This window comes from Amborella trichopoda, chromosome 3, assembly GCF_054954075.1.
Source record: "Amborella trichopoda isolate Santa Cruz 75 chromosome 3, AtrichopodaSantaCruz75HAP2 v2.0, whole genome shotgun sequence".
In the NCBI taxonomy this organism is placed as follows: Eukaryota; Viridiplantae; Streptophyta; class Magnoliopsida; order Amborellales; family Amborellaceae; genus Amborella; species Amborella trichopoda.
In genome coordinates, this window is record NC_142338.1 from 48,393,340 (window position 1) to 48,455,450 (window position 62,111).

Below are 62,111 nucleotides of genomic sequence, written 5' to 3' on the forward strand. Positions count from 1 at the left end.
ATTGCACTGCATGAGTTTTGAGTTAACAATAAAAGAAGAGGTGATTTTTCTGACCCTTAGGAACTAGTGAAAAAATAAAATAAAAATGTCCGAACAGACTTAATATGCTTGTGTTCTCCCCTGAAGAATTTGAATGGGAGAAATGCTTTTGACTCTAATATTCCCCTACAACCTGTAGTTGACTGAACTGTTGCGAACAGTACCAGGCCCTTAGATGCAGTGTGAATAAGATTTTCTAATAATCTCTGAACAACAAGGATTTCTAATATTTTTTTTTAATGTCAATTGTCAAACGGCCCTAATTGACCTCCATCACTCTTTAGTGAAGAATATTTTTAGTATTGTTTGCGATCTCTAACTTGTTCTTTTCGAAAACATTTTCCTAATTGTGATTTGTGAACTTATGAGGAATACAAATGGTCCTTACTAATGAGTAATGGAGATAAATTAGGGCCATTTGACAATTGACATTAAATTCAACATAAGTGACACCAAGGTGAATAGAATAAATGAGAGATTGTATGCAGTATGAATGATCAAAATATCCTTATACTAGAATAATTTACGGCAAATATGTGATAGTGGAGATGACTAGTGTATTTTCAGAGGAATGCCCTTTCTCGATTGCATTGTTTTGTATTCTGTCATTTTACTTGTTACTTTCCCACAGATTCCATAACTTTATATACCTAACAATGCATTTCCACATCTATAATTCTGTTGATGTGATTATAAGTCTTGTCCAAGGAATTAAACTTTTGGACCCAGTCCATCTGTCCTTGTGATATAACTACAAAGAGGGATATGATCTACCAAAGACATAATTTATTTGCCTTGGGGTTTTGATTTGTCCATTCATATATTTGTAGGTACTGTCAAGCGGATGACCGGATGTCAGAAGCTGTTAAATTTTTGGATCTTGGTGGTGGTGCTGGTTGGGAATTACTACAGGTGGTTATCAGAACCTTAAACCATCTATATTTAGAACTGGACTGTATGCTTTGCATGCTTAACTGTTTTGCTTTTCTTCCATGAATGTCTATAAATGTAGGTGTTGTAAATTATGTATTAAGTTGGTACCTTAGAGTATGAGATTTGCGCATGTTTTTTGTAGGCTATGCTGAATCCTGATTATCGCCTCCGACCGATGGCAAAATCGGTTCTGCAGCATAGATTTATGACTGGCACCCTTCTCTGAAGCATCTTTTGGTGGGTCTCAGAGGGCTAGTTTGCAGAAGCGATTCAAGTTCTTCAAATAGAGCAACGGAGAAATGGCAAGGCAGCTCTGTTCCCATTTGAGTATTGCACTTTATTTGTTCACACTGTAATCAAATCAGTAAATAGCAATGTACAGCGATTGATCAAGTCCACTCGGACTTGGCCAAGTTACTCGGCCTCATCCTCTGCGTACACCCATTATCTGAGTTATATATAATATGTCCATTTAATTAAGGAAAAACCAAATGGCCATCAGGTTAGCATGCCCATCAAATCAGTAAATAGCAATGTACAGCGATTGATCAAGTCCACTCGGACTTGGCCTAGTTAGTCGGCCTCATCCTCTGCGTACACCCATTATCTGAGTTATATATAATATGTCCATTTAATTAAGAAAAAACCAAATGGCCATCAGGTTAGCATGCCCGACTCTTTAACCTTGTGAGGGTTCCAGCCCTGTCACGTGCACAGGGATCGAACCTAAGACACAATGCAAGGTGGCATCCTATGAGTGGCAGGCCAAACCAATATGCCTTTTGTTGTTTGATGTAAGAAAAATGCGAGGTTCTATATATAAAATATTGTTTGTATTTGTTATTGTTATTATTATTTTTATTATTAAATATAGGCTGGACTTGAGAGAGTTACTTTAACTCACCCAAATAACTCGCCTTGGCCAATTTTCGAGTACCAAGTCAATTTTCAGTACATTGGTAAATAGTGATTCACACAAGAAACGGAATTATCATCTACCCTTTCTCTGTACTGAGTAGGGATTCACACAAGAAAGGGAATCAACAGTCTACCCTTTCTCTCATTCCCTTTTCCTGTTATAACTGATCCTTCCTTTGCCTACATTTTTTAGTCGTTTTGATTTTCCTCCATTGGCAGCTGAGGGAGCATTATTATTCTCTTATTTTGATATGTGGTTGCATGTAGTTGATAGATTTCTTTTTTTCTCCAAGTTGTTCAGATGCTTGGTGCGACAAACTCGAAACAGAGAAGAATCGGTTTACCCTTTTGGAGAGTGGTGAATCTGAGATGAACATTTAGTGCTCCCTATGTGATTTTAGTCTGCAAAATCAGAAAGGTGGGCTATATTATAGGCCTCAAAATCCACTTATTCTAACAATAAAAAATACCGATCGTATGCTTTCGGTTGCATCTAATATGCTAATCAATAATAATCCTGCACTGTCAACACAAACACCACCTAAAAGTTTTGACATTCGCTCATCTCAGATGGATCTGCTTGTTCCCTTACTATATGATTAGGGGAGAGAAATTACCATATGGTTAGGGGTGGGGGGAGAGAGAGATGCTTAGAGGAAACCTTTCCAAAGGGCATTTAACTCGTCAAAAGGGCCAGGTCCCTATTGAAAAAGTGCCCCAAGGGCTTCATACTTCATGAATGAGTAGGGTAGTGGAATGCTGAACAAGGTTTAGGACGCCGGAGACTTAGATGCCCTTAAGTTACATAAAACTTTGATGGAGAACATGAATGCTTCTTGATTGGTTGATGATGACGATGATACAAATTATAGAAAACCTTTAATTATTTCCATCCGTAATTATAAAATGTAAAGTTCCAAAAATGGTTCAAGCATACTTGCAAGCACTTGAGTTTTTCATAATGGATAGTTCAAATAATGTTTACAAGATGCTACGTTTTTAGAATTTGGAATCTTTTTTTCATAAAACTTTGATCTATAAGTTTATTTCTACCCTTAATTATAAAATTTAAAGTTCCAAAAATGGTTCAAGCATATTGATAAGCACTTGAAAATTTTCAAAATGGATGGTCCTAATAATGGTAGTACAACATACATTATTTTTAAAACTTGGAATCTGTTTTTTTTCATATCCATCCATCTCGATTCGAGATGATCTATTAGAGTGTTTTCCAGCATTAGAGCAATCTTTTTTTATTAACTTTTTGAGGTGCATCTTATTTTCTGAATAAGAAAGTTGACACCTTATAAAAACTTTTGCGAATGCAAAAGGTTTAAGTAAATCTAGCCACATATAGGATTGATGATCAAATGATAGTTTTTGGGCATCGGTCTGTGGCTTATTGGGACATAAATGCACTTGTACCATTGCTCTTATGTGTACCATAGCAGGTTGCGATACACAAACAATGGGTTCATAGGCTTGGAGCATAGTAACATTTTCCACTATTTTCTATATACTTAACCTGCCAATGAGCATAAAGCATGTAAACATTTTCCATTAGTGCATTAAGGGAGTATAATGTCCCTTTCCTTTTTCAGGTAAAAAGAATACCTTTTGGGCCCAAAATTAGAGGATGTAACCTCTTGGACCTGGAAACTAAACCAAGAAAATAAAGAAAAAGTATGGTTTCAAGATTGAACATGGATCATCCAAATTTTGGAGGGTGAGATAATGCTGTGGAGAACTCAAAATTCAATTTATTTTTGTAAAGCGCTTTTTTTTATTTGGTGTGGTTTGTATAAGGCTGAGGCTCTAAACAATCAAAGTAAGGCGCATCTTTAAATGGTATCAAAAGAGTGTTTAAAAATTGAAAATATTGGTTATGGCCTGAAAATTTATTTTCATGTATAACTATCCTTCAAAAATAGTGTAAATCGAGCAGTACTATGAACACTTAAAAATCTTGAAAACTGATTGTTTAGAAAATGCATTGCAAGATGCACTATTTTCAAGACTTGAAATCCATTATTTCTTATATCCATACATATTAAGTTGATGATTTTTTGGCATCAAAACGACCTAGTGAATTTTTGAGGTGTCCTTTAATTTGATTGTTTAAGGCACCCAGATTAAATTTTTCCTTTTTTTTTTAGTGGGGGCAAGTATACAACTTGTTTGTAGGCGTAATATAGACGGTGTAGATTTGATACGTATTTTATGATAGTGTCAATACATTATATATATTTTAAGATAATGTTCAAATGTACACCGTTCAAATAAAATATATAAAATAGATTACTACAACCTTATTGCTACAAATAAAACTATAACTTTATATAAACTTTTTTCGATTTTAAAATACCTATCAAAAGACACATTATCATGAGTTGAACATTTACAAGTAAAATACCTATCATCTCTCATGAGCCTTTTTGATCAATTTTCTTTTTCAAAATAATAATAATTGTGACATTCAAAAAGTAATATATAAACGTAAAATCCTCTACTATAAAAGTCAAACTTCGTAAATGTTCTCAAGATATTTATTGCTGGAAAGGACAGGAACCCTAGGGAATAAAAGCACTGCTCACGGGTAAAGAGTAAAAATAAAAAATAAAATAGAGTGTGGTTTCCATAAAGCCGCGGCTCTTTTTAACATTAAATTTTTTAGTGATAGTCTTAAAATATATTTTTATTTTTAATTAAAAAATTTAAAACATAAAAAATAACATAAATTGAGTAGATCTATAAAAACTTGAAAATCTTGAAAATTGGTGGTCTAAAAATACAGTACAAGATGCACTATTTTCCAAACAACATCCTCTAGTGAAAATTTTGAGGTGGGCTCTAATTTCATTTGTTTAAATCCTCGGTTTTATATAAACTTTTTCTTTTAAGCATAAATAGATTTATAAATATGTAAAAATCTTGAAAATAGATGGTCTAGATAATGTGTTTCAGAATGCATTATTTTTTTGACTCAAAATCTTTTTTTTTTTCTTCTTTTCCTATACATGCATCTTGTTGTGAGATGATCACTAAGAAAGTTTTCCAAACATAAAAAACAACTCTTTTTTGATAAATTTTTGAGGTGCACCTTAATTTAAAGGGTGTGGTTTCTATAAGGTTGCAATATTAAACAATCTAATTAAGGGGCACTTCCAAATTTTTTCATAACATGCAATTTTGGTGTAACAAATTTTTAGGATTATCTGAAAATGAATTTTTATATCTAATTATAAAATTTGAACTCCCAAAATGGGTAAAATCAAGTAGATATATAAATATATGAAAATATTGAAAATAGACAGATAATATGTTGCAAGATGCATTATTTCTAGGATTCAAAAACTTTTTTTTTCTTGTCATATTCGTATATCTCGATGTCGAGATGAGTTTCAACATTAAAACGACATTTTTTGATAATTTTTTTAGGTGCACATGTAATTCTACATTTTGAGGTTGCAACCTTATATAAACGTTTTTCTAATTTGAATGTTTTCCTTTTTTTTTTTGTCTATATAAACTTTTTTCCTTCTTCCAATTTTTTTTTAAAAATTGGTGGATATAAAACGAGAAAACAAGTGAGCCTCCTTTTATTTTTATTTTTATTTTTTATTTTTTGTACGGATGAGTAACTAATGGCCAAAATTACAAAAAAACCCCAAAAAAACATTATTATGCAACTTACTCCAATCTAACATTTACCCTTTTCTATACTTTCTATCCAGATACCCTCAACTAAAAGAAATAAAAAAGATAGGTAAACTATCCTCTTTTATTTTTACCTCATCCACATCTCTCTCCTCTATCCCATCAAAATAGAGACTCCAGCGCTTACTTTTACTTTAAACACATTTCTCTTCTCTATCCTATCAAAATAGAGACTCCAATACTCTGCAAGTGCATTACTCTCCTCTATCCCATAAAACTAGAGACTCCAGCGTTAAGTAAATGTAGTATGGCAGTTGGGATCCAACCGTGCCCTACGGTAGTAGGGTCGTGAATTGTGGTCGAACATGGTCCAACTGTTGCAAAGGCGGCCTGGAGTACATGTCATTGGAGTACATATTACTCGATTCCAAGACTCTAGCACTATGTAAAGAGTGGTGCGGTAATACTTTTAGGACACTGGCACTAAAGGTTGGTTTGGTAATACAGTCCTGCAGTTGTTTTAAGGCGGTTCAACATTAGTGCCCTCCGGTAATATGTTGCTAAGTCTAAAAGTCAACGTGAAATCTGGTCAAAATGATTTTTGTGTAGAAAAAAATATTTATGTCTAAATAAAAAAATTATTTTAAAAATAAAATAAAAGAGAAAAATAATTAGGTCGGGGTAAGTTGCAAGTAGGGTTTTTTTTTTTCCTATTTTTTTTTGTTTTTTTGTTTTTTGTTTTTTGTAATTTTCCTATCTTATCGGGCAGTGATGGGGTAGATTTTGAGAAGAGAGAGATAAAAAACGTAAGAGAACAGAGGCAGCGGGAGGAAAAGCAGAAAGACTGAAGAAAGTAAACGCAATTTAGGAGAAAGTGGGGTAGATATATAACCAGGTAATTTTCAGGTTTCGTTTTACCTCTTTATTCTTATTTATTTTTATATTTCTTTACCCGGCGATAGACGGACGATACTAAAGTAATGCATTTTTGTTGAATGGATCTCTCTCTCTAACAAAAATAGTTGTGAATTTGGAGTTTTGGACTTCCCATTTCTGCGGTGAGGGTTTTGCAATTTCTTCAAGGCCTTGGTTTCTTTGTGGTGGGGTTTTCCCCTGGAACCTGCCTATAATGGTTTAACAGCGAATACCTTCTCTGTGTCTCTATCTTTCTCTGGCACAAGACCTAGGTTTTGTTCACCAGGTAGGTTGTTGGTTCGTTTTCCTCAGATGTGGTTTTTTATTTCTTCTTTGCTTCGATCTTCCCGGATTTCGTTTTTGAAGATTTGGGGTTTTCTCTATCTGTAGTTTCGTTGTAGCTGGTATATCGTCCACAGTAGAGAGAGAGATTTCTCTTCTCGGATTTCGTTTTGGAAGATTTGGGGTTTTCTCTCTCTGTAGTTTTGTTGCAGCTGAAAAAGGTTTTTTTTGGAGGAATCATAATGGAAAACTTGCTTTGTTATGCACGCACATGCTTGAGGTCTTTGTTTTCGTTGTAATTTGATATTTTTCTTACTGTTTGTTGTGGGGTTTCTGCACATTTCTCTTAATAGCTAATATTACTTGTCTTCTTTGATGCTGTATAGTTTTCTGGCCCTCAGAACACAACCCAATGTTGGCAAAGGGAAGAAAACTTGGGGGTCGGAGAGAAGAGATTGGCGCTCACTATGCGATTGGCCCCCTGGAAGATGACATTGTGATAAAACACAGGCTGCTCACACGCATCACCACCACAAGAGGTGAACCCCCACTGAAAAAACTTCACAAAAAATTCGTCGCTTTTGCGCAAGAAATCGATAAGGATGCTGATAACTATGGGGATTGTGAGAGACTATACAAAACATTTTTGCAAGAGGTCACTAGCTTCGAGCTGCCCCTTCTCAAAAGCAAAGCTGTTATTGATGCTAATCGTAGAGAGAAGGAGTACTTCAATGAGCTTCAAGGAGAGCTACATAGAGATATATCTCAGGGTCGAGCTGAGATCGAGGAGCTTAAGAAACAATTGGAGGAGAGTAAGGTAGAGAGGCAACACAAGGAGGAGTGTGAAACAATTAGGAAGCTTGTTGCTATGCAGCCACCAAGGGTGGAGACTCAAAAAGCTATATCGGACCTAGAAAGAGAAATCATGGTTTTGGAGGCTGAGAATGCTGCTGGTTCGAGGACATTGGAGCTTCGAAAGAAGCAATTTTCTCTGCTCTTGCATGTGGTGAGTTTGCTTTGCTGATATTAATGCTTTGTCATGTTAGCAAAGAAATGAAGAAAAAAAAGAAAAAAAAGAAAAAAAAGGAAAAAAGCTTTAAAATAAACCTTGCTTTGTTGATTTTGAGAAATTTTTGTTACTTACTGGAAGAGGGGAAGGAATGATACCATTGCTTAGTTTTTTAGAAGGTACATGTTACACTGGATCAATGCCATTGATATGGGTTTGTGCCATGAGCCGTAGGGTCATGGGAAACCCTACGTTTTAATGGTTAATTCTGATCAATGACACAATTCAATTCTAGCATAATGTCTTTATTCCTAGACATAGAATACATGAATCTATTTGATGGATTATGTTCACACACAAAGTTGTTTTCTTTGACTATTGCGGCCTCAACATAAGTAAATTTTGATCTTTATATACATGACACAATGGATGACACAATGGATGGAGGGAAGTATTTTACATTTTAATATTTGCACAGCTTGATCTTCACGCACATAGTACATTTTGATCTTTACATGTTTCGGCTTTTATTTTGACGGATTTGGTTTACAACAATCTATGAAATACCTTTATTCTTACATATTGATACCATAATGATAGTATGTTTTTCCATTCTTTCTCTTTCTTCTATTCTGAAAACATTCCATTTCCAGAGTTGCTGTAATTCTTCAAGTTGCTTGTGTCAGTTTTGGAGAACTTGGGTATTTGTGGGATTTACAGTGGGACTCCGTATCCTATTGCACCTTCCTGTTTGTGATAGGATGCCAACATTTTGACGGATTTTGAGTAGAGAAATGACACTTCTCAACCGTCTGTTGTTGATATCAGGCAGTCTGAGGGGCTTTTAGTATTCTTTTTCTATATGAAAATGTACTATAGAATGCTTTGCGTCAAAGTAAATAAGCTGATATTCCTTTGGAATTGCAATTCTACCTTCTCTTCCCTGACACACCGCCCTGTTTTCAGCTCCTTAATTGACAACATGGAGTGTCCATTTAAAACTTAAAGTAGGGATGCTTAGATGTTCATGGTCCTTATGTCTGTTTGGTTCAAACTTCCTCTATTTGGACTGATTAAAATCCTTTGTTAATAATAATTGAGCTAAATAGGAAAAAGACCCAACCTTAGCATTGCCAGGCAATTTTGGGATTTAGATTACTTTTTCCTACCAAAAGTAAAATCCAAATTTATCTAATGTTATAATTCAGGGTCCATTAGTGATCAGTCTGATTTCCAGTTCTATTAGTTTGGTTTTCTTTATCCACTTTGCTTCTTTTGCCCCATTTTTTTTGCAGGTTGATGAGTTGCAGAATACGATTGATGAAGAGCAAAGGAATTTGGCCGAAGAGCTGAGAAATGCCATGGAAGAAGAGCACAAGAGTAGTGTGGAGGATGCTAGTGGAAGTTCAGAGCCCATGCTTCTTGATTAATCTCTCTCTGAGCCCATGCTTTTGGGTTAATCACTTTATTCTCTCTCTGGATGAAGGGCTCGAGAGCTTTTGGGTTAATCACTTTATACTTTTGTGAAGAGCTTCTATTGTTTTTGTGGCCAAATAAGCAGTTTTATAGAATTATTCACGTTTGGTTTACGTGAAAATGTTTTCTAAAAAAATATTTTCACATGAAAAAATTCTCTTATGTGGTTAGGAATATTTTTGCATTAGTTAGTTGTCAATGGTTGTGAAAAGATCTACAATGACCAATTGGTATGAAAATATTCCCACGTAATATTTAATGTGAAAATGTTTTTTAGAAAATATTTTTATGTGGACCAAATGTTTATTTTTTTTGGGTAAGTGGTTTCATCTGACTTCATCGAAGGAGCCTAGTAAACCCTTTGGTTCCTTTATATAATGTGATAGCGTTTTAAAATTCGCCTGGTTGAAGGGAAGGGGTTCGACTTCTTCGACCTGAATCATTGGGGGCACCAGGCGGATTCCTCTATGGGAATCGTCAAATGAGAATCGCCTGGTTAACTGATGAGATCCGGGAGATGCCTGCATAATATAGAGACCTATTTCTCTTGAATATTAGTCTATTGGTCGTTGAGCCTTCTGTGAAATCTGGTATATTATTTTTCAAATTGAAACGCCTTTTGATTAAAAATGAATGCTCAAATGGAACTCAAATCTGTCAGAATTGGCCTCGGATTTGAGTTCTCATCTGTGAATTGGTTGGGAATTTCTCTTCGGTTGTTAACAATGATATGTAGTAATTCTTTCATCATTTTACATAAATTTCGTATGGGTTTTGGAATTTTATGCAATTTCAGATTCTAGTACATGATGAATTTCGGCCTCAAATTTAAAATAGATTTCAAAATTCTGCAATCAATTTTGATTGTTAAAAGAATTTTGAATGGAAAAGATTTTGAATAAGAAATGACAATATTTCTTTTGAAAGAAATCATCCTCATTTTTTTACCAACAATTTGGGTTGGCTACACAAATTTTGATCCGCCATTTTGTTTTATGAAATTTTGGTGAAGTTTTACATTGACTGTCTGCTTAACATAACTTACTTCTTTTACTTGGGTTTAATATGAGTTAAGGGCTTAAACTATTATTTGAAAGAAAATGATTGATTAAATTGACTTGCCATTTTTTGATGTTTATTAAAAGAGAGAGTATAAAAAAAGGCCATTTACTTTTGACACAAGGAGGTCACATATGTTCCTAATCATCAAATGTGAAAATGGCTTAGAGTGTGCCGTTGATTATGTACAATGATAAAGTTTGTCTTGAACTTTTGTGTATTGTTATTAAGTATTTAAATTTCAAATTTAATAGTTAGAGATGATCGTGACCTTCACGTACCACAAATAAATGGTATCAATGTATACATTCCTTTATATGCACAAGTTCAAATATGATTTGATTCATCAAACTAGTGTTGCAAAACTTGAATTTTTAGGGTGGATAATTTGCTCCATTCATATGTAGTGGATCATTGGATCGGCAATCTGGATTGATTTGAATCGGTCCGAATCAATTATACAAAAAATATTTAAAAGTAAATAAAATAAAATAAAACAAAACTAGGGGTCATGACAGGCGCCAAAAAAAAAAAAAAAACAAAGTTGTTTCATTTCCAGGGTAATGCTAGGGTTTCCCGATCACATTAAAGGCCATGCCCCACACCAGTGAAGGAAGCAGTAATGTCAGTGACAAAGGTGTATGAAGGGGTGGATCACAAAGTTATATCCATGGGAACAAAAGCCACAAAAGGTTGGAAAGAGATGCTTAGCAAGGCCTTGCCTTTATGTGCTCTTTTGGCCCACCTCCGAAGAACGAACGCTACCCACTTGTAGGAATGATGTGAGAGAATGTGGGGTTGCGCCCTTATTTGCAGGTTTATGCCTAACCAAAGGCTCCTCATCCTCTTTGATGATGTGGAGGACGCTAAAAGAAGTTCCAAGCAAAGATTCTCGAGGGTAATGGCAGTTTGATGACTCTAGAAAAGGTACGACCCAGGGTTAGAAGAACCGGGCGATCTAACCGGTAATCGCCCGGTTAGATCGGAACCAGCTATTCGTCGGTTCTGGTTTTGATGACCCGGCTGGTATTTTAAGAATAATTCAATAAAAAATATATATATATAATCCCAAAAATAATGATTTTTATTTATAATATATATATATATTTTACTATTTTTTTTTTATTATGGCAAATATTAGAAACTGTTTTGGTCATTAATATTTATTTTTACATTTTTTTTCATCTTTTTAAAAATTTAAAAATACCCTTAGGTATAAATCGATTTTTTAAAATCCATTTTTTCCATTAATTTTCAGTTTCATTTGGATTAGTTTTATATAATCATTCTTTAAATATATTTTTCATATTTTTGTTTTTATTTTTTTCAATACTTTTTTGATCGCTAAGGACTTGTCTAGTTAGAATGGTTGAAATGGCCAGTTTACCGGTTGGGCCGATTGAACCGCTTTCAAGGCCATGCCTGGTTCATTGTTCGTAAAATCGCCTGATCTAATTTCTAACCGCCCGATTAGATCGGAACAGCCCTGTTAGAAATATAAAATGGGTTAAAATCCAATTTTTTCATTAATTTTTAACTTCATTTGAATGTGTTTTATTTTAATCATTCTTTATATGCTTTTCAGATTTTTTTTTTGTATTCTTTTTTTTTTTTCAACACTTTTTTGACGGCTTCAGACTTGTTTGGTTAGAGTGTTTGAATCGGCTGGTTTAATGGTTAGGCCGGTTAAACCACTTCTATGCCCATATCTAGTTAATTGTTCCAGTTCGATTTTGCGAATACTGGCTTGGTTAACCTTTCCGGTTTGATTTTACGAACTCTGCATGAACCAAGAAATTGTGGCTTAGAGTGAAGGTATCCCAATACACACCTGCACTAAGGAGGTCTTTCAAATTCTAGTAGAGGAGTGTAGGAGACTATTAGAGGGGGATTGGAACTTCTCAACGAGTGCTTTCAAGGTGCGCTTCGCATAACGGTTGAGAAGATCCTTGGGAAAGGTTAAGGTGTTATCATGATTTTTCCTATAATTGTGGGCGCCTATAATTGTGAGAGGAATCTTATGTTTATTGAGGAATCTTATGTTTATCGCATTCAACGTTCACATGAACCAATGTCAATGTTAATGAATATCCTTAATATCCGATAATAGCCTTTCTCAAAGACCAGTTTTAAAGATAACCCTTGAGCCATTTTTTTCTCATTATAAAATGGGAAGTCAAATAGGCTGAAAGTAGTAAGAGACCCATTTTAAGGATAACCCTTAAACCATTTTTTTCTCTATAAAATGGGAAGTCAGAGAGGTTGAAAGCAGCAAAAAGATAACCCTTAAGCCATTTTTTTCTCTCTATAAAATCGGAAGTCCGAGAGGATGAAAGTAGCAAAAAGATAACCCTTAAGCCATTTTTTTCTCTCTATAAAATCGGAAGACCGAGAGGCTGAAAGTAGCAAGAAGAAAGAAACACAATGTAAACTTGTAACTCATCTTCTCTCTCAAAAGGGCAATAAAAATTCTGAAAAAGGTAAAATAAATCTAGACTCTGTGGTCACAAGCCTCACGACATTTCTACTATGATCTTGGGTTGTCTCGTGCTCATCAATTTTTCACTAACAATGGTATCAGAGCCTCCAGGTTCCATCTTCCCTAGTTCTTTTACTTTGAATTTTTTTTAATGATAGAGCTTAAGTGATTTGTTTGTTACCATCTGTGCCCAATTTATTTTTTGTGTATAAATCGTGCTTCAAATATTACATGTTGCTATTTTATCTTGGTTCATAGTGAGACCTTGGGCTCTCTTCAATAATAATAATAAAAAAAAAGACACCGAAGACAAAGGAAGCTCTGCCGCCTACTAGTTGTTGATTTTGTTATCTCCTACTTCTAAGCATTGATTTTGGTACGGATCCATTATTTTATATTGTCTTTATCCGGCGGTCCCTAATAGATAACAAATGACCTAAAGAATGTGATTTTCCTAATTTCTTTTGTATTGTTGATATTCCTATTATATTAAAAAAAAAAAGAGAAAGAAGAAGAGGGCTGAATACATATTTTGGTATTTTATTGCCTTATATCTTGGTGATATTAAGATGGAAAATGTCTAATAACGCACGAGCGTACTTGACCTAAAGAGGTCACATGCCCTGATTTTGCCATGTATATTAAATGGATCTTTTGCATTGATTTGGCATGAATGGTTTCAAGGAACTTGAGCTCTGTGCTGAGCGAGAGAATGTATTTCACATATTATTCATAGAGTGAGGAATGAGTTCTCATTATTACCTGGAGATTTGGTGGCCTGCCATAAGGATCATATCTTGATATGCTTTTAAGGATAATGTTAATGATGAACCAGATGATATGGGTTTCCCAGTTGAAACATAATTCCTCGTTTTAAATCTTTATTTTATCTAATTGCGCTGCTATTGATGTGAATCTCGAATAGCACGAGATTTCCACCAGCCTGGCTAATTTACATCGATATCTGACAGTAGTTCTTATCTTTATCTTTATCTTCATGCTCTCTTTCTTTACAATGCCTGATGTATCCAACTACACAATTTTGTTCATATGAACTGATCGGAAACTGCCATAAGGTTCTAGTACTGTTGCATCAGTTCAGTTCAGTTCATGCATATTGTTATGGCGTTGCGGCTTCATTCCTCGAATTATTCTTACATGAACCTCCCAAGAATGCTGCAATCCTTAAAATAGCATTGGGAATACCCACATGCTGTAATTTTTTGTTTTTTTTAAGGCTTTTTGCATTGTAATTGTTCTCAGATTGACCAACCCACAATGATCCCACTGCACAAAATGTATCACAACACATTATGTTCATGGTAAAATTTGGGCAATGCTTTTAACATAATGTAGGTGACAGTCTTTGCATGTGTAAGGATTATTTAGGAATTTCCTATAGTAGATTCTGATATGGGATAGTGATTCTTGTTTAATGGTTGTTTCTTACTGGGAGTTTGGTAACATATTTTCTTTCTTAGTGCTCTGATGGTTAGTAACTTCTGTTGAGTTCTGACTTCAAAGATGTTGACTCTCATTTGTTATCAGTCACCTGTGAGAAAGCTCATATGGCCATTTAGGATATTTTTCTTGGACAAGCATATGACGCATTGGAAATATCACCTCTTCTCTTGCAAACTATTGTAGTTTATTGGGGTCTTGATATTGCCCTGTCTCTAAGGGGTGGTTACGAAAGTGCCTCAGTGATGTGATATGGGATGCCAATATATATATATATATATATATATATATATATATGTTAACAGAGCCCGATTAATGTGGTTAAGGTTTTTCCATGTGATATGAATGGGGATGTCCCAAGTTGTGTAATACTGAGTCCTTATTGCGGTGACGGTTTTCATGCGGCATCATGGAAGCATGAAGTTGGAATTGTGTAAGTTTTCAGTTTATGACTTCATAAAATCCAGATTGATTTTTTGGTGGAGGTGGTAACAATGCCCCACTGCCAAATTGAAAATTTCTGGCTAGCAGATTAAGGTGGAACATGCTGATTGAACTGAAAAAGATACCAGTTCAAACTCCTTCTAGCTGTAAACGAGGAATTGATATTTCTGGGGATAAAAAGAAATTTATCTCTAGTTTGAAGAAGATTTTTTTTCTTACGATGCAAGGGGTTGGTTGGATTCAATTGGAATGACTTTCGTGGATTTTCTGTAGAAGTATCTTTCGTGTAAATAGTCAGTGAACTGCATCCAGAACGTGAGCGAAGTGTATGAGCCATTTGTTTACCTAGAATGAGATCTATGTGATTTGCCATCAGATATGAAACATATAGGTTCTAAATGGGTACTTAAAATGAAGTTAAAATCTGTTGGATCACTTGATAAATTTAAAACAAGGTTAATAGCAAAAGGTTTTACCCAAAGAAAGGGAGTCGATTATGTCGATATGAATGGGGATGTCCTCAGTCGATTCCCCAGTTGTAACGTTTATATCCATTAAAATAATTTTGAAATTCGTTGCATATTGTGACCTAGAATCTTACCAAATGAATATAAATACTGCATTCCTAAATGGTGAACTAAATAAAATCATCTACATTAAGCAACCTGAGGGCTTCATAGTTAAAAAAAAATAAAGTATACAAATTAAATAAGTCTTTATATGGTTTAAACCATTGTGTGTATGTCTTAAAAGTGGGAGTAAATCACAATAGTCTCATTATATGTAGATGATATCCTAATAGCTGGAAATGACTTAGAAATGATTGACAAGACTAAGTCATGGCTTTTTTCTCGGCTTGAGATGAAGGATATGGGAGAAGCATCTTATGTCCTAGGCATAAAAATAATTAGAGATAGAAAATAAAAAATGTTGTACTTGAGCCAAGAGAGACATCTTGACTTTGTTCTCAAACAATTTCAAATGAAAAATTGTATGGCATTGTCTACTCTTGTTGAAAAGGGAGTAAAGTTGCTTAGGTAAGATTGTCCAGTAGAAGGAAGAAAAGCCTAACTTTTCCTATGCACAAGCTATTGGTAGCTTGGTATATACAATAATATGTACAAGACCAGATTTGAGTTATGTCGAAGGACTTGTTGGTACATATTAAAGTGATCCAGGCATAGCTCATTGGAAAGCAGTAAAAATAATTATGGAACATTAAGGGAACAAAGCATCTAAAATTGTTTTTTCGTGCAGATAAGCTTGAAGTTATAGGATATTTAGACGCAGATTTTGCTGGGGATAATGACGATAGTAAGTCCACCTTAGGACATATTTTTCTCTTTGGAGGGGCAGTTGTTTCTTGGTCTAGCAAAAAACAAGGTGTGTAGCAAAGTACACACATGAATCATAATACATTGTATGTAGCACTGCTTGTACTTTCGTCTTCTGGATAAAATGCTTCATAGATAACTTGAAGCTCCAAATAATCGACGGACCAATCTAAATATTTTGTGATAATCAAGCTGCAATTAAATTAATTCCAAGTGAAGAAAATAGCTCCAAAGGAAGAAATATAGATGTCCAATATCACTACATTCATAATGTAATTGAGAAAGGTAAAGTAACTGTTAGTTACTTGCCATCATCAGAGATGATCGCTGATCCATTAACAAATGGTATAAGTACAGCATAAACACACTAGCTTAATGTGACTTAAAAATGTCTAAGTCAGTCAGTTTTCATGCTTGACAAATCCATATTAGTGTGAAAATCCTCATGATGGACATTTGTTATAAGAGGTAGATCCGTGAAAGCTTGAGAAAAACCTCATGACAATAAATTTTCTTAAAAGTCATACTCAAAAGTGGGAGTATGCATGTAACTTATTATTACGCTCGTCCGTCATGGCTAAGTAGGAGATGTCAACATGTATGGCCATAACGCATGGCATGACTTTGCTTACAATTGTAGGCTAGGAGGCTAGGATGCCTACAATTGAGGGAGGAATCCTATGCTTATCACATCTAATGTTCACATGAATCAACGTCCATATAAACGTTGGATGAATATCCCTAAGATCAAGGAAGACCTTTTCTAAGAAACCTGTTGGAAAGATAACCGTTAAACCCTTTTCTTCTCCCTATAAAATGAGAAGCTAAAGAGAGGATGAAAGTAGCAAGAAGAAAGAAACACAGAGCTTCATCTGTAAACACACAACTCCTCTTCTCTACCAAAAAGGCAAGAAAAATCCGGGCTCTACGATCATCAGCCTCACGGCAGTTCTTCTATGATCTTGGGTTGGTCTTGCGCTCCATCAATTTTTCGCTAACAGGAAACCCATTCGTCAATATCTCATTCTTTAGGCTTATGGAGATTAATGGTCGGGGCTTCTAAGGATCTGCCTGGAGTTACATCTTGGATGTAGCCTCCTTTGTATCTGCTTTTCGCAGTAGAGAGTCTTCCTCATCTCAATTTTTTTTATATTTTTTTGGTAATTCATTGGGGAAGACAGACCCTACCCGTTTTTTCAAGTAGATTAAGAGTTAGCTTTTCGAAGGTATTAGTGTGGTATGCTACTACCACAACCCAGCCCCTTTCCCTGTTAGCAAAAATAATTAATGGTGTGCGTATGATTTCAACCCGAGGTCAGAGAAAAGTGTCGTGAAGCTGGTGATCGCAGAGCTCGAATTTTTCTTGCCCTTTTGAGAGAAAGAAAAGGAGTTGTATATTTACATATGAAGCTCTGTATTTCTTTTTTTTTGCTGAATTCTTCCTCTCTTCGGCTTCCCATTTCATAGGGAGAAGAAAATGACTTAACAATTATCTTTCCAACGGGTCTCTGAAAAAGGGTCTTTTATGATCTTAGGGATATTTATCCAACGTTCATATGGATGTTGGTTCATATGAACGTTAGATGTGATAAGCATATAATTCCTCCTACAATTGTAGGCCTCCCAGCCCACAATTGTAGGCAAAGTCACATTAGGCCTTATGACTGTATGTGTTAACATTTCTCACTTGACCATGACGGCCGAGCGTAATAATAAGTCATATATATACTCCCACTTTTGAATATGATCTTTAAGAAAATTTATTGTCATGAGGTTTTTCTCACACTTTCGCGGATATGCCTCTTATAACAAATGCCCATCATGGGGATTTTTATGCTAATGCAGATTTATTACTCTTGAAAACTGACTGACTTAGACTCTTTAAAGTCTCAATAAACTAGTGTGCCTAAAAATAGCTCAACACTTAGACCCTTTGTTAATGGATCAGTGATCATACATGATGAGGCCAAGTAACTAACAGTTACTTTACATTTCTCAACTACATCCTGAATGTAGTGATATTGAACATCTATATGTCTTCATTTATAGCTATTAGCTCCACTTTAAATTAATTTAATTGTAGTTTGATTATCACAAAATATTTGGATCAATCTGTCGATTATTTGCAGCTTCAAGTTATCTATAAAGCGCTTTATTCAAAGGGCGAAAGTACAAGCAGTGCTACATGCAATGTATTCTGCTTCCTGTGTGTGCATAGCTACACACCCTCGTTTCTTGCTAGACCAAGAAACGACAGCCCCTCCAAAGAGGAAAATATGTATTGAGGTGAACTTACTATCATGCTTATCCCTAGCAAAATTTGCATCTGAATATCCTACAACTTCAAATTTATTTGCTTGAAATAACTAAAGAAAGAAAATCAAATATGTTGTGCTTGAGCCAAGACGGATATCTTGACTCTGTTCTTAAAATATTTCAAATGAAAAATTGTAAATCATTGTCTACTCTTATTGAAAAGGGAATAAAGTTGTCTGGGAATGATTGTCCAATAGAATGACAAGAAAAACCTAATGTTCCTTATGCACAAGCTATTGGTAGCTTGGTATATGCAGTAAGATGTAGAAGACCAGATTTGAGTTATGCGTAGAACTTGTTATGCATGGATTATTTTGATATCTACTAACAAGTTCTACGCATAACTCAAATCTGGTCTTCTACATCTTACTGCATATACCAAGCTACCAATAGCTTGTGCATAAGGAACATTAGGTTTTTCTTGTCATTCTATTGGACAATCATTCCCAGACAACTTTATTCCCTTTTCAACAAGAGTAGACAATGATTTACAATTTTTCATTTGAAATATTTTAAGAACAGAGTCAAGATATCCGTCTTGGCTCAAGCACAACATATTTGATTTTCTTTCTTTAGTTATTTTTATGCCTAGGACATAAGATGCTTCTCCCATATCTTTCATCTCAAACCGAAAAGAAAGCTATGACTTAGTTTTATCAATCATTTCTCTAAGTCATTTCTAGCTATCAAGATATCACTTACATGTAATGAGAGTATTGTGAATTTACTCCAACTCTTCAAGACATACACACAATGGTCCAGTCTATTTACTTCATATCCCATTTATAGGATGACATCATGAAATGTTAAGTACCATTATCTTGAAGATTGTTTTAAACCATAGAAAGATTTATTTAATTTGTATACTTTATTTTCTTGACCTTTAATTATGAAGCCCTCATGTTATTTCATGTAGTTGGTTTCCTTTAATTCATCATTCAAGAATGTAATCTTTACATCCATTTGGTAAAGGTTTAGGTCATAGTATGTAACGATTGCCAAATTATTCTGATGAATATAAACATTACAACTAGGGAATAAGTGTCTGCATAGTCGATTCTCTTTATTTGGGTAAAGCCCTTTGCTACTAACCTAGCTTTAAATTTATCAATTGATCCATCGGATTTTAATTTATTTTTAAATACCCATTTAGAACCTATATGTTTCCTATCTGATGGTAAATCACATAAATCTCAAACTTTATTTTTCTCAATAGAATCTAATTCCTCCCTCATGGCACTAAGCCATTCTTGAGATTCTTGTGACTTCATAGCATCATTGAAGTTAGGGTCATCGATTTCTTCTAGGTCAATAAGATTGTGTGTCTCATCACTTATATAGATATAAAAGTCATCAAGGTAAGATGGAGGAGTTCTAGACCTCTTTTGACTACTTAACATTAGGTGTGTGGGTATTTCAACTTCATCATGTTGACAAAGGTTATCCATATCCATTGTAGGTAGTGGTTCTAAATTATTTATAATATTAAGTGGATTATCATTATCCACTACAAGTATATTTTTTTCAATAAAATCTTCTAGAAACTCAGCATCTCTGCTTTTAGAGTCTCATATATTTATGATAAAATTGATATCCCTTTGATCCTTCGGGGTATCCTATAGAACTGCAAACTAGAGTTTTGTTTTCTAACTTATTTTTATGCTGATATGGAATTAGGACATGCGCAGTCGACCCCCACTTCTTTACCTTGGATAGATCATATTTTCTACCTGTCCACATTTCATAAGGGGAAGAATCTATTGCCTTAATTGGAACTTTATTAAAAATATACATGGATGTGCGTATTGCTTCTCCCTAAAAAGTCTTGGGTAAATTAGTATAAGCCATCGTGGATCTATTCATTTGTAATAAGGTTTTATTACGCGTATCAGCTAATCCATTTTGCTGTGGCGTATAAGGCATAATAGTATATATTTTAATACCATATTTTTAAAAATAAGCATTGAAAGCTTCAGATGTGTATTCACCTCCCCTATTAGTTCTACAAACTTTGATGTTCCTACCCAATTGATTTTCTACTTCACTTTTATATATTTTAAATTTTTTAAAGCTTCTGATTTATGATGAATTAGATAAATGTAACCAAATCTAAAAAAAACATCAATAAAAGTGATGATGTATGACATCCCTTTATGAGTTTTAACATTGACAAATATCTGAGTGGATCACATTCAATAACTCATTACCTCTCTCCCCTTTATTGGATGATTTTTTAGTCATTTTTCCTGACAGGCAGTGCTGACAGGTTGGAAATTCCTCATTATTTAGATTTGGAATAAGACATTTCTTTATTGACCTATTCATTTTATCTTTTCCTATGTAGCCAAGCTTAAGATGCCAAGTATATGCATCAACAACAATTACACAATCAATATAACTAGAATAAGATGCAATTTTATCATCGGCTTTCTCATTTACAAGACGTAGGAACATGTTGTGGTTATCAACTAAGTATCCCCAAGCATAAATTTGTCAACGCTTTCCGATTGATATTTTTAATGATTGGAAATGGACTTCAAAGCCTTTTCTAATAAGCAAGGAGACAGATACAATATTTTGTATTATACAAGGGACAAAATAGATATCAGTTAATGTAAGATCGGTTGTCTCTACATACAACCTACAAGTTCCTACACATAATACATCAAAATAGGTGTTGTTCCCCATGTAGATGCGTTTCTCCCTGGCTTTTATTTATTTAAAGTCCTCGAAGAGGTCTTTTGAGCTTGCGATGTGCTCATTGGCGCTAGAGTCCACCCACCATCCTTTGATGTCGTGGCGTGTCAACAGGTACTCAGAGACCACACAAACAACTTAACGCCTCTTGCTTTCATTCTCGCTATTATTAGAATTTTGCGGGTTTCTATTATGTAGGCAGCGGTTCTTAAGTGACCTGACTGATCACATAAGAAGCATTTTAGTGGTCCATATTCAATTTATTGGTTATAGGGCTTAGTTCATTTGTTTTTGAACCTATTATTCGTCTTGTTAAACTTCCCTTGAAATTTTTGGTTATCGAGTTTGTGTTGGCTAAATTTGGGAGGTCCTTGAACAAATATGAGTTCACTCTTTTTATCTTTGTCCATATGCTCTTGCTCTAAGGCTAGTTGGCTAGTTGTATAGGTAGGTCCCATAATGTAAGATATTTTGTATTTAACTTAAGTGCAATTGTTACCATCCTCCATGAAGGTAGAAGACTATTTAAAATAGTGGAAACTTGCATGCGCTTGGGAACTTTATTCCTAGCAATGGCTAAGTCCTTAGCCATAATGAGTATCTTGATAATATGTTCATCTACATTATTATCCTCCTTCATCTGAAATGAATTATATTGTTCTAATAGCAATTGGAGGTGTATTTCAGAGGTTGAGTCATATTTAGTTTTTATTGCCTCTAGCATTTTCTTAGATGTTTCATGATGCTCGAAAACCTTAATAAGGTCATATTGCATAAAAGTTAACATATATGTTTTTGCTATGAGGTCATCTTCTAAAAATTTTCTGACCTTTTTCTTTCTTCTTCAGTTGGCTTATTACCAACTTCTGGTGGATCTTCTCTTAGTACATATATTATTCTATTTTGGACGAGAAGATATTCCATCTTCCTCTTCCACATCCCAAAATTATTTCCATTCAATTTTTCAACTTTAGAAAGTCCAGGCATTACAATTCTCTAACTATTTGCTAAATTTTGTGTGAGTAAACTAATTCTTTCTAAGTTCTAAAGAAGCTAAACGAGGCACCAAAAAATTAATATGTGGTCAATACTTATACAGAGAGAGCTGCAATTATGTAACAAATAATGTCAGTTATTAATTGATGCCTTAAAATTTTTTTATGAAATAGGCAATCTCCAAAACTATAATCAAGCACTACAATTATTAACGATAAAATTCCCCTTTATATTATTTATTTGGGGTGCAAAAGCAAAATCAAGTATGTGTATGCAATATGGCTAGTATAAACGAGCAATTTCAGCGAGAGTCTTACCAAGTAGTATAAGCAAATATTTATACCAATGTGAAAATATTAATGCAACTAAAATTGGGCTTTGACCGTCGATAATAAATAGTATTGATGGTTCATCAAACAATATACCAAGAACAATAGCAAAAGCAAGTAAAGGGAACCCTTCTTGGATCAACAATTCAAAACAAACCCAAGTGGCAAATAAATGAAACATAAATGACCAAATGATTCCAATTAAAAGATATGCCAAAATAATGTGCCTTTATAGATAAATCCCAATACAAGAATCACAAAATAACAGTCACAAAACGGAAAATTGCCCAATAACATATAAACAATCAAGAGAGTCTAAATTAATCAAGAATATTGAACTAAGAACAATTCCTATATATAATTTCCAATTCAATAGCAGAAATGAACAGAACATATCAAACCGTCAAAAAAAAAGAAGATAAAGTTAAAAAAATATATTTGCGCACAGAGGAAGAGAAGGTCTCAATTCTTGAAATCAGTATTGAGAGCTTCCAGTGAATTATATCGGGATCATTGGCCTTGATTCTTTGAATTTTCTTTCTAATAGATGATTGTGATTTGTGAACAGTCTGATTTCAAGAGAGAGAGAGAGAGAGAGAGAGAGAGAGAGAGAGATGTCGACTGGGGTTTAGAGAGAGTAACCCAACACGTGAGTTACTTATTTTCACGAGCTATGGAAATAACACATCCAAAATAGGAATCACTTATTTCCAAAAGATAAATAAAGACTAAGGATAAATAAGAGAATGGAATAAAAGTTATCTTTTGTAAGTTAATGATAAACATGATACTGCATTCATAGAGAAAACCATGGCGATGATAGCTTCAAAGTTGAATTGGCCTATATATATATATATATATGTAAAGTAGTAGTGTATGATACTTATCATTTAATCAACAATGTGAACCAAGATAAGATAGTGGCGGGTGATATACAGGAGCACGGTTTATACACAAAAAATTGGGCATAGATCGTAGCAAACAAATTACACAAGCTCTATCTTTAAAAAAATTCAGAGTAAAATTAGGGAAGATGGAACTTGGTATCTTTGATACCAATGTTAGCACAAAAATAATAGTGGCGTGCGTATGATATCAACCCAAGATCAAAGAAAAGTGCTGTGAGGTTAGTGATCACAGAGCCCTGATTTTTCTTGTTCTTTTGAGAGAGAGAAGAGGAGTTGTATGTTTACAGATTACAGATGAAACTTTGTGTTTCTTTTAACTTGTTGCGTTCTTCCTCTTTTTGGCTTCGCATTTTGTACCTCTCTTTGGCTTCGCATTTTGTAGAGAGAAGAAAATGGTTTAACAGTTATCTTTCCAACGGGTCTCTGAAAAAGGGTGTTTTCCCTGATCTTAGGGATATTCATCCAACGTTCATATGGATGTTAGTTCATGTGAACGCTGGATGTGATAAGCATATGCTTCCTCCCACAATTGTAGGCCTCCCAACTTACAATTGTAGGCAAAGTCACGCTAAGCCTTATGGCCATACATCTTAACATTCCCAAGAGCGGTACGTCTAGTGGGGATTTTGGCCCCTATCATTGGTGCGAATGGAGTTTGAAACCTCCCCATAGGGCTCGACAATACTACCGCCAAGGTCTCAGGCCATTCTCAAGAAAATGGCACGTCAGTGGGGATTTGGGCCTACTTTTTTGTGAGAATGGAGTCAGAGACCTCCCCATAAACCTCGGCAATACTACCGCAGCCACCATGGGTGGAAGAAAATTTTAAAAAAAAAGAAGAAGAAAAAATTATAAAAAACCCCCCAAAATACACCATCTATGCAACTTACCCCTATCCAAACCTTTTGTCTCAATTTTTTCCCAAAAGTATACTTTCAATGCAAATACCCCCCAAACCAAAAAAAATCATTTTTTTGACAGAAATGCCCTTCCTTGTACAAAATGCCATTTTTTTTTGACGAAACTGTACTCCGGCAGTCTCAAAGGGCACTTTGGCAATACATGCCTGGAGCCATAGTGCTCTGGCAGTTGCATAGAGCGCTCCAGCACTAAAGACAGCGCTCCGGTAGTACACGTTCTGGAGACAATACGCTCTGGCAGTCTCAAAGGGCGCTCTGACAATACATGTTTTGAAGCCACAATGCTCCGACAGTTGCATAGGGCGCTCCGACACTCGAGAGACATGCGCTCCAACAGTGCATGTTCTGGAGACGACAACACTCCGGCATTTGCAAAACGCGCTCCGACAGTGCTTGTTTTGGAGATAAGGCGCTCTGACAGTTGAATAGGGCGCTCCGGCGGTACTTGTCCTGGAGTCACAACGTTGTGGCAGTATATGTTCTAGATAGTGCGCTCCAGCAATTGCATACTGCGCTCCAACAATGTGCTACTTGGGTCCGATAGTCAGCACCAATTGATTATTTTGTACGGGAATGACATTTCCGTAAAAAAAAAAAAGGAACTTTTTTGGTTGGGAGGTATTTGCATAGAAAATATACTTTTGGGAAAAAAGTGAGAGAAAAGGTTTGGATGGAGGTAAGTTGCATAAATAGTGTATTTTAAAGAAATTTTTGTAATTTTTCCAAACAAAAAGATGGTTCTTTATAGATGAAATCCAGGCCCACCAATGCCATCTAGCTCTAAGTCAAATTCAACCGTCGAAATCTAGGCCCACGAATGCCATCTAGCCCAATTCAAATTCAAATTCAAATTCAAGTTGTAGAACTCAGTAAGCTGGTGGTTTAAGAGGAGCCACTAACGACTTTCTATGTCCGTCATCTCAAAGATCCCCTTTCATTAATGCGGCAGTCCTAGATGGTTGTTAGCAGTGACACTCCTCCAATATGGTGCGGAAAGAGAAGATGGTAATGTTGATTGGTGGAATGTGTGAGAAGGTGCGTGGTGCATGATGCATGATGCTGATCTACGTTTTTTAAGGCCTTCTCATCTGATGCTAAATCTTATGCTGCGTATGGGTATTTGGATGGCCATGATTTATCAGTAATAAAACTTTGCAAGTTTCAGACTCTGCCAACCTTCAGTTTCTTGAAGGTGTTATCCAAAAAGGAAAAGGGCGGGTCGGGTCGGGCTATCTAGATATCAAGTTGCTGGAAATGGTTGCTTAATCCCACCATCGTGCAAATGCTTTTATTTGTTGTTTCATCACCTTTCCTCTTAGTCTGAGTTCTTCCTATCTCCTAGGTCAAAAAATTGGTGCAAAAGTAAGTAAGTTCGTTTACGGAGCGAAGATGCGAGCCTTAGGAGATGATAATGGCCATGAAGGTTGGGTTCGAGGGCTCCATTGAGGTGGTCGATGAAGCACTGCAACAAGAGGAGATGGCCGTGCCGGTTACCGTTAGGCGACGGAGACGTCATCCTTTCTTTATCCGTGAAAGGGAGATGCTGATGGAAGGACTCTCATTTGACCTGACCCCTTTGAAGTTGGCCCCTAAGGAGTCACCAGAAAGGGTCCTCTCAGGTTTGCGGGGAGTGCATAGGCGAAGAGCACTTAGACGTCTGGTTTTATCCTTCAAGAAACAAAGTTGATGTTTTTCTGCTAAAGTATTTTGGGGGTTCAAGACCCCTAGATATTGTCTTCGCCGATGCTAGTGGTAGGGCAGGGGGTTTGTTGGTGATTTGGGATCTCAGTTTCATCAGGGGATCTGTTTTGAATTGGTCTGATAGATGTTTGTCTCGTCTTTCAAGGCCCTGTGCCATCTTTTCAATGTATTTTCTATGGGCTCAATGCTGGTAATGAAAAGGATGCCTTTCTTTATGCTTTATCGAATGTTATTTAACAGTGTAATATGCCTTGGTGTGGCATGGAGAACTGTAATCAGGTTAGATTGGCCGGTTGAAACTAATTATTCTTCTCACATCAATACTACAATCTCGAAATTGGAAATATTTATCGAGGATAATGAACCTTTAGATTTTAACTTAGTGGGGGCAACTTATACTTGGTCTGACTACTCTGTTATTAATACTTAAATGTCAATAATTGATAGGTTGGGAGGACCTTTTTCCTAAATTAATACTTAAAGCCTTGCCACCATGGTCCAATCGTGATTGATACAGAAGGGGATGAGTATCCCCCCCCCCCCCCCTCTCTTTAGATTTGAGCTTATGTAGTTACAAGATAAGACATTAAGAATGAGGTAATGAACGGATGACATTGTGAATGTTATATATATGTGATTGCACAAAAATTAAAATCATTGAGAGTATGGAGTTAAGAAGTGGAGTAAGGACAGATTTGGTTTGAAGTGTCTCCGATTGGATAGAAGCCTTGAATTCCGTTGAACAACTTAATGGGGAGCCTTACTGGACAACAAAAACTGGAAAGAGATAGTTTGAGAAAGGAATTTGAAGAATTGCTCAGAATGGAGGAAAACAAAAACTGGAAAGAGATAGTTTGAGAAAGGAATTCGAAGAATCGCTCATAATAGAGGAAACATATTGGTTCTGGAGATTGAGATCTAAGTGGGTCAATGAGGGAGATAACAACACAAAATACTTTCATGCATTGGAAAATTATAAAAACAGATTTAACAGTATATGGGGGATTCATATTCTAGGGGTGGTGGAGGATGACTGGCAAGGTAAGGTGAAAGCCCCTGAAGATTATTTTACTGAGGCGTTCTAATCTAATCTCAAGCTCAATTTTTATATAGATTGTATTCCCTTTATGGAACTCTCGTAACATAAGGCAGTTGACCTGGAAAAGGAATTTTTGGTTGAGGAAATTAAAGAGGATCTCTTCCAATTACCCAAGGACAAGGCCCCAAGGCCTATGGCTTTCCCATTGGTTTTTTTCAGGAGTTTGGGACCTTACCAAGGACGATTTAATTGTTTTTTTTAAAGGAATTTTACCCAACTTCAGTTGTCAATAAGGCTATAAATTTTACATTTATAGCCTTGATTCCCAAAGAAAAATACAATTCAATCTCTTCAAGTTATCAGGCCCGTATGTGTCCTTACATTTATAGCCCTTGGTCACACATGAGGTGGTAACTGGTCCCAATTCACTTTTATTAAGGATTGTCAGGTAATGGATAGTATTCTAGTGGCTTAGGAGGTTATACACTCTTTACCATTAGTCAAGGTTAGTGGGGTATTATGTATAAGATTGGTTTTGATAACGCATATGATCATGTTGAATGGAGTTATTTGGGCCAGATCATGAGGCCAATGGGTTTTGGTAAAAGATGGAGAAATGGAATTCAAGTCTTCCTATCACTCAACTCATTTTTTTAGTGCTTATAAATGGGAAATTAGTGGGATATTTTAAAGCTTCCCATGGTCTTTGACCAGGGAACCCCTTATCTCCTTTCCTATGCTCTTTCTTTAGTCTCATGTCAGAAGTGGTTACTGAAAATGGTACGCTATAAGGTCTCCCTGCCTCCTATACTGGTCCCAATGTCTCTCATCTTTTGTACACTGATGATATACCATTATTCCTCAAGGATCCTTTGATCAGGTTAAACACCTTTGGTTGTTCCTAAAATGCTATCAGTTGATTTCTGGTGCTAAGATAAATATGGCAACTTGTTTAATGGGTTTTGATATACCACTTCCTGAGATTGGTGTGGTGAGTGGGCTTCTTGGATGGCAGAAAATCGAAGGTAATACACATCAAGTATTGAGGCCTACCTTTGGTTGAGAACAGACTGAATATTGTGGCTAGGGACCCATTAGTGAAAATGTTTAACTTTAAGTTGGACTCTTTAGGGGGGTAGACTCACTCTTATTAGGGCCACTTTGTCTAACCTTCTAGTGTATTTATTTATTTTTTATTTAAGGCCCCTGGAGTAGTCATCAAGAAGCTGGAGAAACTTATGAGGAACTTCCTTTGGAGTGGAAGCTCTGAGAAAAAGAAGTTCAATCTGGTAAGATGTGATGCGATGTGTCTCCCAAAGAAGGAAGGGGGTCTGAGGTTGCGAAGGCTTAGGCTCTTTATTGAGGCTTTATGGTGGTGGAAGTTAGCTTTAGCCAGGATGCAATTGTAGAAGAAGATCCTCTTCAATAATTATGGTGTTGATGATTCTGGAAAGCACTTTCGGCATCAGAAATCTTCATGATGGCTCTAAAATTAATTTCCGACACCCACAATAAAATTTGAAACACAAAAGATGATATATATCTTACGAACGCTTATTTTTAGAGCAAAATATATGGTCTAAATAATTTGTTGCAATATACACTAATTTTAGAATTTGAAATCCTAATTGTTTTGCACAACCGTAATGTTTTAGCTGAGATGATTGATTTAAAGGTTTTTCAACACTTGAATTGGAATTTTTGATGAGGTGAGGGTTTACTTAATTTGATACGGTTGCAGCCCTATCAAATCATTTTCTTTGTTACAAAGATGTCCTAATCACTCATCGCCATTAGATGTCAAATTGGATGGCTTGGTTTAGGTCAAATATTTTCTAATATTTTCTCTTGGTGCCCTGAATCTCTATCATATAAACCCCTAGTTTTTATTTATTTATTATCAAGTTAAGAAAAAATTGTTAAAAAAAAAAGTAGAGATTACAAAAGGAGGCTGAGAAGGCCTTTGTAAAATCGAACCGGAACGGTTAACCAGACATGGGCCCGGAAGCGGTTTAATCGGCCTAACTAGTAAACCAGCCAAGTCAACCGTTCTAACCGGCCAAATCCCGGACGGTCAAAAAAGTGTTGAAAAAATAAAAAAGATACAAAAAAAAAATCTACTAAAATATAAAAAGCATATAAAGAATGATTAAAACAAAACACATTCAAATGAAGTTGAAAATTAATGAAAAAAAATAGATTTTAACAAATCGATTTTTGAATTAAAGTGAGTATTAATGACAAAATTAGTTTTTAATATTTACCATAATGTGAAGAATATTAAAAATGCTTTACAAGCCAAATTTTTTATTTTTGAGAATTTATATACATTTTTTTGAAAATACCAGCCTATCACCAAAACTAAAACTAGCTACTGGTCGGTTCCGATCTAACCGAGCAATTAGCAGTTAGATCGGCCGGTTTTTATAGCAATGAATGTAGGTGAAGATACTGAACCGGAAGAGAGAAAGAGAAAAAGGTGAAAGGTGAGAAGTAAGTGGAGAAGGAGGAGAAGTTAAAAGGGGAAGAGGACAATTACTAGGGATTCGAAGCAGTCTTAGCTAGGGAAACATGCTAATGAGTTCCTCTCCCTTTTCAAATGAGTAAAAAAGCAGGCCCCTCCCTCTTAAGGCATAAAGGATATCTATAGAAGTGTTTGAGCTATTTTCAAAGGAATGGAAGAGGGGTTAATGCACCACTTAATAACATTGAAGGAATCCCCCTCAATGATCACTCGAGAGTAGGAGGCATCTAAGCTTACTAGGCCATGCTTATGCTTCAAACTAAGGAGCTCAACCTCAATTGTCAGGCAATGTGGTAGGACTCCATTCAATGTCCTAATAATCTCCTGATCTCTAAGGACCACCCCATAGATTGTCCTGACACTAATGTCAAAGTTAAACTTCACCCAACCAATAGCGGGGTGGTGTTTCCATAATGAGGCCTTCTTGATCTTGCAGATTTTGAAGAACATAAGCTGATGTAGTGATGCTAATTAGCCTCAAATTATTCTTTAGGGACCCCCTTAAAAGAATGTAAGGACTTGTGCTAAATCCTTTTTCGTATCGTCAAAAATTCTAGCATTCAGCTCCTTCCAGATATGCCAAAGCGTAGCTCCCACCAAGATTTTCATTAAAAGCAATCCCAGTTTAGAGGAAGACATAGAGGGTATATGGAGGAAGAAGTGGTGAGCAGTCTCTAGCATAGCACAATGACAGCGCACCATCGAAAAAACCCACCACCCCCATAGACTTGCAGCAAAAAGGCAGTGAAGATAAAGATGTTCATCAGTCTAGGCTGCCTCCGCCTTACCGAAAATAAAAACATTGGCTAAAAGCATTCCCCTCTTATGCAGCTGTTGAACTAAAAGAGTAAGGTCTCTACTTACCAACTAGATAAAAGAACTACAAAGGAACTGGCATAATAGAGAGTACAAGGACTTAACCGAGAAGAAGCCATCAGGACATAGCTCCCAAATGATCCTATAAGCTCTATCAAGGGAATAAAAATGGCTATAAAGAATTTGGAGTTGGTCTGCCATCTGGAGTGGGATCCTTCTATATCTCAAAGTAATGTCCCAAGTGAGCCTATTGTCTTCACCCAAAACAGCCTCAAAGACCAAGAGCTTTTAGTTGGCCGACATCCTATAAATCTCAGGGTACATAACTTTAAACGTGCAATCCCCCAATCATTTAGTAGACCAAAATTTAGTCTTATTGCCATCCCCCACCAACTTTCTACTGTGCCCCACGAAAAGACCCATGTATTTTTTTAATGGGTGCGGTTTGTATAGAGCCGATGCTCTAAATGATCAAATTAGAACTTCCTTTTAAATAGTATTAAGAAATATGGTTTTAATACCGGAAAGTTTTGTGGTGGACATAAATTATATTTTCATCTTTAGTTGTAAAATTTAAAGCTTCAAAAATAGTGTAGATCGAGCAAAACTTGAAAACATTGAAAATTGACAGTCCAAAAATGCGTTACAATATACATTATTTATGAAACTTGAAATCTATTTTTTTCTCATGTCCATGCATCTTGATGTGGAGATGATCAATTTGATGATATTTGAGCATCAAAGCAACTTCTTCTAGTGAAAGTTTTGAGGTAGGCTCTAATTTGATTGTTTAGAGCCTAAGCACTATACAAACTATTCCTCTTTTAATTTCTTTCCAAATCATGACACTCCATTAGTCCTATTTCTAGTAAGAAAACAAAGATTTGAGGGGAAGCTTTATTTTGTTTTCCTGTAGAAACTTCATCCTTGTAACAATAGTAAATGGTTGTATACAAGAGAGATTAGAGATCGGTCAGTTTAGAGATGGGGATGGATTTTTTCAATCTCTCTCTCTCTCTCCCAAACTGGGGGCTTTAATTTATTTCCCTCTCCATGTGTCTCGCATGGATATATAGGTACAAAACAGTCATTACGAAAGGTGAAGTGTCATTTGCAGAGAAATAGTTGATATGAAGGGCCTTTCTTCCATTACTTAACTTTGTATTTTCTTCCCATTTTTATTCCTAATAAAATAACGAAGGTGCCACAAAGAAAGTCTCCACATTCCACTAAAATTACGTCCCGAGTCTTCAGAGTTGTTCATTTCTTGAGAAGGTTTTGCGTTTCTAGGTCACAACTCACAGAGACGTGACGCGGCCTCTAAAGCATTCACCTCCCTGTAACTCTCCTCTCTTTCTCTCTCTAGATCAACAGGGCTGTATCTGTTCTTCCTCTAATCTCTCTCTCTCTATAGATTTCTGGGGCAAATTGAGAGGATCCGTTGGATATCCATTCATCATATGATTTCTATCTATCAGAACTTTTGAGACGAAAAGAACGGATCGACCTGATTGTAATTCATCTGTGCTTCTCTTTCTCTCTCTGGATTGCTGTAAAGGCAGTCTTGAATGCATATCAATTCATCATTTGATGGCCTTTTCGGAGAATTGCCCACTATGAAATGGCAGTCGCGGTATGGAAAATCTGACCCTGTAATTCAATCTCTCTCTCTCTCTCTCTCTCTCTCTCTCTATCTCTGTAATTTCCTGCTCTGAAAGGCGCGATAGATTGTAATTTTCTTTTGTTTGGGATTTGACTTTTTCTTGCAATACTGTGCTGCAATCTATTGTTGAAATATTTACTTGTATGAAAAAAGAAAGCTTTATTCAATTCCTTAAACACTTCTTAATTATTTACTATGCTCCTTAACCCATGATATGTCATCATTATCATCAAGGCCTTTTCCCAGCTCTTTAACCCATGATAAGTCGTAATGATTATTGGGATTTGGAGCTTTTTCCATTTGTGAAACTGACTTTCTGCTGAAGTATGGGATTTGGAATTTGTTTGAGCAAAATTGTGGCCTTTTTGTGCGTTCTACTTTTTTTTTTTTTTCTTCTGTTTTTTGAGTTTCTAAAACTGTTAAATTGAATTAGAATTTGGGTCTTGTAAATGAATCGAGATTCAAAATAAAATGGGCAAATGGGCAAACAAGAAAATTTAATTGGTCCTTGTATATTTTTCTTATCTTCATATTATCAAGAAATTGATCTATATTTAAAATTTCCTTTTCTTTTTCATGCTCATTTTTGGCAAAAATTGGTTGGGGGCTGATGCACTTATCAATCGAAGATTCATGAAAATTGTTTTTGGCTTCCATTTTGATAATCTCATCAGAGGAGAACCATTACATCATTGGGGGAATGCCCACCCAAAAAATGCACACTAACACAAGGGTTGAGGCAGGCCCTTCAATTGATAAGTAAGCACCCCACTAGAATTTCTTGGTTGGAAAATTGTACCATGCACAAGTAGGTGTGTGATATATAGTACACCACAGGGGCATCTGCCTCCGTTCTTTATGTCCAATGAAGTGAGAGTGTATATTGTATCTGAATGCGTTGGAGAGAATATAGTTAAGATAGAACTCTGCTCTTTCTTTTTGGATATAGCTCCTACTCAGTTGACATATCCGACAATCCTATAAATTGTACACAAGAGAAGCTTGTCAAGAGAAAGTAACTATTTGGTTATGATAAATGAATTGTTGCTTGTGCTGCAAAAAATAGTGAAAGTGTCATTTGTCCTACTAAGTTAAATGGTCATTTGTTGAACAGAGACTAAGTTAACTGACATTAAGGATCTATCAAGGAAAGAAAAAGAAAAAGAAATAGAAGGAATGAAACATTCAAGCCAAGGCATGCGATAAAGAAATGGTTTTTGGAAGATTTAGGGTGTAAATTATTGCATTGACTTGTTTAACAAGACAAGATCATGAACATTAAAATTTGTATGAAAAGGTAAAAAAATGATCATAGCCGTCAAAATCAGAGGCATCAGCTTTATCATCAAATGATATTGGATTTGTAGTCTATCCTTGGCAGTGCTTGGTGCTTGGAGTTCTAGCCTAGAGCCAGATTCTGTGATCTTGGTTACTTCAAAGTCAGTGCTGAATTGTGTCAGATACTTCAAAATCATCTGTAACATCAAAAAATTTGTTCTTCTAGCGGTGTCTAGAGCCGTATGCATGCATCATAAGCCAGGTACTTTTCCCATGGAGAAATCCCAAAGCCAGGGGTTTTCTACCTTGAGGCTCCATGGTTATTTTTTATATATTTTTTTTTGAATTTTTATTTTAGCTGTTTAGATGTGGTGTCGTTGAGATCCTCACGGGTATTCTAGAGCTTGAGTTCAGATCTCTAAGAGGATCAAATGGCTAGAAATCTAGGCTCCTCCGAACCATAGTGTATGTCACTATCATGTAAATGTTATGTTATGTAATTATAAAAATGTAGTAAAGAGAACAAAAATGTGTAGATTTATAAGTAAATAAATCTATGCAATGGAACAATCAGAAAACCCTGCCAAACATCCATGGGTGAAATTCTACAGTAATTTTGCCCCTGAATGTTACAGTGACAGTTTGGTCATTTTTAATTGTATGAATTATCTTTTTTATATTTTTGTTGGGTGCGCCGAGTAGAGTTGTATCTACCCTCCAAATTTCAGATCAAAGGGATTTGTAGAAAAAAAAAAATCGTAGACCAAGATACACTGTCAACTGTCAGATCAAAATAAGGCCCATGGGCAAAAACGAGATGGGGTGTTCCTGGAATAGACACATATGAAGTGACACTTCTTTTGATAATTGATAGCTTTGGCTTTTATTTTTTACTCCATCACTTGTAAGGTACAAAAATGAGACGAAGTAATATCGAAATAAAAGTGCAAACATACCACACACTATCATGCATGTGCCATACTTTAGGTGTTTGTACATGCATGTATTTGCATGGATGATGCATTAGTGGATGCCTGAATCATTTATGCATGTGTTATCTGATATTGTGTTAATGCATGTTTGTATAGGTGTATTGCTGCAATTAAATGAGCACAGTTGCAATGTTTCTCGTCATATTCCAATGCTAAGCATGCTTCTCGAAGATTAAATACTATGACGGTAATCCCTTGGGATATGGTCTTTCCTTATTGGGCGTATTTGAAGCTCACAAAAATAATGAGGTCCCAAAGCCTTCACAAACAAAAAGAGAAGAAAAAAAGAAAGAAAGAAAGAGAATCTAGACGGCAACCCATCTGCCAGTTGAAAATACTAAGTTTGGCACATCGTGGCCTGTTTGTCCCTGTTTTATTTTACCAATTCAGCAAGTCACAATCATATATCAACAATAACCTAATACGCAATGTTTCTTTCCAAAACAAACTAGCCTCCGCAACTTGTGGGAGATATTTTTCTAATGCCTAAATAATTTTTTATTGCTAATATTTTATAGCTGAGCACTTCTATATCTAAGGTATTCTCCACATTTTTCCCTATCTAATAGATACTACATTATTCCTTCAGTTTTGGCGATGAACTATGAATGACTTTGTTTTCCTTCCAAATTATCATCATCATCCGAACCTTATCCCAACTATTTGGGGTTGGCTATATGAATCATATTTCACATTCTAATCTATCAAGGGCCATACCCTTAGTTAGAGAGCATATAGCACAAGCACATGATTCACGAAAAGAAGTGGCAAAGTTTTACACTGGTTTACTACCTAACACAACACCCTTTCTTATTCGTGCTTGGAACCGGCATGACCTGCTTGGGACCTGCCATGTTGGAGTCATGTTGGAGTTCTGTTTGCCCTCCAACTAACAATTTAAATAAATATAGTATACAAGTAGGCAAACCAGGAACTCAACTTTACATCCCTAAAAATCCTATCGCCCAAATGTCAGGGCTGTGCAACAAACTGAAACTACTGAATGCTCCCCCAGTTGGCCATAGATACTCAGGAGCTCTCACTGTTCAACAGACCTCTGTCCTCGTATGCTTCAATTAAGAGCTTTGATCTGTGCCCTTCAACTTGTGTTTCTTATTCTACATGTTGTAAGTTTCATTAACATCTATGGTTGAATGTGACAATATGATGCATAAACTTTGAAGAACACCATTTGGACCTGCTACTAGGTTTGAATGACAATATGATGCATAAACGTTGAAGAACACCATTTGGACTATAGTTACCCAAATCGCCTATGAGGGTAGCGATTCCGTTTCGGAATCTCGATTCAACGTTTCCCCGAGCGAAAGTCGATTCTAAAAGAAAGGAATCACGTTTCCATTTTTTGCGGAACACGATTCCACCTAGTTTAGGAATGTTGATTCCTAGATTGCCAGAATCAAGATTTCATATCAAGAACTTTATGATTCTTAGCTACACAAGAATGCGATTCTATTTGTGAGAAATGTTGATTTCAAATTTTTTGGAACTGCGAATCCATGTTGTTTGGAATTCCATATCGCAGACATCGTGATTCCTTGCTACACAACAATGCAATTCTACTTATGCTAAACGTTGATTCAAAGTACTAAGGAATTACGAATTCATGTTGGCAGGAAGTAATGTGAGCATAGGGAGAGAGCAGAAACCCTTCGATGTGTGCTCAATCATGAGTGAGCACGACATGTATGAGAACGTGAGAGAATTTGAAGTTGTTGCACATGGCAATAAAAACAAAATTTAAAATATGTGTAATATGTGAGCATAGGGAGAGATGTGTGTTCAATCATGAGTGAGCGCGACATGTATGAGAGCGTGAGAGAATTTGAAGTTGTTGCACATGGAAATAAAATCAAAATTTAAAATATAAGTAATATGTTAAATTTTTTATTTTCTTATTTACTAATTTCCATCCTTCATTCCATGTTACTTTTTAAGAACTCTTACCAAGAATAAATAATACTAAAAAATATGTTACTTCAAATTTAATAATGTTTGGTAAATGGTGTAGGTACTAAACTACTAATGTAATAATGTTTAATATATGATCGGCATCGTCCTTTCTTCAAGTTGAATAAGAGCATAAAAATGCTTTTCTTTAAGTAAAATAAGAAGATAATAAGAATATGAGCGAAGTGCCCTGTGTGGTGTTTTAGGTTAAATTAATCATTAAATATCAGAGAAATTGACTAAAAATTGAATAACTCAATTTTCAAAAGTAAATTGGCTAAAAATTGAATAACTCAATTTTCAAAAGTAAATTGACTAAAAATTGAATAACTCAATTTTCAAAAGTCCAAAGACACAAAACTACATTTAACAAAGACGAATTACTATGTCATGTACTTATTTTATAATTCAAGAAAAGGAGATAAAGGGAGTTTGCCCTTGTTCTCACTCCTTGTATGCCGTAGACTAGCTCCAGACCTTGTAGGCATAATAGGGTTATCGGTAGACCGAGTCCATTGCATGGAATTGTCCACAAAGATACCATAAAGGTTGACATTAGTACTTGGAGTCTTGGATTGAGTATATACAGACCAAAATTTTATTTTGTAGTAATGGGTAAATTTATATATTTTCTGAATACTTCTCTCATATAGCGGAGGGAATTGGTTCGCAATTCTAGTAAGGAAAGAATCTTCATTCCAATATGGGGAGAATCACGATTCCGGAATGGTGAGAATGTTGATTCCAATTTGATGGGGACAACGATTTTAGAATTTTTGGAATCACGATTTTATATTTTTAGGAATCATGATTCTATATTTTTAGGTATGAAACGCAATTCCAACATGAAGGGACATCGATTCATACAAATAGGAAACACGATTCCTAACTTTTTGAATCGCGATTCCGAAATAGTGAGAATCATTTTTCTGAAATCCGAATCGTACAGACAACGATTCCGAGATTCCGAAACTTCTGATACACGCGATTCCGGTTCCAGAAATAATTCAGAATCACATACGTTTCCAACAACTACAATTTGGAAGTGCTACTAGGTTTGAAGTCATTTTCCAGGACCTGCTGCTGTACAACAAGTGGTTACATTGTTTGAACCATTGATTTGGTAGCAGTTTGCCAAAGTTCATTACATTACTTTTATGTTACAATATTTTGTGTTAATGATGATGTTGCTTCTCCTTTGGCTGTTTCTTTTTCTACTCCAATACATAATACTTTTCTGTATTTTGAATATCTATGGTAAAATGCATATGGCGAGGCTTATAGAACTTTCACGTTATCCAATGTTTTGGTGCTAATCTTCTGCTTGTTACTTATTTTATTACAATGTTAATTTGTCCAGGAAGCTTGTCATGAACAGAAATCTTATACCCATTTTCAGACACAATCATATTATGATTTTGGTGAAGGTGGCCTAAAAGGCAATGAAAGTTCATGCGCTTGCACCCCAAAATTTTCAGACCGTTGCAGAAGGATAGCAACGCCACTTTCCAAGGTGGACTCCAGGCATGCACGTTGCCCTAGAATTGCTTATAGGCCTATAAGGCCATCTGATCTAGAATCTCTGAAGGAGCTTCATGGTAAATTATTCCCAATAAGGTTAGATGTCTCCTTCATATGATTTTGGTGTGATTGGTAGCTGCAGTTCTCTAGGATGATGGCTTACTTTTTGTGACGGGAAGCTATGCTAAATTTCAATGATTTTTGGAAACCATTGTATATGTTGGGGTCAGCACTGTCTAATGAAATGGACAGAAAGTGAGAACCACCAATGGACATTTCCAGTGCTGTTGGATCGCACTCTCTTCATAACTGTTCATTATTGTGTTGGAGGGTGATGATTCCCCGCTTGAATATTGGTTTTCTGTAGTTCATTGGATTGTGGAATACCTCCCCTTTGTTTTTATGTCAGCTATGTATTGTACACCATGGGTAGCATTATTTATGAATGTTCTCATGATACTTTCTTGAAGATGATATCTTCAGGTATGAATCTGAGTTTTTCCTCAATGTTGTACATGGTCGAGATATTGTATCCTGGGGTGCAGTTGACAGTAGCAGGCCTTGCAATCAAAGTGATGAACTCATTGGCTTTGTCACTGCACGTGTTGTTGTAGCATCAGAAAGTGAGGTGAGTGTGTATAATGTGGAGATTAGATATTGGGGACCAGTTTTTACATTCATTCCGATTAGTGAACTTATAATATCTTGTGCCCTGACCTCTCAGTTAGAAGATTTGCTGGGTTATGACACTTTGAGGAGAGAGAGAAAATTTGTTTATATTTTGACACTTGGTGTTGTAGAGCCTTACAGAAATCTCCACATAGGTAGTTCTCTCTCTCTCTCTTTCTATTGGTTTTCTTAGATGCATATTTTGACATGATGGTTTTGAAAGAAAGGCTCCTATTTGACCTGTTATTGCAGCATCTTCTCTTGTCCGTGAAGTGATCAAGTATGCCTCGAGCATTTCTTCTTGCCGAGCAGTTTATTTGCATGTTATTGACTATAATACCCCTGCCATCCACTTTTATCAGAAGATGTCATTTAAATGCTTACGAAAATTGCACAATTTCTACTACATTGAGCGTCGGCATTATGATTCGTTCTTGTATGTATACTATGTGAATGGTGGAAGATCTCCATGCTCTGCACTGTAAGTAGGTTTTTCTGGTTTTAGTTCCTTTTGATTTCATGCTTTTCATTTACAGTGGTATACTGAGGATCTAATCCTCAAGCCTCTTAGCTAAGAATGCAATCAAAGATGGCCTTGAATCTAGTTCCATTTTGTTGTGTATCCTTTTTAGTATTCTGATATCAGTTATTATTAAGAGGGAAATGTGATGCCAGACGTTGGATTCAGGATGGTTTTCAGGTTTTCTTTTTGCATGATCTTAAAGAAGATTTCAAACACTGATGTCCTTTACCTAATGAACAGGGCAATGTACCTCGTGGTGCTTGTCCTTCCATTTTTTGAATTCTTATATCATGAACATGGTTGTGACTATCATCTAATTTCATAGACCAAATATATGTTTTTTTAAACCTCTGCACGAGGTGTGATGGGTGTTAACAAAATAACAAGACAAGCTAGCTCGCAAGACGGCTCGGCTGAGCTCATTAAGAGTCAAGCTTGAGCAATGTCTTTCAGCTCAACAATCCAAAACCAGCTGAGCCCCCAAGCTCATTTGTTAAAGAAGCCAAGCTCAAACTTACACAAGATCAGCTTGAACTCGCATCCAACTTCCGTGACTCACCCGAGCCAATGTATGCTTATATGAATATTAAATTTGTCCTTTTTATTACAAAGAGGCCATATATGGCTTTTTGGTTAATATGTACCATTTATAGGCATTACACTCAGGGCTCAAGTTGTTGGAGTATGGCCCGCTAAGACCTCATGACCACCATAGTGCTCATGGTCCCTCTCTTATCTTTTATTTTAAATGAAATGATCTCATTTTCAAATCCTTGGACTATCTTTTATGGTAAATTTCATTCTCTTTCTTTCTTTTTTTTCACCACCCATCAATGATATTCTAACGATCACATTAAACCAAATGTTTTTATTTGGAGTAAGAGAGATAAAGAATGATAAAAAAAGGAAGGCTTAGCTATTGATATGGGCAGAGAGAAATCTAGATCATTGGATGCAAAACATGCCATGTGGCAAGGAGATAAGTTCCAATGCTTATAAAAGGGGTTCACTCACCCATTACAAGACACATAGAAAAATCTCAAAGTCATTGCCCATCTCTCTAGTTCTCTACAAGCTTTACAGCAAATTCTTTTTTTCCATATCTATCTTTCTCTCTCTATTATTTTCAATCGAATTGTTTTTTAATTATTTTTCGACATTGGTATTAGAGCTTCACGGTTGGTCTTTTTTATCTAACTGTGGTGGTGCAATCTACTTGTTCCTCTATCCTTGTTGGGTCCACCGAGGGATAATCATTGATATTTCAACCTTTTTCTCCCTGCGTTTTACAAGAGTTTCAGGCTATTGCCATTGACATCAATAGCTGATACGGACTTGCACAGGCAATGTACTTCTTTTGGGGTTTTGTAGAGATTTATTCTCTCATCCTGTTTTTAGTTTTGTAGAGACTTATTCTCTTTGTAGAGACCTATTCTCTTACATCTTTTTTTGGGTTTGTAGAGGCTTATTCTCTTTCATCTTTTAAAGCGTTTTGTCCCTCTCTCTCTTACATATTGGGTGACATTTTATCCTTTTCCTTTTCAAATACTTTCCATCTTAAGTTGCCTCCCTCTCTCTCTCTTTAAAACCTTATTAGTAGCATACCTTTTTTGATCAGAAGTTCCCTGTGCATATTTTTTTTCCTTCCTAAGTAAAGCTCAGCCTGATACTCCATGCAGCCAAGCAGATGCGATTGGGTTTTTCGATTATTTTTGTAGCGAAAAGATTTGGGCTTGTCGTCCTCAATTAAAATTTGTCCTTCATCTTGGAGATTCTTTGGAGGCTATTACTTGCTAGTCAACTTAACGAGATCTGTGACTCACCATCGACCAAAAGGGTATCGCCATAATCATTTGAAAAGTTGGTAAATCATTCATTGAGAAAGTGGTCAGTTGATCTAAACCTTGAATTTCATTGATGCTCATGTATTTCTTTGATAAATTGGCTGCTAGATTGGTGATGAGTGAATTATCTAAAACCCAAAAACTTAATAGGTCAAACTTTAATATGTGGAAAAGAAAAATGAACTATATATTGATTCAAGACATGATTGACTATATTTTGACTTCTACTAAACCTGAATTGGGTTTAAACCCCTTTGCCCATAGTAGAAGAGAACATGTGAAATGGCGGGTTGTTCTAGGTTATATAGAAAATCTACTTTTGGAAATCTTTTCCTATTTGGAGGAGGTTCTGTTTCTTGGTTCAGTAAGAAACAAGAATGTTGTACGGTGCACAATGAAAGCGGAATACATCACTTGTAGTATAGCTTCTACTTTTACCCTCTGGATAAGCCGCTTCGTTAGGGATTTAAAGCTTGAAATAGCTGAAGAGCCAATTCAAATATTATGTGATAATCAGGTTGCAATTTCGTTAATTAAATGTGTAGCAATGAACTCTAAGGGCAGACACATAGAAGTGGATTGTCATTATATCCTAGACAGCGGAAAGAAAGAAATTGCAGTAAGTTATTTGCCTTCCAATGATATGATACTAGACCCTTTAACAAAGGGCTTAACTGCTAAAATGTTCTCCAAGCATGTGACCATGAGGGGACTTAAAGAAATATAGCTTTTTGTTCTCAAGAGGTACTTTTTGAATGCTACAAAGGATTAAATCCTATAGGTGGACAAAACCTTGTAGCGACGCATGTCACATTGGACAAAACCTTAAACTAGCAAAACCTTGTGGCTTAGCAATGTTGGTGCACTCGGCTTTTTGGCCAAGTGGGAGTGTTGGAGTATGACTACTAAGGCCTCATGACCACCATAGTGTTCATGGTTCCTCTCTTACCTCTCAGAGCCATTGCCCATTTCTCTAGTTATCTACAAGCTTTACAGTAAAATTCTTTTTTTGCATATCTTTCTCTCTTTATCATTTTCAATCGAATTGTTTTTTTAATTATTTTTCGACACTTTCTTAAAGGGTATACAAGAGGCTCCACACGTGTCACAGCCCCGACACCCCCAACCATGAGTTTGATTTCTCATGGCAAATTTAGATGAAGCATTAAGCTTCTTCTCTTCCCAACTCTACCGTGTCGAACTTTACCAGCGACAACGGTGGTGCAACACCATGTGCCAAGGGATTAACAATGTGTGCGCTCAGTCCCTCACTCAACAACAACACTAGGCATCGAGTCGCATGGCGCCTCGAGAGTTCTCAGGGTTTTGCTAAGTCCACGCGGCTTACAACCCAAGCTCCATTTTTAATTAACGAAATTGTAGCCTAGTTATCACAAAATATCTGAACTGGTTCGTCGGCTATTTCTAGCTTCAAATCCATAATGAAGCGGTTTATCCAGATGGCAAAAATTACAAGAATTGCTTAACATAATCCACTCAGATATACGTGGACCATTGAATGCTAAGACACATAGAGGTATGAAGTATTTTATAACCTTCATAGATGATTACTCGAAGTATCAATATGTATAACTAATTAGTAACTCTGATGCTTTAGAAACATTTAAAGAATATAAAACAGAAGTAGAAATCAATTAGGAAGAGATATAAAAATTCTAAGGACCGATAGGGGAGTAGAATACACCTCAGAATTATTTAATCAATTTTGTAGCGATCATGGTATAATACATCAAACAACCTTACCATACACCCCACAACAAAATGAAGTAGCAGAAAGGTGCAATAGGTCTTTAATGGAAATGGTTAGATCTATGATGGGCCATGCCAACTTAGATCAAAATTTTTTGCTTCAAATTTTGAAGTAAAGGACAAAAGGCTTTAAAAGATGAGAGAGAATAAGCCTCTACAAACCAAAAAAAAGATGTGGGAGAATAGGTCTCTACAAAGAGAATAAGTCTCTAGAAAACTAAAAATAACACTTTACCTGTGCAGGTCCGTACCTGCTATTGATGTCAATGGCAATAGCGTGAAACTCTTGTGAAAAGTAGAGAAAAAAAAGGTTGAAATATCAATGGTGATCCCTCGGTGATCCAACAAGGATAGAGGAACAAGTAGATTGCACCACCACAACTAGATAGTGCTCCCACAGGGAAAAATGAAAAAAAAAAGTGAGACCAACCGTGAAGCTCTGATACAAGTGTTGAAAATAAATAAATAAACTATTCGATTGAAAATGATAGAGAGAAAGATAGATATGGAAAAAGGAATTTTGCCGTAAAGCTTGTAGATATCTAGAGAGATGGGCAATGGCTCTGAGATTTTTCTCTATCTTGTAATGGATGAGTGAGCCCTTTTTATAAGCATTGGAGCTTATCCTCTTGCCACATATGGTAGGTTTTGCATCCAATGATCTAGATTTCTCTCTGCCTATATCAATAGCTAAGCCTTCCTTTTTTTATTATTCTCTCTGTCTTTCCCCAAAGAAAAACTTTTGGTTTAATGTGATTGTTAGAATATCATTGATGGGTGGTTAAGAAAAAGAAAGAAAGAGAATGAAATTTACCATAAAAGATAATTAAAGGATTTGAATGCAATGAGACCATTATAGCAAAGTATATAATATAATTAAATTAAATTAAATTAAATGCATTTAAAATAGAAGGTAAGAGAGGGACCATGAATACTATGGTAGTCATGAGGCCTTAGTGGCCATACTACAACACTCCCACTTGGCCAAAAAGGTCGAATGCACCAATGTTGCTAAGCTACAAGGTTTTACTCGTTTAAGATTTACCCAATGTGACATGCTTGCTATAAGTTTTTGTCCACCTACAAGATTTAATCCTTTGTAACGTGCCTCTTGGGAAGAAAAAACTATACTTCTTTAAGTCCCATCATTGTCACATGCTTGGAGAACATTTCAGCAGTCAATCTTTTTGTTGAAGGGTTTGGTACCATATCATTGGAAGGCAAATAACTTACTGCAGTGTCTTTCTATTCCTCTCTGTCTTGGATATAGTGATAATCAACTTTTGTGTCTACGCCTTTAGAGCTCATTACTCCATTTTTAATTAAGGAAATTACAGCTTGGTTATCACAAAATATTTGAACTGACTCGTCAGCTATTTCCTGCTTCAAATCCTTAATGAAGCGATTTATCCAGACGGCAAAAATAGAAGCTATACTACAAGAGATGTATTTTGCTTCCATTGGGCACCGGGCAACATATTCATGTTTCTTATTAAACAAATAAACAAAACCTCTTCCAAAGAGGAAAAGATTTCCCGATCTTTCTAGTTATCCACAAGCTTCACAACAAAATTCATTTTTTCCATATCTATCTTTCTCTCTATATCATTTTCAATCAAATTGTTTTTTTAATTATTTTTCAACACAAATCCCCTCTAACACCACTTAATCTTTTAATTTAAAAAAGGAGTTTTTTTATTAAAAAAATTGTAGGTCATTAAAATTGAGGGGTTTTCAAAAATGATATGCATATGAATGATTCGTTCCCTCAACTTGTTGAGAAGGACCTATGTCACCTAACCAGTGCGCCAATTGAGTTTTAATTGCTCCAAGTAAGTATGTTATATATAAAAACTTTTTGTTTTTGTTTTTGTATTATTTTTTAAGGAAAATATCTCTAAATACCCTGTTTTTAAGTTTCATTTCTCCATGGCCCCAAGGTTTCAAAACCTATCTTTTAACCCCCAAGCCAAGTTTACCCACTTTTATTCCATTTTGTACCCCAAACAAATTAAAAAAAAAAACGTTACTTTCTAAATCTCCCTTGTCTCTCTCTTGACGTGATTTGGCCTGAAGTCACCCTCTCCTCCCAAATTTCGTCCAATCCTCCCAAATTTCGTCCAAACATTTCTCTGATTTTGTCTGATATCTCAATGTACCTCAAATTCACAAACTCCCATTTCACTCGAAATGTCTTTCTCTTATCGAATTCTAGCTTCATTCCTCCTTCAATTGCAGTATGCAGACAAAATCCGGCAAACTTTGGCCACCATTTCTCCTAGAAACCTCACTATAACCTTATTCTGTCCATTTACATCTCTAAAACTCCATTTTTCTAGTGAAATGAGCCTCAACATCCCCATAACTACTATTCTCTTTCACTATGTAATTTCATGCTCTTCTCAGTAGCCATCATCCAGCCCATCCCACTTCCCCTAAGCCTTCTCCAACTGTTCTGGCGAGTCCTCCGCCGGTTTCCAGCAGCCCCAAAATTTCTCTCGTGACTCCCCCAACAAATTCCGGCAGGCCCAAAGCATCTCTGCTCAGTCCTCTAGTTTTCAGCAGTCCAAAGACTTCTCCGGCCAGTCCACCTTCAATTTCCGGCAGCACCTTCAATTTTCGGCAGCCCTAAGACTTATCTAACGCCTTCAGAAGAATATGGAAGACCTACGGCGACCCTGGCAGCCTCTCCAGAAAGTTCTGAAAGCCTTGCCGCGTCTTGTCCGGCAATGGGCATGTGATGGGGTTTCATCATCGGCAGAGTCACCAGTGAAGAGGATAGGTTGGTTGCTGGCCACGGCCATGTGATGGGGGTTTGGTGGGCACTGTTTTGTGTGGTGTTATAGCACAGGGAGAGAGGGAGAGTATAGGTTGGCTGTTTGCCACGGCCAATTTGATGGGGGATTGGTGGGCACTATTTTGTGTGGTGTTGTAGCAAAGAGAGAGATGGGGGAAATACAGAGAGAGGGGTTTGGAATCACGAGAAGAGAGAGAGAGAGAAGCTCAAGGAGAAACACATGAAGAGAGAGAGGGCTTAGAAAAAAGATATCTTTTTTAAATTTATTTGGGCTAAAAAGATGAAGTAAAAGTGGGTAAAATTAGGCCAGGGGGTTAAAAGATATGATAGATGGAATCGTTATATAGTCATATAGGTTTTAAAACCTTGGGTCTATGGAGAAATGAAACTTAAAAACAAGGTATTTGAAGATATTTTCCCTATTTTTTAACTTGTGTTAGACATGCGCAAGTTACTCGGACTCACCCGAGTCACTCACCTCAGCCAATGGATGAGTACCTTGGCCGTGTCGAATCCCCGTACATTGTTTAGTATTGTGTGTGTGTGCGTGTGTGCGCATGTTAAATGCAATATATATTTACTATCTTAACCTTGCCTCGAATAGGAGATTCAATTTAGAATATTATGTTATATTATATAAATAGTGTATTATATATGGCCTTGTTTTTATGCTTGTGGTTTGGTTGCTTATGGCTTCACTGGCTGCATTTGTGGGGCATTTGTGGGCTTGTTCAAGTAGACAAGTTAAGCCAAGCCAGCCTCAAGTTCACCTTCCCTTTAATCAAGCCATGCTGATGCTGTATGGATCAAGCTGAAGTATGCTTAAGCCAAGCTCATACTGGTCTTTGAGCAGTGTGCAAACCAAGCTTGAGCATATGCCCAAGCTCTGCTTGGTTTGGCTTGTTGACACCCTTATTAGTTTACCCCAAATGATATAGAAAAAAATCTCTCTTTGGACTCTCAAAAAATATGTAGGTGAACCGTATTATGCTTGCGTGTAGTAACTGTTCCTCCTTTCCTCCGTGAGATTGTCTTTTCAAAATCAATAATGTGAGACCTTGCATTTTCTTAGTACTTTGAAAAGTCTGATGTTTCCTTCTTATTAATATTGGTCTGCTTGGCTAGAATTTTCTACGCACCTATTTCACATAAAAAACTGATATGCTTTTGTTTCTTCTTTCCTAGATGTTTACATATCATGCATTTCCATTATCGTTTGGGCAGAGACTTGGTGGCAGTGGTTGCAGCATACATGAGAAGCCTTTTCACATCTATCATTTCAAGGATTTGGAAGAGTGAGGAGAAGATTAATCCAAGATGGCCCCAGTGTAAGGAAAGCAATGGTCTTTTGATGACCCCAAATAGAACCACAAATCTTAACAATGCTGGGTGTCAATGTGTATGATTTGCTTATAAGAACTTCCTTGACGCCTACCAGCTTAGATGCACAAGGTATGGACTGTGCACCTTATTTTATGGTTCTCTGACCAGCTTCTTGTATCTTCACATTAGGAAATGCGAATTTGTATTTGTACCATTGTGCGTGTGTGTGCCGATAGGGCTTATGGAGCGCAGAAACTAATCAATCAATGGTCTACGTGTGGTTTTCCTCTCCATTACTTTCAATCTCTCTCTCTCTCTCTCTCAATTTGTCTGTCTCAATTTCCTAGAAGTAGGAGCCTGCCTTTTCAGGGTAGTTTTGTCTCCTGAAATTTCTCAAAGGCATCTCCAAAGGTCTCTTTGCTTCTCTATCCTAAAAGATGGTTACTTGGATTCAAATTTTGCTCAAAATATAGTAGTCTGGCATGTATTAAGGGCGATTAGGGACCTTTTAATTTCTCGTGTCTCCTTCATTCTTACTAATTTATTTAATGTGTACAACAAAAACATTTGAATTATACAGGGAAAGATACATCTGGTCCCAAAATCCAGTCTGCCTATAACAAATCCCCGGCCTTTTCAAGTTAGCATACAAACCTCTACTAATTTCTTGTTTTTCAACAAAATGCCCCTTATGCTCCTTTGAAGCAATTTTGACCAAAACACCCCCTCACCCTTCGTTCTTGCTTTGAGAAAGGTCTGGCCGGAAAAGCAAGGAAGTGGCTAGAAAAGAGAGTGTGGAGAAGAAATAATAGACTTGCAGAGGCTTTTTCCACCTGGAAAAAACAAGAGATGATCAGGTTTTTGAGGAAACAAGTGTACATAGTTTTGTTGAGGACCTTTGTTTTTTTTTTTTTTTTTTTTTTTTTTTTTTTGCCTTTTTCGATGGTTTAGTGAAGAAGGGGTCTTCTATTCATAGCAAGTATGGAACTCAAGATGTTATGTTGTAGAGCTCTGCCACCCTGACCAACTAGCCTTGGAGCCCATTTCTAATCCAAGGGCTTGTAGAGAGAACCTTTTATCTTGTAGCTACTTTCTTGGTTTCAAATCTTTAGGGATGTTTTAGGTTTTGTTTTGTGAAGAGATCAAAGAAAGGGTTTGTCTTAGATATGTGATATGAATTGATTCTCTCTGAACGCTATCGTCTCTTTTGCATGAACCCTGTAATTGTTTGCTTCCTCAATCGATAATCCAATCCAAGTTTCTCACCCTTGTTCTTACCTTTGAGATTCCCTCTTTCTCTGTGTTGATCTCTCAAAAATCTCAGGTCTCTGAATTCCTTTTTCCAGTTTGTTGGGACTTTTTTCAAGCCAAGCATCTTGCTCCTTTGTAAGTTTCATAATGGGATTGAAGAATATCATCACCCATTGGAGCAAGCAAAAATTTTCTCAAACCTAAAGAATTTCTTTAACCTCCAAATTTGGACAGGAGCCTTTTTAACCTGCAAAATATCATTTTATGGTACAGACCACAGAAACCACCGCCAAATCTGGTGAGAGAAATCTGTAGACAGACCTTCACATCTTCCATCTTGATCCTTTGCAAGTTTCACATGATGAGGTTGAACAGTGTCATCACCAATTACGATTGCCAAAACATTCTCAAATCTTTGCTAGCCTACGATTTCACCTCCAAGTTTAGATGCCGGACTTTTCAACCTGCAAAATATCATTCTATAGAGTATAAACCACTTGCAGATATGGGGATTATATACTCTTTTGCAAAAAGAAATCTTGCATATTATTGCACGGAATAGGTGAGTCTGAAGAGCAAAGCACTAGAGTTGCCTCAAAGTAGAGAGAGAAAGTGGCCAACTTTTTTTTTAGAGAGAAGTTAGAGAACTTTGGAGAGGGCGAGTGAAAAAGGGTATATAAAATGGGAAATTCGAACCCCTTTTTTCATAGTGGTGTAGGGTGGCTCTTGGAGGTGAACAGTGGCTATTAATTATTCCCTGTGACGGTTGAGTTCACAACAGTCATATTCCAACTGTCATCAACCGCTGAAACTGCCAACCCACGGTTGTAGCAGCTACAACCCCTATGACAACAATCACTATATCACAACTAGTATTATAGCCGTTGGATCACACACGTAGCCATCCAATGCACCTTTATGAGTCCGAGTCCAGGTCGTGTCTTGCAAAAGTTGGAGCGAGCCACAAGCCCGACCCAAACCCGTGCACTGATTTAAGGGTGTGTTTGTGCTAATATGAGTGTGTGAAGTGCAACCACCCTTGTGCTTATGCACTTGTTTGTATGCGCGCTCCGCACATGTACCGTCACTCTCCTATGTTCTTTGAATACAAGGCATAAGAACATTTTCATATAATTTCCTATGTTCTATGAATACAAAGCATAATGGTGGTATTTAAACCCCGTTATTTTCTCTCTCTATTTATTAAATTTTTTTAAAAAATATATTATTTTGAAATACTATGCGTAATATTTTTCAAAGGGATTGTATACAATGAGATCATTTACCTTTGATACAATTATTTACAACCACCTGATGTGAAATTTGATAGTTTGGATATGTCACAGTTTGAAAAAATTTATTTTGAAATTTGAGTTTGGTCAATGGAATAATTACAACCGTCCAATTTCACATCCAATAGTCGAGATTAATGTGATCACCATGTACCATAGGTAAATGGTCTCATTCTATACTTTCCTTTTTTTAAAACGAAAAATACGATAGGGCCCCATTTTATATACCTTTTCTCACTCGTCCTCTTTCATACTCTCGCGTTGTTTAAGCTTCTCTACCATCTCTCTCCAAAAAAAACTGCTATCTTTCTTTACTTTGAAGCAACTCTGGTGCTCTATGGGCACACTTGTTCTGATTTTCTTTATGACCTGTTTTCAGCTATTCTGATGATTGTTTTGCCCGGTCCACTTTCTTGCACATTGATTTTTTATCAGCAAGATTTTCAAAATGCAGTCTTGAGAACAGCAATTCTAGTGTGGCTGAAACCAGGAAGGTCCACCATCATTCTTTGTGCTTTCATAAAACTTACTCTCACTGAAATTCTATAGCCCTGGTTTCACCTATCATTTTTCAAAAATTTAAAGACAAAATTTTGGGAGAAATTATGGAAGGAAATACGAGTTCTATCAAGTCATGAACTACGATTTCACAAAGCACGATCGTTTTGATGGGACTACTTTCAAGGAGGGGCAACATAAACTGAATTTTATGTCGACCACACTTAAAAGTTGCATGTCATACCCAGCAAAAAGGGCGAACTTACCATTATGGAATGAAGAGGAGGACCCAGAACTATTCAAATTTTGGCAAAAATGGATGGAGGATGATCATATTTGCAAGGGTCATATACCCTCAGTGTGCTTGTTGCTGCTATTTATGACATTTATCATTCAGTGGCATAGATAATGGAAATATCTAACGGAGAAGTTGGGCAACCAATGCTTTCTAATTATTTTAGTTCACTAATAATATGCGCATACTCAACCAAGTGTATGAATTACAACTTATTGCAAAGTGCAAAAATTCAATTAGATGAAGCTTTTCAAATGAGAACTAATATATATATCTGTTCAATTGAACGACTAGCTAAAAAATGTTAATTTTTTTTTAAAATTCAAACAATAGTAAATATATGTTTTAAGTAAAATGAAACAGAACACATGTAAATGAGGTTAAAAAGTAGTAAAAAAAATAGATTTTAAAAAAATTTATTTGTGACTTGGGTATTTTTAAAATAATCCAAAAAGAATGGAAAATGTAAAAAACTACTTTTAAAAATATTTGACAAAATGATGTAACACATAAAAGATAAGTTCAAATAGATTTTTTTTTTTTGAACTTTTTATATTTTTTATTATTTTAAGGTCCTTGAGCTCGGGCTCGTTCAGATATACATAACTTAAACTTACGATCCCTCATAAAAATAATACTTTGAATTTTTTATATTTCTTATTATTATTATTATTATTTTAAGGTCCTTGAGCGCCCAAATATACATAACTAACGATCCCTCATGAAAAGAATACCAAATAAAAGATGAAGCACAAGAGGGTCAATTAATGATGATTTGTACATCTGATCAACCTTTTCCTTTTTGAATTCTTGGGCCAGATCTTGCATCTAATCCGCACCTCCCTTTGAACTTCTTGATAGGACTTTGTGCGTTTGATCCGGACCTCTTTAAAGTTTTAGGTCTTGTACATCGATATTGAGGATTGATGTCTTGTATTCTGAGGAAATAGATCTGCCCAGGTGGAGTAAAAAAGACGACTCCGGCGGGTTGTTAAAATCCCGAAGGCCTTGAGGCCCGGAGGAGTAATCCTGATAGGTTGACTCGACCGAGGTGGCAGCCCCCGAGAAAAAATTCGAATATATCGGTACATGAGATTCGATGTATCTAGGACTTAATATATGTTCGTACAAGGGTATTTTGACAATTTGTACCATCTATTTGATACTCGATATATATTGTTGCTATTGGGGGTTCATCAAGGGTTCAGAGAAAAACGCAGATTGCTTTGTAATAAGAAAGACATGAGGAAGAGGGTTTTTGTAATCCTATTCTCCATTGCTAGCAAAGAAATTCTCATCTACCGTGGACGTAGGCACGTTGCCGAACCATATATATCATTGCGTTGTGGTTGGTTGTTTCTTTCTTTTGTGTTTGTTTCTTCTTTTTAGTTTTTGTGAATTGTTTTTCGTTTCTACAATCCGATCGGGACTTTAAAAAAAAAAAAATTTGGGTCGATGTTATAATCATAGATTAGAATCGACGGCATTTTGGAGATAACATTAAAACATGATAAAAAAAGGCTATAATCGAAAAGAGAGATTGTCTTCAATGAGACCATTTATCTATAATGCAAGGAGGTCATAATTATTTATAATCATTCCACGTGAAATATGATAGCTTGGGTTAGAAGGTTTGGAGATTTTTTTTAAAAAAAATGATAATTGCATTGTATACTTTTTCTTTAAAAAATGATAATTGCATTGTATACTTTTTCTTTAAAATGATAATTGCATTGTATACTTTAAAATGATAATTGCATTGCATTGTATACTTTTTCTTTAAAATGATAATTGCATTGTATACTTTTTCTTTAAAAAATGCGAGTCATTTTTTAAAGGGTGTGGTCTACATAAGGTTGCAACCTTAAGCAATTAAAGTAAGGTGCACCTCTAAATTTTATTATAAGATGTAATTTTGGTGTAAATAAATCTTAGGATGGCTTGAGAATCAATTTTTATTTCTAATTATAAAATTTTAAATTCCAAAAATAATCCAAAGCAAGTAGATCTATAAACACATGAACATATTGAAAATGGATAATCCAGATAATGTGTCGCAAATGCACGATTTTTAGGATTCAAAATCTTGTGTTTTTTCATTTCTGTACATCTTGATGATCACCTCATGATGATTAATTAGTGGGTTTTCAAATATCAAAATAGTATTTTCCAATAGATTTTTGAGGTGTACTTTAATTTTACATTTCAAAGTGGTAATTTTAAAGAGACTTTTCCTTTTTTAAATAAAGCAAAATAAAATAGATATTTTTGAAAAAAATCCCTAATTCTGGAGACATATTAGTACCATATATGTCCAACATGTTCTTTGGAAGCATGTGGTTGATTGATCAACATGTTGCACATCTGGATGATTGAAAGGAATCCCCTGAAATTCACCATCATTTTTTTATGTCTCAGCCAACATCTACCCCTTATTTTCTCCTTCTGCTTTTTCCCATTGCATGCCGGTGTAAGTGACCCTTGTCAAGCTTATTGCCTGCGTTTTCAGCTTTCATGTCTCCTTTCTTTAAGATAAAAAGTTTTTATTCTCTTTTACATGGCAAGTTGAAGTCTACTTTTGAAAAAAACTTTTCAGACAAAAGGAAACGTGGAGATAAATGTCCAAGTGAGCCGTTTTAGCCTTCTTAAAATTATTTCTTTTGGTAGAATTTTAGGCATCAGTATCCATTGTTTAAGACTCGGCTGAGTCCACTATGGACTCGGCTGAGTCCACTATGGATTCGGTCAAGTTACTGGGCCTCACCTAGTGGGCGAGGCTGCGTTGCCTCGAGTTATTTGTACACCTCAAGGCACATAAAAAAATTTTAAAAATTGTAAAATCAATTTCTCACTAGCCCATTTTCATTACCCTCTCTCTGTCCCCCCTTCCTTCTGTCTTTCTCCATTTTGGGTTCTTCTTTGTATCTCTCAACATTCTTGGACTGTACCACTATCTTTCTCTAGGGCATGGTTCTATGTTTTTTTGTGGGGTAATTTAGTGTTATAGAGAAGCGAATGAAAATGCTAATGTTCTCGTCAAAGGAGAAGTCCATACTCTCTCTCTCTCTGTTAGTTATTCATTTATGTAATCTTGTGTCTTTGTTTAAACTTCTTGTATAATCAATGATATGTTGTACGTTACCGTTTTTTAAAAAAAGGCATGTTTCTACCCATTTTTTTCAAAAAATTTAGGAGTTAAATTTTTTGAAAGCATTAATAGGGTAGTGTTTTTGGGAATGAAAATCAGTGTGATGACTTGGGTGTGGAGGTACAACCATCACAACCCTTACATTGTTTTTAGAATAAGAATGGACTCAAGGCTAGATGATCAAGGCCCACTGGTAGGGACCCTTTCCCCATTGAACTACCTAAAAAGTGAAAAAAAAAAAAAGGATCATTGTTTCTTGGATACCACTCTCATTATTCTTGGTTACCAGTCAGCTTTTCTCTCAAGAGAAGAATAGTTTTCTCCTTTGCAACCCCAACTCCATCAACCACTCCTGTTCCTCAAGATAATATGACCTCCGATAAAAAAAATTTAATGGCTCTGACAAAACCATGAGGAAATCGACGAGGTTATTAAGGATTTGCTGAAACTACTGTATTTTGGTAAAGAGAGACTTTGTGGGATATCCATGACTGCGCGGTTCTCGAATGGAGAAAGAAGACAGAGGATTTGGGTGAGAATGAGTTTGTAGGCAGTTGCGCAGGGTAAGAGAGACAGGAGGGAGATGTGGATACGGGGAGGCCAAGTGACCACTAGTTTTCTCTTTTTCTTCTTCTCGTTTTTTTTCAATTATTATTCTTAAAACTCGTACTATTCGGGCGAGTTATTCCAACTCACATGAGTAACTTGTCTTAGGCTTAGGTCTAAGTCCTTGGCTTAAGCTGAGATTTCAAACATTGGTTTAGAGACTCATGGGATTGTATACTATAAGACCATTCACTTTTGGTATAAGACAGTCAATCACTTTTAGATGTTGACGTGAAATTTGATAAATTGAAGTGTCACAAATGTTCAAAAAAATTTATTTTAGATTCTTTGTCCCATCAATAATACATTCCCAATCACCCGATTTCACATTTACGGTCAATAATGAATGTGACCTCTTTATATAAAAAATAAATGGTCTTATTGTATATATTCCTGCGACTTTAATCCATTATATTAGGAGAAACAACACAATAAATGGATGATAAATTTATTTAGAACCAAAGGGAACTGCCCATCTAAAGGAATACATAAATCATTTTATCAAAGGAAATTTTTTCAAATAAATATTCATGAGAGATGATCTATTTAACATTTTACCGATGTAGTTTGACTTAATTTTAAAATATCCATCCAAAGACAAAATATCATAAATTTGAAAAGTTGCAAAGCATGTAAAATACTAAATAGTGCATCGTATATTTTGATAAATTTCCCATTTATAAATAATGTTGAATAGGTACCTATAATTGGCTGCCCAGGGCAATTTATTTGAGCTTTATAATTTACGACGAGACCTTGGTTACTCTGACTTTAGAGTACATGGGGCCTTTTACTCTTGGGATTATCTATAAAGAGTATTTTATCTTTTGTACATGAAAGTTAAAATCATTCACACTTATTAGTTGTTAAATTGTGGATAGCTTGGGGTGAATCACAAAATTCGAAATTTTAAATTGTAGATAGCTTGGGATAAATCATAAAATTCGAAAAAAAAATTTAAAACTGTCTATTCAATGTCACTCTTACAACTGCCTATTTTTAATTTCAGAGACAAATTATAACCTCTATGTACAAAATATAAATGACCTCTTTATAGACAATCCCTTTTTTCTTTCTTGCTTTTCATCATATATCAAAAGATAAATGGCCTCTTTATAGACCATCCCTTTCCTCTTTCGTGCTTTCATCAACATATATGCATGCATGCACATGTACATGATGCATTCGCTTAGACTTCGATACGCATGTACAAGATGCAATCGCTTAGACTTCAATATGCATGAAGAGTTGCTGCACGCAGGCTTTCTTATTAGGGTAGGGATATTAGATTTTTCTTTTTTAAGGACAAATTTTGGAAGATCGGTAAAATTCGCAAAACAAAATTTAAAAAGTTCACAAAAATAGGATACAACAAGAAAAATTAGAAAAAGGTAATAAAGAAAGAGAAGGATAACATAAATATTTTCTTCAATTTTTTTTTTTTTCAATTTTTTTCAACAACCCAAATTTCTAGTTTTCTTACTGACATGCAACTTGTAGCTCTCTCTTACACCTTTTTCTTGCTAGATTATTTTTCTCTTTGACTTAATTTCATTTAATCACAAATATAGTCTCACTAATGACTAAACAACAAAAATTTAGACATACAAGGAAGAAAAATCTTGCCGAAAAATTACATGTTTAAAAAATCTTGCAGAATCTTTGAAAAGAGAGAAAAAAACAGAAATGGAGAGAATAATCCTTATCAACAGTTTTATTTACATTCATATTCAGTCAAAAAAAATTTTGGAAATCATTTTCTTGTTTCGCTTTGAATTTGCACCCGAGTATCCATGTATGGTTCCCACCAGAATAATTAGTCAATTACTGCATCGCGACTTTCATCCTTCACGTAATCACACATTCACAGTTTCATACTACATACTACTGATAAACTAACTCAACACGATCAAAATTTAAAAGAAAATAAAGAAAATTGCCACTTACTTACGATGAAGATCAAAACACAAACGTTTATGCCGATTTTCTGTTGTTATGAGAAGTTGTCAATCCTTGAAGCTTGGTCAGATGCTGAGGTCAAGCCTTTCAGCATTCTGATAATATCAGTAGTATCATCCAAATAATACTTGGCTTTGCTGGGTTTTTTGCCCACCGTGCATGCAAACACTTCTGCAACAGGTGAAAGAGAAGGTCCTGACATTGCATTCGTGATGACCCCGAACATATCCTCATCAGATCTGTCGTCTCCTATGCATAGAACAAAATCGGGGAGCATGCCTTTCTGAAGCATTGTTAAGAGAAGGCGGTCGGCCACAAGACCCTTGTTCACTCCCTGCAAAAGACATAACAACCTGAGAAATTTCTTTCTTTTAATTTTTATTGGGGATTTAACAGTGATATTTTTTGGGGTTATCTTATTTTCGATAATTTAAGAGCCTGAGCATCTTATTGGTGAGGTGGGGGATTGAACAGTCTTGAGAATGTCATTTTTCAATGGACATTTCATTGAATTGAATCTACTTTTTACTTGTCACTGGTTTTCAGACTAAGGGATGATAAAATAAAAGAAAAGAACTTGCCTTTCTGACAATCCTCATCAGAAACATGAGCCATGATTCTCTTTTGTGCTAAGTCAATCCATGAGAGAGAGACAGATAGAGCCCACAAATTTTACATGGGACCCAAAAGGAGAGAGAAGCCACAAACTTACAGTGGCTCAAAAGTAGATAATTCTTCCTTTTGATTCCAAAAAAACAGTATAGATTATATTCCAGATATTGGCGGCAAGGAAGGTACTTTTTCCAGATACCATCCTTTCATTCTGCGATTAATAGATACTTCAAAATTGGTTCCATATCCATATCTCAAAACAAAATATCTCTCAACAATAACAAAAACAAGCTCAGGGACCACGAAAACCATAGTTTCTAGCCGTTTCAGTGCATCATAGGGCTTAGAATATATCACCTGAGGCTTAACTTCTACGATGTGTTGGCCACTTTTAACAGAGACTGGTTCATTGGTTAGCACGCTTTCGAGATGGTCAAGCAGCTCCTTAGCTTGGCAAGAACCAAAGTCAGGATCAGCATATTGGTAGTGCCACACAAGCGCACTCTCTTTGGTTTCAATTGTTGAGCCATCGGTGGTTTCGGTGTACAATTGCATGACTGGCTCTGCTATCGTCTTCCACTCGAAGTCTGTTGCGGATGCACATGTCTCCCATTCTGCATCGCACTTTAACCTGTGTATAAATGATTCAGGGCTCAAGAACATATAGAATTTTTATTTTTGTGTGTGTGTTGGGAGGTGGTGGGAGGGGGGGGGGGGGGGGGGGGGGGGGGGGGGGGAGAGAGACAGAGAGCGCACATTAGAATAGACCAGAAAAAGGGAAAAAAAATAAGAAAAATGAAAAAGTAATTACATCAAAATACATAAAAGGGATCACCAAGAAATGAATCCAAAAGATAATCAATGAAGAAAAATAAGAAACTAACCATTCCAACAGGCATCAAAGAAACCACGACAAAAATGAACAGACAAAATTAATGAAAAAATAACATCAGAAAGCAATTATTTATTAGAAGCAGACATCAGGAAGACACCACAAAAGGGACCAAGAATATAAAAAAGAAAAATACGATTATACCAATATTGTCCGGTGCAAAAAGGCATGGAAATTTACATTTTCAGACTTCTATGATGGAAAACATTAGTGCTGACAAGGACAGGCACACCGATGCAAATGATTCAATACTTATGAGCTCCATGCCTCTATATGTTTCTAGCGTCTTTCTCTCACTCTCTCTCTCTCTCTCTCTCTCTCTCTCTCTCTCTCTCTTTCTTGAATCATGCATGCAAATGCACATATACACAACCACACACTCAAAGAAACATACAAAGAGCTGGTAAAAGTAGCAACATATAACAAACTTGATCAGTGTATAGAACAATAAAAACAAAACTAAACAGATAGGATCATGCAATCCCATACCTTAAAAAGAAGCCATGCTCGGCAGCAATCCCCAGTCCCTCACAGGGAGCAAACCACTCACTCAGAGTCCCCTTATCTCTTCCACTCACCAAAAACACCACATTCTTCGGATCTCTGCACAAACCATTCAGTATCTCAATGGTCTCAGCAGTTGGTGTCTTGCTAATGGAGGCCTGAGGCATCATGGTCCCATCATAATCCAAAAGAATAGCTCTACAATTTGTCCTCTTATATGAAGAAACTAGATGCTCCCCTGAGAGCTTCCTAAAGTTTGGATCAAGAGCTATAACTCTAAAGCCAAGCCCAAACCCAATCCCCCAAAACCTTCTTCTTATGTGGTCTCTACAACTTCTCTCTAAATCTTGCAAAAAGCTTTGGGACCAATACCCCACATCATGGGTACTCACATATCGATAGTGTTTCTCATGTCTAAGTTGCTTCTCTGGTTCAGCGAGCACTATTGCAGAGTCCATGGCCTCTGCGACTGCATCTATGTTCCATGGGTTCACTCTAATTGCTCCACTGAGAGAAGGGGAGCACCCAATAAACTCGGAAACAACCAGCATGCTCTTCTTGGGTAAATTAGAAAGACCGAGAGTCTCATCGAGCTTATCATTGCTCTCTCTACAAATTATGTACTCATAAGGGATCAGATTCATCCCATCCCTCACTGCAGTTACCAAACAACACTCTGCAATCACATAATATGCAATCCTTTCATAGAATTGAAGTGGGTTTTCAATCAAAATCACAGGCTTGTAACCTGGTCTTCCAAACATTTCATTGATTCTCTTAGCTGTGGTATAGGTCTCAGATTGAACCTCTTGGACATCTTTTCCTCTCCCTCTAGCAGGGTTTGCTATTTGAACCAAAACCACCTTCTCTCTAAGCTCAGGGTGTTGCAAAAGAAGTTGCTCCATGGCCAAAAGCTTCAAGCTTATGCCTTTGAATATGTCCATGTCATCAACCCCAAGCATTACAATCTGGTTCTTGAACTGATCCATGAGCTCTGCAACTTTGTGCTCCGTTTCGGGCAAGTTCAAAACGGAACGAAGCTGCCCGATATGGATCCCAACTGGTAATATTTTAATACTTACTGTTCTTCCAAAGTATTCTAAGCCAATATAGCCTCTCTTTGATTCATATCCAATCCCAAGCATTCTACTACAGCAAGAGAGAAAATGTCTCGCATAATCAAAGGTGTGGAACCCAATAAGATCGGAGTTTAGGAGAGCTTTTAGGATATCATCTCTAACAGGTAGAGTTCGATAGATTTCAGAAGAAGGGAACGGACTATGCAGAAAAAACCCAAGTTTAATTCGATTAAATCTCTTTCTCAAGAAGGTGGGGAGAACCATTAAATGATAATCATGGACCCAAACATAGTCATCTTCTGGATTTATAACTTCTCGAACTTTGTCTGCAAAAATTTTATTTACAGAGACATAGGCTTGCCATAGCGATCGATCAAATCGACCGCCAAGATCAGGAGAGAGAGGTAACATGTAGTGAAAAAGGGGCCATAGCTGTTGTTTACAAAATCCATGGTAGAATTTGGTAAAGAGTTCAGGAGAGAGAAACGTGGGCACACATTTGAATCTCTCTAACAAGATTTGAGAGACTTCATCTTGCTCAGATGGGTCAATCTCTTCTTTGAGGCACCCTATGTACATAAATTCCTTCTCTTCTCCAAGGCCATCCCTTAATTGAAGGAGGAGAGAGTCTTCATCCCAACTGAAATCCCAACTACTCTGGTTCGGTCTCCTATGAGCTCGAAGGGGAAGTTGGTTTCCTACGATGATGATTCTTTCTTGACAGATGGAAGAGGGGCCCTCAGAGCCCACACTGTTTGAGCCTTCATCATCTATTTCAGAGAGAAGTCCAGCTACTGTCATAACTCTCGGAAGCCTCTTTCCAACTCGATTGAAGCTAGGAGAATTGCCTGATGTGAGGTCTAGGAGGTTCGAATACGATCTAGATGCCATAGTGAATTCCCAGAGCTCTCTCTCTCTCTCTCTCTCTCTCTCTCTCTCACACACACACACACAGACACACACAGAGTGGTGGGTACAAAATTTGGGTGCTCAGCAGGAGCACTCTCTGTGCTTTAGTGTCACTGGAAGAGCAAAAAGGTAAGTAGTTAGAAAGATATCAATCCGAATAAATAATTCAAAAAAAATCAAAAAGAAAGATCGGTAAATACTTGATTTTGTTCTTACAAATTATTGAACACCGTAAAATTCCATGTTCTCTAACTATTGTAAGTGTTGATTAAAAGAAGGTCATCACTTTGAACTTTGGGAAAGCCCAAGACCGCACAGAGATCAAATCTCCAAACCAGTATTGGTGTTTGACTCAATGAAGGTGTTTCCAGGTGAGCTGAAAAGCCCCATCTCATTCAAGAAGTAACTGATAAATTATTCAATACAAAAACATGTGTTTTGTTTTTCTTCTAGTAAAAAGATTGAGACAACAGAATTACTGGAAAACTACCCCCAACTCAGTTTTTTTTCTTTTTTGGGCAAAGATCACAAAAACGACCTCCACACCAACAAACACCAATACGGATTATCATGTTCTGAATCTATTCACGAATAATAGACTAACATGAATTAATGTAGAGAGAAAAAAAAAAAAAGGAAACCATATCCCAGACGCCCCAATTTCCATTTCTCCTTTCTACTGCAATTCTTTTGAGCTCTGAAGATTTCCAAATAAAATTTCAGGAAATCTTAAATGCAACAACCGATTCCATTAAAAGAAGAATAATAGAAGTACAAAACTAAAATCATAACAGTACTATGCATATAGGGTTTACAAGGGTTTAGAAAGAGAGAGAGAGAGAGATTCATACCTTCACAACTTCCCAGTACCATCAAAATGGAACACAAACACCATTGCAACTGAAGAAAAAAAAAAGAAAAAATAAGCACTGTTTCAGCTTACAGTTTCCATGTTTACAAGAACAGCTGCTGGAAAGAAACAAGGGAAAAAGTCTCTTTTTTCACTCCCATGTACTAGAATTCAGGAAATCAAACAAGGTAGCTCCCCATGTACATGGAGCTATAAACAATATGCTGACTGTGAAAAAATGTTCATTTTAATCTAGAGGGTTCATTATTTAGAAGAAAATCACCTCAAATAGCGGGAGAAATCACAATAATTTTCTCCTGAAACTTATGCAAGCTTCACCAAAGCAAAGGAAAGGCCCTCTTTTGGCATCATAGAGACCTTGGAACCCTTGAAAAGGAAAGTTTCCCTTTCATAGAGAGAGAGAGAACAGTATCAGTAACACTGATGAGAGAGAGAGCAGTAACACTAATGACACTGATACTGACTAACCATGGTTGGCAGGAGGGCTATATCAACTTTCAGGCGAAATTTCGGTTAAAGTATCGGTATTTCTGTGTCCCTTTTAGTGTGGACCGAAAGTAGGTTACGAAATTTCGGTCGCTTTATTAAGGTTTTTCAGAGAATTTAGGCAGTTAAAGGTGGTAGTTTTACAAGTTACCGAAAATTTCACGAAAGCATGACGAAATCTTAAAACTGCTAACCCGAGTTTAGCGAATATGTAACTAATGGCTCCACCACTGCCATCCCAAAGAACGTAGACACGTGTCGATATATGGTTCGATGAATGTGTAGCAATAATATAGAGGGGAAGCGCTTTTGCCTTAAAATAAGCCTGGGTATCCCAAGTCCCAACTGCCACTTTATTGTACGGAATTATCGAGAATGCCCTTTCGTAAAAAGCTAAAAATATTTAAAGAGTATTCGGAACACCAAAATATATCTTTTTTTTATTTTGGGTGGTTTTTTTTTTTTATTCCAGTCCTTATCGGTCTACAACGGTCAATCATGTAAAATTGGCTGCTCTCTTTCAAAGTTTTCATATTATTATTATAATTGATGGAGATTATGTGAATATTATCAAGTGGTGTAGAAAAGAGCAAATGATCCTCTAATCCCTATTTACTTTTTGGTTAAAAATTCAAGACTTATGTGCTCGGTTTAATTTGAAGATAAGCTTCGGACACACCATGCGCAAAGCCAATGATGTTGATGATCGATCGGCTAACTAAATTTGGTGTTTCCCTTCTCTTTTTGCAAGTTTCTAACTATTTGATCCAATCCTTGCTGCTATTTTATATGATAAACCCCAAATCAATAAGGGTTTTATTTTTTTTCCATGATTGTTTGGCTGATAAACCTCAAAACAATAATTTCTTTTAATTGTCAATGAGTTCTTAAGAACTGCAATAGCTTTATTTTGTGATTTTTATGTGTTGTAAATCTAGATTCATAGTTAACTGATTATTTTGAGTTTCTATTATTTGATGGCCCAAATGTAGATCAACAATCACAAATATGTGGCGATATGGAATGATTAGCTTTCAATATTCTTCAATATTAATGTGCCATGGGGATGGACTTGATGACAATGTTCTTCAATTCTTATATAAATA

General features: G+C 36.1%; 4 protein-coding genes across 37 annotated transcripts in view; 3 read left to right on the forward strand and 1 right to left on the reverse strand.

Moving 5' to 3' along the window:
• Nucleotides 1–1,459, forward strand: part of LOC18443803 (Protein kinase superfamily protein) — a 10,153-nt gene extending 8,694 nt beyond the window's left edge. For 11 of the 12 annotated variants that reach the window (XR_016051404.1, XR_016051407.1, XR_016051406.1 and 8 more), the window contains 2 exons: nt 870–951; nt 1,115–1,459. Coding sequence is in view for 3 of the 12 variants with exons in the window: in XM_006853985.4 (XP_006854047.2) it covers nt 870–951; nt 1,115–1,198 (166 nt within the window). In the remaining 9 variants the exon portion in view is untranslated. Of the gene's footprint in view, nt 1–869; nt 952–1,114 lie in introns of those variants that run through there. The other variant, XR_016051405.1, reaches the window with a different exon arrangement.
• Nucleotides 1,460–6,332: 4,873 nt separating this feature from the next.
• LOC18443802 (THO complex subunit 7A) lies at nt 6,333–9,625 on the forward strand. Of its 2 annotated transcripts, none has more exons than XM_011628604.3 (3): nt 6,333–6,442; nt 7,131–7,750; nt 9,049–9,625. In XM_011628604.3, the coding sequence occupies exons 2-3, from the start codon at nt 7,157–7,159 to the stop codon at nt 9,181–9,183; spliced, it is 729 nt and encodes a 242-aa protein (XP_011626906.1). In that variant the 5' UTR covers nt 6,333–6,442; nt 7,131–7,156; the 3' UTR covers nt 9,184–9,625. The 2 variants fall into 2 exon arrangements, with proteins under 2 accessions (XP_011626906.1, XP_006854046.1); XM_006853984.4 differs by lacking the exon at nt 6,333–6,442 and adding an exon at nt 6,559–6,748.
• A 21,704-nt stretch (nt 9,626–31,329) lies between these two features.
• Nucleotides 31,330–46,894, forward strand: LOC18443800 (histone acetyltransferase MCC1). Of its 22 annotated transcripts, XR_016051419.1 has the most exons (9): nt 31,330–31,591; nt 31,667–31,885; nt 34,282–34,372; nt 37,517–37,773; nt 38,161–38,305; nt 38,402–38,501; nt 38,599–38,827; nt 40,549–40,756; nt 46,466–46,894. XR_016051419.1 is itself a non-coding variant. In XM_088861059.1 (8 exons), the coding sequence occupies exons 2-7, from the start codon at nt 34,367–34,369 to the stop codon at nt 40,664–40,666; spliced, it is 855 nt and encodes a 284-aa protein (XP_088717185.1). In that variant the 5' UTR covers nt 31,330–31,885; nt 34,282–34,366; the 3' UTR covers nt 40,667–40,706; nt 46,466–46,894. The 22 variants fall into 22 exon arrangements, 17 of the variants coding, with proteins under 17 accessions (XP_088717185.1, XP_088717186.1, XP_088717178.1 ...); XR_016051418.1 differs by having other exon boundaries at nt 31,330–31,885; nt 46,505–46,894; XR_016051417.1 differs by lacking the exon at nt 34,282–34,372 and having other exon boundaries at nt 46,505–46,894.
• An 8,615-nt stretch (nt 46,895–55,509) lies between these two features.
• Nucleotides 55,510–59,731, reverse strand: LOC18443798 (alpha,alpha-trehalose-phosphate synthase [UDP-forming] 5). Its single transcript, XM_006853980.4, has 3 exons — nt 57,646–59,731; nt 56,622–56,895; nt 55,510–55,986 (listed from the first exon to the last, which is right to left on the reverse strand). The coding sequence occupies exons 1-3, from the start codon at nt 59,628–59,630 to the stop codon at nt 55,687–55,689; spliced, it is 2,559 nt and encodes an 852-aa protein (XP_006854042.1). The 5' UTR covers nt 59,631–59,731; the 3' UTR covers nt 55,510–55,686.
• Nucleotides 59,732–62,111: the final 2,380 nt, after the last annotated feature.

Excerpts from the sequence above, each read along its gene's own strand:
- LOC18443798 (XM_006853980.4), bottom strand. The coding sequence starts at position 59,630 with ATGGCATCTAGATCGTATTCGAACCTCCTAGACCTCACATCAGGCAAT. Across the intron at positions 56,896-57,645 it reads GAGCATGGCTTCTTTTTAAG|GTTAAAGTGCGATGCAGAAT; the intron begins GTATGGGATTGC and ends ATTTATACACAG. Across the intron at positions 55,987-56,621 it reads TCGTAGAAGTTAAGCCTCAG|GGAGTGAACAAGGGTCTTGT; the intron begins GTGATATATTCT and ends TGTCTTTTGCAG.
- LOC18443800 (XM_088861051.1), top strand. Across the intron at positions 38,502-38,598 it reads TTACAGAAATCTCCACATAG|CATCTTCTCTTGTCCGTGAA; the intron begins GTAGTTCTCTCT and ends CTGTTATTGCAG. Across the intron at positions 38,828-46,465 it reads AGATCTCCATGCTCTGCACT|ATGTTTACATATCATGCATT; the intron begins GTAAGTAGGTTT and ends CTTCTTTCCTAG.
- LOC18443802 (XM_011628604.3), top strand. The coding sequence starts at position 7,157 with ATGTTGGCAAAGGGAAGAAAACTTGGGGGTCGGAGAGAAGAGATTGGC. Across the intron at positions 7,751-9,048 it reads TTTCTCTGCTCTTGCATGTG|GTTGATGAGTTGCAGAATAC; the intron begins GTGAGTTTGCTT and ends TTTTTTTTGCAG.